Below are 72,089 nucleotides of genomic sequence, written 5' to 3'. Positions count from 1 at the left end.
CTCTTTCATGCCTTTGTACTATGTCTGAAATGTTGTCAATCCCAATATTTGCTTATTGAACTCATCCATCCTCTAAAGCCCAACTCAATGGCTTCCTCCATGTAAAGATCCCTGGTCCCCTGCTGGTAACTCCCTTGCAGGATTTTCCATAGTATTTTTGCAGGAGGGTGGCCAGAGGAGCTCTCTGATCAAATTTATGAGCTTTCAAGATGTTGAACCTTTTTTTAGTATTTTTTTATTGCAGATTACCTATGGAAGTTATGGGTATACTCTTCAGCATCTCTTGGAAAATGGGTCTCATTGATGGGGACTACCTTCAAGACAAATTTGTATCACATTTTTTGGAATATAGTCTCTTACAGAAGTTGGCCTATAAAAGGTAGTAGTTACAGAAAATTCTACCCTTTTCCCTTTTCTACTTTTATTCTGGAGGATATATGTATATAATAATGGTGACCTTGGAGCAGAAGTGCATAGCAGAGACAGACATGCCACTTCCCATGCGTCTTTTTATACAATAAGCATGAGTGACCCTAGATACAACAATTATTGAAGTCTTGGGGAGAGAGAGAACTTTTACATGATATAGACTGCAGGGCAGGGTTACATGGGCCCAGGAAGTTTGCTTTTAACTGCTCTGCTACAGGAGTGAGAGAGATGCATGGAAAAGCATATTGTACAGATGGAGAAGAATGGTGTTGAGCAAGGCTGGGCTCCACCCGGGCAGCTAGTATCTTCATCCACAAAGGTCAGGGTGGCAATTATGAGAATGGGATGCAAGTCTGATGTTTAATGGACTTTTTTCTTGGTTAGAATCCAGGTAACCAGGTCTGTGCATTCTTCTATTTTCCATTTTTCTTTCCCTTTCTCTTTTTTGTTCACACGGAGCTGAGACTTAAGCCCAAAGTTCTTTGTCTCTTTTCAAGCCATTCCTTACTTTTCTAATATCATCTTAAATCTGATTTTCTCTACATAAAAGATGAGGGATCTTAATTGTTCTGCATATATGTTTTTAATTGCATTTAGAGAGTGCAAATAGGCAAACATTTAGCTGTTGAACTATACAGAATTTAATTGCCTGCAGATTGCTATTTTAATGACAGAGGCCACTTGGGGACTTTAAAAAGCTGTTCTAATTTTATTAATGACCAGCAATAAGAATCTGTATTTTTTAAAGCTTTCCAAATTAGCAGAGGAAAGAATCTCTGAGGATCCAGCCATTGCCTCTGGATATAATCAAGTTGTTGTTTGAAATGTGCTTGTCTGAGACTTATCTCCAGAGGGGGAAGGGAGGAGGGGCTATGCCTAGAAAGAAGACCTTATCCAAAGCCAAGTACCTGGGCAGAGATAGCCATAGTCTGGGAGGATTTGAATCTTCCAGATCTCAGGAAGGGATGAAGGTACTCCTCAGCCAGCTGTCCTACACAGAGATCCCTGCAGGCTCCATATAGACAAGGGGGAACACATATGATTTTTAGTCCTGTAGGTCCCAGATATCTGATTCTGGTTTTTGGAAATAGAAAATAGTCCAAGAGTAACCAGCCTTGTTTGCAGCTGGAGCCTAGAGTTGACCTTGTTTTTTCTTAGAGGTAGATGAGGAAAAGTGGAGAGTTAATGTGCTTTCACAAGGAACCAACTTGTGGTAGAGAAATTCTTGTGCTTCCAGGCATATATACAAGTTATTTGCAGGGCAGGGTAAAAGGCAGATTCAGATTGGTACATTCTCTCTGGCTGCACTAGATGGATTCACCAGTCACCTGTGATTGCTAGTGATATACCTCCTTTTGCCCTAACTCTTCTTTGGGGAAATAGCATGGGAGAGGTGGGATCAAACCTGACAAGCCTATATCAATATATTATAGTCAACTGTGTTTTTTCATATTTCCAACTGGACTGTAAGCATGATGAAGGTATTGACTATTACTAATGCAAGGAGTGTAGGGATTTTGGGATTTTGTTCTGGTGAGGCAATTGGGGTTAAGTGACTTGCCCAAAGTCACACAGCTAGGAAATAATATGTGTCTGAGGCTGGATTTGAACTCAGGTCCTCCTGACTCTAGGGACAGTGCTCTATCCACTGTGCCACCTAGCTGCCCCAGGATTTTGGTTTCTGAAGGGAAATAGATTAAAGGCTGTTAGTTTCACTAGTTGCCCCTAACCATTTTTGGTCTTGTTCCTGAGTTAACTGCACTGCAAATTAGGGATGAAAAAGTCTCCACATCCCAGCTCTACCCAGCACCTTTCTAATTTTGTTATGTAGATTCCCTGGGATATATCGAAGGGAATCAAGGGTATAATAAGGGACAAAAGAAATTTTAAAGCATAGCTCAAGTGAGTTTAAACTGAGAGGCCATTATTACCATCAGAGAGAGGAATTCAAAAGACAGACCTAAAATGCCTAAAGGATTCTCAAGCTAGCTGGAGTGTGAGTCACAAACACACAGACCAAAAACAAACAAATAAAAAACCCTAAAGACAGCTGTGGGACTGTAGTCTAAAGAGCTAGGAGATGCCCACTTCTGCCTGGAGGAAAGCACCTGGAAGTTGAAGACCAGTAGGTGAGCATTGGAGAACACCAAAAACTGGGCGCATCCACAACACAGTTGAAGACCAGCAGATGGCATCAGAGAGCAGCAGCAACCGCCACCACAGTGCTGTTTATAGACTCCACAAAGAACTGCCCCATCTCTAGAGATGTGCTTCTCTGGCTGTGCTGGTTCCCTGGCCTTTCAGTGCCCGTGTCTATCCATACGTGTTCCCTGGGTCACATAGGCTCTTGATGTGCATGTTTTTATTCTGGAAGATACATTTATATAATAATGGTGACCTTGGAGCAGAAGAGTATAGCAGAGACAGACATGCCACTTCCTATGTATCATTTTATACAATAAGGACGAGTGACCCCAGATACACTAATTACTGAAATCTTGGGGAAGAGGAAGAACTTTCACATGTTGTAGACAGCAGGACAAAATTATGTCGGCCCAGGAAGTTTGTTTTTAACTAGTTTGCTACAGGAGTGAGAGAGATACAGGGAAAAGCATATTGTAGAGATGGAGAAGAATGGTGTTGAGCAAGGCCGGGCTCCACCAGGGTCAGGGCAATGGATTTGTGTGTTACCTGGTCGTATGTGTTCCTTGTGGGTGTTCTCTGGTCTTTTCCCACCAGGATCCTACTCTTCTCCCCACCCCCAGACTAGGCCCAGCTACAGGACTTCAAGAGCAGGAAGGGGACCATTTGGGACATGAGGGGATAGGGGACCTGGAGCAGAGACATGGAAGAGGAAGAGAAGGAGGAGAAGGAGAAAGAAGAGAGGAGAGGGAGATGGGGAGGAAGAAGAGAAGTGAGGAGGAAGAAGGACCTAGTACTTCAGAGGCTAGGAGAGAGGTGTCAAACGCACAGTGACTCACAATGTTCCTGAATTTAGGCCAAACAAGATTAAAACGTAATTTGGAAATATTTAACAAAATAAATAAAAATACAATGAAACATATTAACATGTGGTTTTCTAAGTCAATATTCGGCCCACAAGGGTCTTTATGTATGGTTTAGTGGCACCTGCTTTAATTTGAGTTTGATACCAGTGGGCTAGGAGACCATGTCCCTATATCTGATCTCTCAGATTAGACCCCTGATTCAAGGCAAGATGGGACTGAGACCAAGGACCCCAAAAGAAGGGGCAGTCTTTGATGTTATGGGAAGAAATAGGGATAATCAACGAAAATCAAGTCAGTCCACTGACTTCCAGCCTCTCCTTCCTTATTCCCCTATAAATCACGTAACCCCATCCTGGGGACAATTTTGAGGATTTCCAGGGGAAGTACTGGTTGCCATGGGTGGGAACCCAGGGGCTTGGCAGAGCACACATGTGGTAAGTGTCAGGAAAGTGGAGGCCCTGAGCAGATCTGCCCATGTCTGAAACACCAACCCTTTTATCTTCCTTCAAGTAGTCCTACCTTATCTGATGGCTCTTCCTGTCTCTTCGACCTTCAGGCTTGTGTGCAACAAACTGATTTACTTCTGAATAACCTCCTGGGGCTGAAGATCCTGAAAAGGTCAATGTCTAGGGAACAAGCAGCTTTTTGTTTGGTGCCTCTACTTTTCCCTACATTTACTGGTCTCTGAGAATACATGGGCCCTGCTCAGTCCCTCCATTCTTGGCTGACCACCTGACTGTGAGAACCCATCCTTCTGCTGAAAACCCCAAAAAGCTAGGGTGAGAATTACAAGAAGTTGCACTTTCTTTCACTGGCTTCTCACCTCCACTGGGCTAGACCTTGTTTTCTGAGGGGACAAGAAAGAACAAGTCATGGCCTCTGAGACTCTCTTTTCCAGACAAAAAGAACAGAAGATGGGTTTTAGCAAAAAAAAAGGGGGGGGGGCTACTGGTTGACTTCTTTCTGGGAGAGTTGGAGGTGGTTTTCTGCTTAGCAGCAGAGCGTTTATGAGATAACCTCCATCCCTCTAGAAATGAAGGGTTTTTAAATTTTTTCTTCTTTTTTTGCTAGGCAATCGGGATTAAGTGACTTGTCCAGGGTCATGCAGCTAGTAAGTGTCATGTGTCTGAGACAGGATTAGAACCCAGGTCCTCCTGACTCCAAGATCAGAGCTCCGTCCACTGCGCCACCTAGCTGCCCCATGAAGGGTTTTTTAGGAAGACAAAAATCTCAAAGAAACTACCAAGACATCTTGGTTATTACCTATCCTACAAATAAGGACTTGGCTTTAGAGTCAGGGGACCTGAATTTGAACTCCAGTTCTGTGACTTACTGAATATACATGGGGAGACTTCAACAGACAATTTGAAACACAGAACAGGAGATTTGGGGGTGAGGATTGAAGTCATTAAAGGGCTCTTAGTGCGCCTTAATTGAGACATGGGATAAAAATCATGAGTTTGTTGGCTGAAGCCCAACTATGGGAACTCGGGTTCAAACCCTGGCTATACTGCTCAATGGGGTCATTTTGGATGTCACGTGCTCCCTGGCCATCAGCTTTCCTCTTTGAAGGTGCTGGGCAAGCTAATCTCTAAGATCTTTTCTAGGTCTAAATTCTATGATCTAATGAGGTGTTTCCTCCAGAAAGGAGAAGAATTTGAATGAGTCAATGTAGCTTCAACCATATTACTATCGGACAGCGAGTGGTCACTGCAACAGCTGTGTGCGCCTCCATCCAGGAGGTGAATCCAGAGGTCCTGGACCTCTCAAACTCCTTTACCTTGAATTGATAGGTTACCAAGTCTGTGGAAATGGGTCTTTCCTCCTCCCACCCTCTCTCTAGCACCGTAGTGAGTGTATGTGATGAAACACAAGACTTCTTGTCTCTGTTACTTTTTGAACTTAAACTCAGAAAGACCTGAATTCTCTTCTAGCCTCAGATGCTTTAGCTGTGTGTCCCTGGGCAGGTCACCTAACCACTTTGTGCTTCAGTTTCCTCACCTGTAAAAAGGAGGTAATAATTCTCATTTATTATGAGAGGCACCTACCTCATAGGATTGTTGTGAGGATTGAATGAGGTAACACATGTAAAACACTTCATATACCTTAAAACTCTTTGTAAATACTATTATTATTATTAATTATTATTACTTCTCCTCTGCCACTTATGCAAGGCTGTCATGTTACCATATGTGCTAAGGCTTTAGGAATATAGCCTTCCTATCTATTCCTCCTCCCGCTTCTCAGCAGTAAGGTATCATATACAGCACAATCAATCAATCAATCAACATTTAATAAGTGCCAGACATTATGCGAAGTACTGGAGATATAAAAAGAGGCAAAAGAGAGTCCCTGCCCTCAAGAAGCTTAAATCACTCCTTGGATGATTGTCTTGTGGGGGAAAAACAGGGCATCATTCTCCAGATGTGAGGTGTGATTAGATTATATGACACATTCAAATCAGCAATTGCAGGTACATAGCATAGTTACTAAGGTCAGGTTTCTCCAGTTCAAGAGATAAGTAATATTTAGAGATTGATGGATTTTGAATTCTTCTTTCCAGTTACCCCCTCCTTCTCTCTCCTTCCCCCTACCCCGGGACTGACTGTTCTTGGGGCAGAGGTTGGAACCTAGGTGACCAAAGGGATACATGTGCATTCAGTAGAAATAAGATTAGGAAGAGGGAGGAGGTAGAAGGAATATAATAAATTCAATTTTGGATATGTGGCATTTGAGCTTGGGAAGTTTGAAGTCCAATATTAGACATGAAATGGGCACAATGAAGCATGCCACAACATACAATGTGATTAGAGCAAGAGAGAGATGCAGACAAAGGGGGTTGGGGAAATTGGAGGAAGGTTCTCCAGTTTCCTGCTGTGACTCAGCCTGAGTGAATCCCTAGGTCTTGTTTTTCCTAAATCTCCAAGATCCAGGTGCATTTTCCCCTCTTTAACTTCTATCTTCTTCTAACTTTTCCCTTGGTGACATCTGCTCCCACTCACCCATCTCTCCTTCCTTCCCACTCTGCACACCCTACTTTTAGGTCATGGGCTGATTGGCTGGGTGATTTTAGCATAAGTTGTCTACTCCACAGACATCAAACATGAGACTTGGCCAGTGACACTCCAGAGTGTAGCTGAACTAGATTAAAATGCCACTGGAAAGTATTTAACAAAAGAAATAAAAACACAAAAGAACACAGATAATGTTAATCTGTGGTTTTATAAGTACATATGAGGCTTCCAAGGAGCCTTAGCTAATGCCTCAGACTAGTGACCCCTGTTTCTATTTGAATTTGACACCATTGATTTATATCCTTCTTTTCCCTTTCTCCTTTACTATTTAACTCTAGTCAATAAACTCTGGGTAGAAACTACATGGGAGCCAAAAAATATTTATTTCATGCCTACTTTGTGCTCTACACTATAAAAGACTCTGAGAATACAATGATTTTTTTTTTTTACGAGAAGGTTCCTACTCTTTAAGAGCTTACAGTCAATTAATTGGGCTTGGACATATATACAAATAAATGCAATAGAAGTAAAACTGTGATAGTGATGGGGTATGGGCCCAAGCCTAGATCTCAGCACCTTGCCCCAAAGGGAATCTGGCTCGACAGGCCCCAGCTCCTCATCTCCCTTTGAAAGCCTTAGTCCTACCTTTTGATCTTATTCAGATGCACTTTCGCCCCTTGCCCTAAAAAGAATCTGGCTCCCATTTGTCTACAGGCCCCAGAAAACCATTAAACTTTAGGTTCCTTATCTCCCTTTGAAAGCCCTAGCCCCACCTTCTGATCCTTTCAAACTTCTACCTTCCAGTTCCCTTCATTATCTATTCCCATTGTCTATTCAATCCCTCAGACCTTCCAATGGGAATTCTCATCTAGACCCTTTTCCCAGCCCCTCTCCCCTCCTCTGGCCACCCAAAGTTACTTTAGTGTATATAAGATCCACCCTGGCCCCCATTCAAACACTGAGACTCTCTCATGCCCGCTTGTCCTTATGGGTGTTACTAATGTTCAGATTCCTTAAGAGTCTGGCCTACATGATTTATCTCTAAGAAACTTTTTCTCTGGCTGAAAGAAGATTTGAGTTGAATTCATTCAGGCAGGGCTTGTGTCGCGATCTTGAGTTTCCAGCACCCCGGACCTCTAGACCTCATCAATAGGGGCCAAGGAAAGAGCCAGCCAGACAGCGTGTTCTGGGAAAATGTAAAAAGGATTCTAGCTGGGGTGGGGTGGAGTAGGGAGCAGGATCAGGGAAAGCTTTGTAAAGGAGGAGGTGCCTGAGCTAGGCCTTGAAGGAAACAAAGGTACTCTGTTGTCAGGAGGGAGGGCTCTTCAAACCTTGGGGATGGTCTGTGTGAAGGCAGAGGCAGGAGATGGTAGGACTAGAGCAGGAAACTGAGGTTCCCAGCTTGCCTGAAACACAGAATGCATAAAGGAAAATGAGTGGGGAACAAGGAAGCAAAGTTGGAGCTACATTATAAAAGACTTTAAATTCCAGGCTAAGAAATTTATATTTTCTCCTATAAGCAATTGGGAGCCATTGAAGATTATTTTAGCATGGGAATGGCATGGTTTAGACACAGCAGGATGGATTACTGTCACTGCCCATAGCAGGTTCCAGTAACAGTGTCTGAAGACATTGCATTACTGATGACTGAGCAGCAGGAAAGAAAGCAGGTGAGCTCCTACAGCTCTTCCACACAGATCTTAAAAATGCGCTAGATTGAATCCTGATGGGGAAATCCATAAAAAAAAAGTCATAGTGAATCTTTTGTCTAGCCCAGGTCAGCATAGTGAGACAGACAAAGAGGTCTACTGACAGAGGGAAGTGGGGGTTGAGGCAGGACGTGCACTGTGCGCAGAACACTGAAGCATCCAGAGAGGTGATGCACCTGGGCAAGAGAAGGTCCCAGACCCATACCAGGGCACCCCTTGACCTATACTGAAGCACTGTAACAGGGACAAGTGTGAACTGGCAGCTTTGTCTCCCACTACTCAGTTCTGGGTCACAGAAAAGGGACACTGATTTCCACCAATGAGGAGAGAGTCCCAAATCAATGGGCTTTGGGGCTCAGGTTATATATACATAAAAGTAGATTTAAAATATGGACTAGAAGTGATAGAAAAATGATTTGAGGAAGGAGGAGGCACTAGGAGCCACGGAGAACAGGAGAGCCCCTGTGTAGTAGATGGCTTTTAAACTACACTCAGATGTGCTTGCCCTGATGCCCAGACTTCAAGGTCTGCTTCCTATCTCCTATCTCCCTCTCATTCTTTTTCCCCACACCCAGAATCTGGAAGCCCAGTGTATTGTTCAACTTAGATCTAGACACCCAGGCCAGAATTCTGTGGAGGCCAGGGTAAAAGAACTCATTTCAAATCTTATATTTTCTTGCAGGAAGCTGAGACTGGGAGATGCTCCAGGTGCTGCAGCCTGTGGTGAGTAAAATGCAAACTGAGGTACATTTTCTGAGCAAAATCAGTCACCCTGAACTACACAGTGCCTGGGATTGGACCAGCAGGACCAGTGAAATGTTTCAAGGGCTCTAGAGGCAGGAAATTTACAATTTCAAAGAAGACACCTATCCTCAAATAAAGGCAGCAGACCTAGTTACCAGCAACATGGACTATTCTATCAGCATCAACCACCCAGAGGACACAGGCACCTATTACTGTGTGAAGTTTAGAAAGAAGAATCCTGACACAGAATTTAAATCTGGTGAGGACACCATGTTGTCTGTCAGGAGCAAGTGCAGAGCCCTGGGACCCCTGTCCATGTCCTGTCCTGAGAGGAAACCTAGGCCCACTCTCTTGAAGAACAAAAGTTTTACTGGCAAAAACAAAATGAACGTCCCATTGAAATTAAACAACTTGCATATGTAGTGGGAACATTTGGGCTATCAGCATGACTTCACCCAGTGGTATTCAGCAGCTTGTGAGTAAAATGGAGAAGGCAAATGGTAGTGATGGAGGGTTCAGATTTGGCAAAGAGTGAATGGCAGTAGAATAAGGATTCAAGAGATTATAAAGTCAAGATTGTAAAGAGAAGAAAATGGTGCTTGAGCATGGGTGAGGGACTGGCACAACAAGGTGGCACGGGGAATAGCAGATTGGAGTGAGAACAAAAAGCAGATTTAAGAGAAGACAGAAAGGCAGATGGTTATGGTCAGGGAAGAGAAAAATCAGGGTTCAAAATCATGACAGTGGCATGATTATGGTGTAATTTGTAGTATGACCCTGTAGGTGACTAAGTACAGTAAATCTGTTAGGTCACGGATATTTCAGAAATTGGTGAACTGGGACGCTATGATTTATGAGGGGATACTATGTATATGGATGTTCCTGATGACAAATTCAAGCATAAGGATGGAGAGAAAGACTTCAAGCCAGATGCGGAACTTCAGAAAGGAGGGAGAATAACTTAGAGGTCAGTATGCCACAGCAACAAGGATGGGAACCTGGGATATAGACTCTTGAATTGGACCTAAAGGGAAGAAAGTTGACAAGTGACAGTGACAGAGAGAATATCCAGAAGTGGCAGTGAAGAACAAGGAGTATGCCAACATTTCCTGGCTGACTGTGCCAAGTGGTATGAAAGAATCAGTTCCCAGCATTGGAGAGGGTGGCTAGGGATACCATGTTTTTTGGAAATAGGCAGATTTCCATGTATTCAAGTGGATATAGCATATAAAAAGAAGAAATACAGGCTGAATAAAAGGTTTGTTAGTAGCCTAATGCATAGAGTGCTGTACTTGGAGTTTGGAAAAGTTGGGTTCTAATCATGCCTCTGATATGTACTGGCTGTGTGATTCTGGCCAAATCACTTAACACCTCCAAGTTCCAGTTTCCTCATCTGTAAAATAAGGGGGTTAAATTTGCCCCCAATGTCTCTTCTAGCTTTAAGTCTGTGATCTAATGGGATTTCAAGGGGATTCAGTGGAAAGGGAGGGCAGAGGAGGAAAGTGACTAAATAATGGAGAATTAGAAGGCACTGGACATGGTATTATCAAGAAGTGAGCAACATCATAAAAACAGAATTCACTCTACCTTAATAGGGAGAACATTATTGTTTACTAACTTGAAAATCATTTCTGAATCATCAGTTTGTGTGCAGTAAGATCAACCAGTTGGCTTATGGACCAGAATTTACACTAATTTAAAAGAAAGGATAGAGATGAGGAAAAAAACATTGTGGGCAATTATAGTAGCTCCAAACTGACCTATTCAAACCAGTTATTGACTCTGAAAATGGGAATTCAGGTATAGACATTGAATATATCATCTTTTCTCTTGAAAGTTTAAATACATAAAGCAGTATTCACAATGCAGAAGCCAAAAGAACCCAGAAACTATGTCAGCTAGCAAATACTTGATTTCCTTGCCAAGTAGAAACTTGTGGTAGCCAAGGGTTTCAAAAGATTATGAAGGAAGATGGTAGAAGATTAAGAAAATGTTTGCTTCATAAAACAGTGAAAAACAGTAGAAAAGAAAATAAGCCTGCAGAAAGGTTGGCATTTGACTGAGTCAGGTCATTTCCAAAGCATTTAGAGATCAAAATGGCAAAAAGACAATGAATAGACTCAAAGTGGAGCAGATTTTCCATAAGAGCAGCGGTTCTTAAACTTCTGTGTGTCATGGAACGTTTTGGAAGTCCTGTGAAGCCTATGGGACCTCTCCTCAGAAAAACATTTTTAAATAATTGAAGGAAATGCTTAAACTTCAGTTAGTTAGTGAAAATGCAGATATAATTTTTTCCCATCCAAGTTCATGGATCTCCCAGAATCTATTCATGGTTCCTTTGGAGATCTATGGACCCTAGGGTAAGAACCAGTTGTTCCAGAGACTTCTCATCATTGTTGACAGTACCGTAGAAATGCCACATTTACCCTCTTAAAACCTCAGTCAACCTAATGTGCTTTATTAGAAAATTAAAATGTCATGTAAGTGTCAACTTAAAGACTTGATGCCAGGAAGAGGAACTGGACCAAATCAAATTCGACACATAGAGAAAATCCATGCCAGAGGCATCACAATTTTGGATATGCTCTGGAATTATTTTTTTTAACATATCTTAGAAATATTTTATTTCTGAAACAGAGATGTAAAATATTATCAAAGCTTCCCAAGGGATTTCTCTAATTCTTGTCAACCCATTTCTTGTCCATGGTGCATATGTGACCTCAGTCGTCTTCCTAATTGATCAGACCATATCACTACCATGTGCATAAATCTTTTTTTAAAATTAATTTATATAGTTTTAGTTTTCAACATTAACTTCTATAAGATTTCCAGCTCTAAATTTTCTCTTCCTCCCTTCCCTTTCCCCTCCCCAAGACGGCATGCAATCTGATATAGGCTATACATGTACAATCATATTAAACATATTTCTTCATTAGTCATGTTGAATTAGAACCAAAGGGAAAAATCATGGGAAAGAAGAAACATAAAAAAGAGACAGAGGGAGAAAATAGTATGCTTCAATCTGCAGTCAGACTCCATAGTTCTTTCTCTAGATGTGGATAGCATTTTCCATCATGAGTTTTTTTGGAATTGTCCTAGATCCTTGCATTGCTGAGAAAAACTAAGTCTATCAAAATTGGTCATTGCCATGTGCATAAATTTTTGTGGCCCCCTATTACCTATATAAGTCCAAATTAACTTAGAATTTAAGCCCTTCACAATCAAATTCCAATCCTTTTTTTCCATGTAATTCTCTCTCATTTACTCTGTGCTTAGGCCAAAACAACCTATCCCACATCCCCAGTCTTACTTGTACCAACCTTTGCTCAAACTCCGTACTTCTAATTGAATGCTCTCCCTCTGCCCTAATCTTTATTTGCTGACAACATATCTACCCTTCAAAGAGCAGCTCAAATATCACATGAAAATCATATTATTTCATCATTGGAAAAGACCTCAGGGGTTGGAGGAGGGGCAGGTGTGCCTTTTAATCCAAACCTTGACCAAGAAAGAATCTTGTCTTCACAATATACTTGACAGAAAATTTGCAATAATGGGCAGCCCTCTAGCTCCTTCAAAGAGCCCATGCTGCCTATGCATCACTTTAATTGTTAAGAAGTTTTTCCAGACAATTGGCCTAAATCTACCCTTTTGTGGTTTTTACACATTACCCAGATTTCTGCCTTCAGAGACCCATCAGTACAACGCTAACCTCTGTTGCACTTCATTACCAATAGGAAACCTCAGATCCTCTCAAATTGAAGTCATCCCTCTCATCTCAAACTTTTTTGTTCTTTTCTTAAGGACCTTTGGCAAACTCTGATCACTGGGGAGCTTTTCCTTACACTGAGCTCAAACTTGCCTCTCTGAAGCTCACCTCCATTGATCTGAGTTCTGCCTTCTGGGGCCAAGCAGACTTTGTCCAACCCCTCTTCCATAGAACAGCACCTCAATGACTTGAAGACTGATATTCTGTTTCATCGCACCTCCAAACCCCATCACCAACTTTTCTCTTCTCCAGACTAAACATTTCTAGCTCCTTGACATGTTGTAGAGACCCCTCACCCTTTTCGGGATGCTGTCCAATTTATCAGTGTCTTTCCTAAAATGGAGCACCCAGAATGAGTGGTAAAACAAGATATGGTATGATCAGATTGGAATACAGGAGAACTAGCACCTCCTGGTTCTGGGTTCAACCCAGTCTTCTAGTCTATGGATATTTTGTAGGTCCTGAATGTCATCCTCTCAGCTGGCCCTCCCAGCTTTATGTCAGTGACTGAGTAGATAAACTTGTCGTGTATATAGCCATTGATTAAAAATATTGGACTGCACCAGAGATAGCAACTTGCCTACAGTCACACAGATAGGGTCACATCAGGACTTAAATTAAGGTCCTCTGACTCCTAGACTTCCTAAAGTAACCTGTGGAAATCAGTATCCCAGGCCACAGGGTCTGTTCCACTCAAGATCTTTCCTGTTCAATGGGAAACAAAATAAGTGGAAGACTAGAAGAGAGAGCTGAAAATCTGTCAACAAGACGTAGACCCAGTTTTCTTCTCCTTTTCTCTCATGACATCGAAACTGGAGTGTCACTTCCTCTAAAACTTCCTTCCTATTATTTCTACTTCAGAATCCAATTCCCTCTATCTTTGGAAAAACATCCAAAATAGTAGTTCCCTTTGTGGTTTACTTTGCCTTGTGAGGGAAGAAATTCTCTTTAGAACAAGCCAAGTACATATTAACTGTGTTATTTTTGGCAGAGAGAGCTCCATCAAATTTCCAGATGATTGCAGCCTTCCATTACTATGGCTAGATCTTCCCTACAACCCAGGATCATGATCCATATCCAGATCCACTCATCCATTTCCTCTGTCCATTTGATCTATAGCACACTCTGATGATGTTATTTCTGTTTCTACCTCTATTGACTTTTCAACTAATCTCCTCAACAAAATTTCTTCTTGTTTTTCTATTTCCTTCCATATTTTCTTAATATGTCCACAGTCTGGAACTCCAAACCCTAAATTTAGATGGACTGAATTTAACTTTCTAGGATTATCCCAAAATCATTCTCTCTGGTTTATATATCTATCCAGAATTTCCCCCCAGAACCTAAGAGTTTGGCTCATTTTACTACCATCCAGTCTTCCTTTGGGACTATCAGAATATGGACTGTTTCTAGGTCTCTACATGTAGATTAAAAAACCCCCTCAGTTTTCATAAAGCACTCATCTAACACTGTGTATATGGGATTCAAGACAGCCTTAATTTAATCCTACAGGGGAAAAATGCAAACAACCTAAAAGACTCACAATATCCCATTAATTATTTAAACAATCTCTCTTTTCTCTCTAGTGTGCCCCATTTCCCTTCCAGACAACTAGTCAATCCTCCAGACTCATCATCCCTACTTGTGATTTGGATTCCTTCATTAGGGGAAAGCATTTGGGTTAGATTGGAAGTCAGCTCCTCTCTGAGGACTGAACAGTACGAATAACTCCATGTAGTAGAGGATCACATGTGCTACCTTCTTTCCCAGGAAATCAGTACTGTCCAAATCCCCTACCCTTCCTAGGAGGCTGAGTCCAATATAGAAGTAGCACTCCCCCAAACATCCCTTCCCTTTTTCTTGGAGGCTTGGTTTGGAGCCCTCCCACTCTACCACTGTACCTGAGTTGTGGACACTCTCAGACTTCTAGTTTCCTTCTTTGTGGCCACATCCAGGCCTGAGACATTCCACTACTAACTCTTCATGGCAAGGTCTAGAAATTCAGGATGCAGGAACTCTTGTCTCTCCACCATTGTCCCCAGCTTCTGTCATCCCTTGGATCAAACTCTGCCACTGCTAATCCACATCTCTACCATCTCTAGGGCTGTAGGTGGCCTCTGTAGGGGTGGCAGCTAAGTGGCACCATGGATAGAGTGCTGAACAGGGACTCAGGAAGAATTCAATTCAAATGTTATGTCAGATACTTAATAGCTGTTGTCACTTAACCTCTGCTGCCTCAGTTTCCTCATCTGTAAAAGGTGGGTAATAATAGCAGCCACCTTCCAGGGTGGTCATGAGGGTAAAACAAGATACTATTTGTAAAGTACTTTGCAGACTTTAAAGCAATATATAATGGTTAGCTATCCTCATGGTGACAATATGGTTCCTGATGGACTGGGTAGAGGGACAGGATTTATATATCAGGTGCCAAAATCTGTTCTCAGCTCTCTGGTCTCTGGTTCCTGCTCTCCCTATAGTTCTCTGACCTGCTTCCAGGTCACTACACTCACTTTTCTAGGCCCTAGTTCAAAGGGCAGAGTTCACTTCTTACATTAGATTGACCTAAATATAATCAAATCATATCAAGACTCAATTAATAGAAATGTTAGTACATATAAATGAGACATAAAATCCTAAAGAAAGACTTCATTTTGGACTTTGCTAAATCACAAAGGTTTATTTTTGGGTGTATCATCTACTAAATAATATTCCTAACCCTTTTTATCTCTTCTGTTTCTTGTCAATTAATAAATTATCAAGTATTTATTAAGCTCCTACTATATTCTATCTAGTCAGTTGTAGGGACTAGGGATACAAAGACAGAAAAATGAAATCATCTCTGATTTTAAAAGTCAATTTTTATTAAGATGTGCCATTTCAGAGCCATAGTCTAGCTGTGGTCCCATACCATCATTTCTGATATGTTTCGGATTAAATTTTCCTCTTTCTATTAAAATCTCTATTTTTCTTGATATTTACTAACACTTTGTTCATTTATTGTAGACATTAGAGGCCCTGAGTTTTATTACTGCCTCCTATCTTGGAATAGGGAGGAGTTTCTGAGTCAACAAAAAGGAATAAAGAAAGAAAAGACAGAATCTCTGGTCTACAGGGACCTTTGCCTCTTACTGTCTGTGTGGTTTTCCATTGTGCAAAGGCCCAGTCTGGAAACACCATAGTTTTCAAATTCATCATAAATGGAATTATCTCTAGAGATCTTAGTATCTCTTGGATTAAACACAGCGATCAGATTCTTGACAACTTGACATGATCTATATGAAAGAGGACAGTGATTCCTACCATGTGAACTGTCACAAATAAACAATCAGAATAAATGGAGTTACATGATGCATTTGGGCCATGTCTTGGGCTGTATTAATAATAGAGCATAGTATCCAAAACAAGAAAGGAAGTATTTTTAGGGTCTTCTGCCCTAGTCAGACAATTGATGGATTTCAACCCTATGCAACAAACTTTATTTTAAAATTTAATTTCTTTTCAATTTTCCTGCCTCTCCTCAAACCCTAATTAGGAAGGGAGAAGGAAGAAAATCTTTATAACAAATAGGCAAAGCCAAACAAAACAAATTCCCATATTGCTATTGTTCAAATATTATATGAGTTTGTGTGTGTGTATAAGTTCTTAAAACTTTCAAAGTTTTTGTTCTTATAATGTTGTTTCTGTATAGATTGTTCTTCTGATTCTTCTAATTTTATTACATTTCAGTCCATAGGAGCCTTCCCAGGTTTCTCTAAAGCCATTCCTTTCAGTATTTCTTACAGCACAAATTACTCCATTACATTCATTACCATCATTTGCTCAGCCCTCTCCTCCTTGATGAGAACCTTCTTAGTTTCCTGTTCTTTGCTTCCACAAAAAAAAAAACTTATTGTAAATGTTTTTGCATATATGGGTTCTTTTCCTTTTTCTTTGATCCCTTTGGGAGTAAATACCTAGTGGTAGTATGACTGTGTCAGAAGATACACCCAGCTAATAACTTTGGGGGTTGGTTCCATGTTGCTTTCCAGGATGACTATAGTCATAATTCACAGCTCCACCAAGGTTCCAGGCACTTCCAAGAATGACACTGACAAGCTGGGGTCTAGCTTCAATGGTAGGAGAATGAGCTGGATTTGGATAAGGATAAGGTGAATGCTGGAGTCCTTGCCATGTAAATGGCAATTGAAGAACTTGGTTATCTTAAGAAGGTTAAGAGCAGATGTAGAAGGACAAATGAGAGCTGCCTTCAAACATTTGAAGGGTGATCATGGGGAAGATGGATTAAACATGCATAGTTTGGCCTCCAAAGGCAGAATTATTTGCTCCTTTACCTTCTTTCTTCTTTATTGTCTCCTCTGACTCCCTCAGTTCAACACTGATCTGACTTATAGTCAGAAATCCATTTTAATTTTTACTTCTCATCTATCATACCCACTATGAGCTATCCCCTCATCCTGGCTAAACAAACATTTAAAAGAATTGAGTGAAGTTGTGATAATAAATCTGCTTTCAACCATCCCTTCCCCTTATGGTTTTCAAATTTACTAAAATCTCAAGAGCTTCAGAAGGGACTGAAAAGGCTGGTGACATTTGTTCCACTTTCTACCAACTCATGGCCTGATCTTCCTTTGGTGGTTCCTTTAAATAAGCATATCTCTTTTAATCTAGATAAAGATGTACAAAATGTAAATGAAGTTTATGGTATTTATGGATTGTTACTCTCTGACACAGAAACCTCCAAAAACACAACCCCAGAAATTTATGCAACAAAGGCATTGCCAAAAGATGAATTCTGGGAGAGCATCTATTTGAGATTCTCATTTCTTTAGAAGCATTGTGAAGGTGAAGAGCCTGCAAGTTCAAGGCTACAAATACACTTTCTACTTAAGTTCTATTTTTAAAACTGTTTTTTTCCTGACAGTGGGGGGGTTATCAGCATGATCTAGGTTGAAGTAATCAGAGGGGATTAAAAAAGTAGGTTATGACTTACTAAATGGTAGATGATAATGACAGTTCCCCTTTTAAAGCATGTAGCTATAATAATAGCTAACATTTATAGTTATGTATAATTATGCTTATAATATTATAGTTATATAGTATAGTGCTTATGATGTGCCAGGAACTGTGCTAAGTACTTTTTTAAAAAATATATCTTATTTTTAATTTATGGAATAAAACAAACATGTCCATAACACAGTATAACAAAAAAGATGATTTCACACAAAACTACAGGTTTATTACATACAACTTTATATTCCTTTTAAATACATAATAAAATTATCATGCAAATTTCTTTTTGTCTTCCCTCCCCTGCCCTGGAGATGGCTGCCATTATACACAAATAGGTGTATGTATGTATATATGTATGTATGTATGTATGTATATACATATATGTATATATACACACACACACATATGTATAATTATCCTATAGCTCCTTCTATTTAACAGTTCTTTCTCTAGATGCAGAAAGCATCTTTGTTCATATATCCTTTATTTTTAATTTGTGTATTTGTAATAGTCAAAGTGATATAGTCACTCAAAGTCATTCTTAAAATAATGTTCGTTACTGTACACAATATTCTCTTGGTTTTGCTCACTTCTCTCTTTGCTATTTTTTGAAAGTATTTCCATGCCTTTCCAAGATCATTGAGTTCATCATTTCTTATAACACAGTAGTATTCTATCACAATCTTACACCATATATTGTTCAGCCATTCCCAAATTGATGAGGATCCCTGCAATTTCCAGTTCTTTGCCACCCCAAAGAAAGTTGCTATAAACATCCAATTCACATTCAAAGTTATAATTACTATTTGTGAGTTTCTCTCCATTTTATTTTTACTCATTATTTTCTTTCTCAGCATCTCTTTTTACCTGACCCTTGTTACCTTATCTTCTCCCCCCACCTCCCGTTCCCCATCCCACCCACCCCCTCAAGAGACCCTTGACCCTTTCCTCCTACCCTCACAATCCAAATTCACACATATCCTCCTAAAGTCCCTTCTCCACCCTGTCCCTCAGTTTCCTTACCTCTCTACATATTCAGAAAGCTTCTACACCATTCTGAGTATACTCGTTGTTTTCTTTTCATGAGAGTAAGGTTCCAAAATTGCACAAGCATATAAGCAGTTTGACCTTAATGAGTGCCTTATTTATTAGTATTTGGTGTTTTCCTTATATTTCTTCTGGATATTTCATATCAAATTATCCATTGTGTTCTGGTCTTTTTGTTACAAATACCTGAAATTCTTTCAGTTTGTCAATTTTTTTTCATTCAGGATTATATTCAACTTTGCTGGGTAAGTTATTCTTGGATACAACCTCGGCTCTTTCGCTCTTCAAAATTTAATGTTCCAATACCTATCATCTCATAGATAGAAGTTGCTAGTCTTGTGAAATCCTGACTGTATCTCCTCAGTATTTAAATTGATTTTTTTTCTTGCTTGCAATATTTTCTCCTTAACCTGAGAGTTTTGAAACTTGGCTATGACATTCCTGTAAGTTTTCCTCCTGGGATTTTTTCAGGTGGTAAATGGTAGACTTTTTCTATTTCTACATTACTTTCTTGCTTTAGAACTTCAAGGCAATTTTCCTTAATAATTTCTAAAATTATTAGAATTGTATCAATTCTTTTTTTATCATAATTTTCAGGTGGTTCAACAATTCTTAAATTATCTATCCTCGATCTGCTCTCCAAATTAGTTGTTTTTCTAATAAGATTGTTTCAGATTCTCTTCTATTTTTTCTAGTTTTATTATTGCTTGGTGTCTTATGACATCATTTGATTCCTTTTGCCCAATTCTGGTTTTCAGGGAGTTATTTTCTTCCTTAATATTTTGTATCTCTTTTTCCAATTGGTTAAATTTCTTCTCATAATTTTCTTGGATCACTTTTATTTTTTTCTATAATTTTTCTTGATCTCTCTTATTTGATTTTTTAATTCCTTTTTAAGTTCTTCAAAGAACTCTTTTTGGGTTTGTGACCATGTGATGTTACTCCATGGGGTAAGTCCCCTGTTAATAGCTGGATGCTTTATTCCAGGCTGGTAGGGGAGGGAGAGGACCCCAACATTCTCCATCAACTGGAGCCTCATAAATAGGTTGGCAAAGACATGGATAGTTTGTCACCAGTCACTTCAAGAAATGATTTTTCTAAAAAAAATGAGAAAATCTTTTGTATTAAATGCCTTGTGTTAGAAAAATATCAGTTGGTCACGGGTAGACCAAGCTAATATAATGAAAATGACAATTCTACCTAAATTAATTTACTTATTCAGCACCATACCAATCAAACTATCAAAAATTATTTTATAGAGTTAGGAAAAAACAATAACAAAATTCATCTGGAAGAACAAAAAGCCCAGAATGTCAAAGGAACTAATGAAAAGAAATGTAATGGAAGGTGATCTAGCTGTACCAGATCTTAAATTGTATTATAAAGCAGCAATCATCAAAACTACTTGGTATGGCTAAGAAATAGTGGTGGATCAGTGGAATAGGTTAGGTATGTAAGACACAACAGTCAATGACTATACTAATCTACTATTTGATAAATCCAAAGACTCCAGCTTCTGGGATAAGAAATCACTATTTAACAAAAACTTTTGGGAAAACTGGAAAAATGTATGGTAGAGATTGGGCATAGACCAACATCTTATGCCCTATAGCAAGATAAAGTCAAAATGGGTACACAATTTAGATGTAAAGACTGATACTATAAGTAAAGTAGAAGAGTAAGGAATAGTTTACCTTTCAGATCTATGGAGAAGGGAAGAATTTGTGACCAAACAAGAGATAGAGAACATTATGAGATGCAAAATGGATAATTTTGGTTACATTAAATTGGAAAGTTTTTGCACAAAGCCATTGAATCCAAGATTAGGAGGGAAGCAGAAAACTGGGAAAGAATTTTTACAACCAATGTCTCTGATAAAGGCCTCATTTCTAAATATATAGAGAGAACTGAGTCAAATATATAAGAATACAAGTCATTCCCCAATTGATAAATGGTCAAAGGATATGAACAGGCAGTTTTCAGAGGAAGAAACTAAATCTATCTATAGTTATATGAAAAAATGTTCTAAATCACTATTAACTAGAGAAATGCAAATCAAAATGACTCTGAGGTACCACAGTCACCCTGAACTGCACAATACTTGGGGTTCTACCAGTAAGACCAGTGAAATGGCTCAAGGGGAAAGGGTCCCAGAGACAAGAAATTTACCATTTCCAAGGAGGCACCTTCCACCGCATAAAGAAAGCAGCCTAACCCAGCAGCAACACAGACTTCTCCATCAGCATCAGTCACATCACTCAATTGGACAGTGGTACTTATTACTGCATGAAGTTCAAAAAGGGTACACCTAACATAGAGTATAAATCTGGCATAAATCATGATGTCTGTGATGAGTAAGTACAGAGTCCTGGGACAACTGTCCATGTTCTGCTAGCAATCAAAGGCCTAGGAATCTAGCAATAGAAGTCTCTCTTTTTCAAATTGTATTTTTTGAGGTTGGGGAAATAAAGTAGTAGAACAAGGGAAGTTCCAGCTTCAGGACAAGGTACCCCAAAACTATGAAGGTATGAAATATCCAGGCCTGGGTCTTAGACCTCCTTGACTATAGACCAGTTTGTATGGTCCTGGACCCTCTTAGATCTATCCAGAAGACCTTAACCTTTTCCCCTCAAGGTTTTCACCTCTCACTCTTCTTAACTTTCACTAGTCACTAATCCCTATCCAAAGGCACAGGCCTCCTGGTGTGGGGTAGAATGATGTCTTCTACCCCATAACACTTTTGGTGCTTTGGGAGGAATTCCTCCTCCAAACTCAAGCCATTATGGTCAGAGAATCAGAGTTCGATGGCACAGGAATGGTTGGTTTCAGGGTCTAAAGTATGACCACACATATGGGAGACTGGCTAGAAAAAAATGAGGGAAAAAAGGAAAGAAAAGAATTATTAGGTCATGGAAGTTTTGAATGAAGATGAATTGATAGGGATATGATGCTTGAGGGGATATTAACATGTACATTGAAGTCCCCAAGAATGAAGGCATGGGAGGGCTGGAGAGAACGGTTGTGAACCAGGTTCTGAACTCTTTCAGAAAGGAGGGAGAAATACTTAGGGGTCAGTAGATCATATGAACAGTGTTGTGGACAGTGTGATATGGACACTTGCCTTGAATCTTCAAAAGAAGAAAGGTTGCTGAGCCATGATGACAGAGAATAGAGGAAATGAGTGAGGAACAAGAAGTATGCCAACTCCTCCTGGCTCCGTGTGTCAGAGAATGTGAAAGAAAGAGGACAAAGTATTATGGAGGTTGTCTAGGGCTCTGATCTTTTCTGGAAAGTCAGATTTTCATATGTTCTAGATGATGTAAAACATGAAAAAAAAGGCCACAGTAAAGGAAGGTTTGCTAATGATTGAGTGGTGGTGATGGAGCAGGGTGCAAGAGGGGACAGTGGGAACAGAGGGCAGAGAAGAAAAAGTTAAAGCTAGCAGAGCACTCAAAGGCCTTTCATCTTCCTAATAATGATTGACAGCAGTGCCTTTTAGGCATCTCAGACTGGATTCCAGTAGACATCTTAAACTCACTCTGTCCAAAACAGAACTGATTATCTTCCCTTTAAACCTTTCCCCTCCTACCTTTCCTAATTTGTATAGGGCAATACTATCCTCCCATTCTCTCAGGCTCACAACCTAGGAGTCATTCTACACTCTGCACTGTCTCTCACCTCGCATATCTGAGTTGTTGCCCAAGTCGATCAATTCAGCCCTTGCAACATTTCCCAAATATACTCCCTTCTCTCCTCTGACACTGCCACCATCCTAGTGCAGGTCCTCATCACCTCACACCTGGATTACTGCACTAGCAGCTGCTGGGCCTGACTGCCTGAAGTCTCTCCCCACTCCAAACCATTCTCCTTTCAGCCACAAGAGTGATTTTCCCAAAACTCAGGCCTAATCATGTCACCTCACCCCCTTCCTAACTCCTTCAACAAACTCCAGGAGCTATGTATTCATGCCAGGAGCAAATAAAAAAAGCTGTTTTTGGCATTCAAAATGTTCATCACCAAGTTCCCTCCTACCTATCCAGTCTTCTTACACCTTATTCTCCTACATGTACTCTTCTATCTGGGGCACAGGCCTCAAAGATGTTCCACAAAAAAAAAGACTCTCCAGATTTTAGTCACTGGAATTTTCTTTGGCTATTTCCCATGCCTGAATGCTCTCTCTGTCCACTCCAACAAATGACCTCCCTGGCTGCCTTTATGTCCCCAATAGGATCCCACATTCTGGAGGAAGCCTTCTCTAACTCCTCTTAATTCTAGTGCTTTCCCTCTTTTAATTATTTACTATTTGTCCTCTGTCTAGCTTGGTCTGTGTCTTTTTGTTTGCATGTTGTCTCCTCCATTAGATCACAATATCTTTGAGGGTAGGGACTGTCTTTTATATCCCCCGCCTGGCATATAGTATGTGATTAGCAAATGTTTGTTGAATTGAATGTAGTTTAAAGGTTTGTGAAGCACTTTGCAGACATCATCTCAATTGATCCTCAAAATAATGCTGTGAGGTAGGTATTATCACCCCCAATTTACAGACCAGGAAGCTGAGGCCAAGAGAGATTAGAAGATTTGTCCCAAGGCTAAATCAACAAGTTTAAGGTTTTTGTTTGGTTTGTTTCACTTTTTTTTTGAAACTGTACCTCCCTATCTCATGCTGGAAGTTCAGTGGCCACTCATGGGCCAGATGTCAAATGATCAACATGGAAGCTAAGACTTGCTCTTTTTTTCCAAGCTGGCCCATGCTGACTACCATGGTGGCCTCCTCTGTTGCTAAGGGCTCACCAAATTTGTGTCAGACTAAGTGTGGACAGCTGATCGGCATTGCCCTACTGTAGTTCAAACCCCCTGTACCCAAGGGATCCACCAGCCTCAGCTACCCCCCAGTAGCAGGGATTATAGACAGGTGCCACTACGCCTGTCAGTTAGTAAGCATTTATTTAGCATTTAATGTACTCTAGGAACAGGAGTAAGCACTGAGGATACACATACAAGCAAAAGAAAGGCAAGCCCTGTCCTCAAGAAGCTTACATGGCAAATGGGAAAATCAACACAGAAAAAAAACTGAAAAGTACGTGTCAGGGAAGGTACCCACACTGGTGTCAAAGTTCAAAAAATCAGAATCAGAACTGAGAGAGGAATGAAGGATGGTTGGCCTGAGTCCTCTCTCAGAAGGGAAGCTCTAGGACAAATGTAATTCTGCTGCATTGACTCCTTGAGACAATGTCCCATTGGAAAATGCTGCAGGCACTCTTTCCCTGAGGTTTCCAGACTGGACTTTTCTGCTCCTTCTCCTTCTGGGGATCTCATGGGACTACACAGCCCTTAGAATCACAGCATATCACAGGTAAATAGAATACAGATTATATATATTAGAATATATATTCTATATTCTATATTCATATATATAGAATATATATTAGAATATGTCTAGAAAATATATATTAGAATACAGATTATAGCCTATTTGAACAGACAGAACTCTTGGCACATGCACAGAGTGTTAGAACTGGAAGGGACCTCAGAGATCATCTACTCCAATTGTTGTGGATTTTTTTATGAAGGAGGAAACTGAGGCCCGAGCCTGGAAAATGGCTTGCCCAACGGTTCATAGCTAGTGAGTGGCATAGCTAGGCAGATTCTTCTGGTTTCTTGAACATAGGTCTAGACTTCAATTTCTCCTACCCTCTTGATGAAAGATAAAGGGGCTAGATAAACAGGGAAGAATCCAGGCAGTAGGATAAGCTGTGGTACTTCTTGGCCTTCTTGCTACCACATCTGTAAGACATTCACACATTGCATGAGACTGCAGTCACTTCTTCCAACATAAAATCAAAGCTACCAAGCCACTTCAGCTCATTGTCCTCCTCTTATCAGTAAGGGAGCTCAATCTAGCACTCACAATTTCAGATTTTTCCTTCTGTCTTCTCTTTGTCGTGAGCAGAACTTGAACCCAGGACTTCTTGACAGAGGCCAATTCTCTATCTACTACATCATACACTTTATAAAGCTCCCTTATTTCTCCACTGCCAAATCCTACAAGTGTTGTCAATACCCTCTAAATGTGTTCTTATGTGTAAAAGTTCTGATCACCCCAATCTACTCGGAGATAAGGATCATGGACACCATAGTCAAAAATCTTTAGTTTACAGAGGAGGAAATTGAGACACAGAGAGAGAATGTGATTTGTCTAAAGTTACACAGCAAATCTGAGGGGCAGAGCCAAAACTAGAGGTCAGCTAAGTCCTTAATGATTAGATTACTTGACTTGAAGTCAAGAAGTCTTGAGTTTAAATCTTGCCTCAGACAAGTCACTTAACCTCTCAGCCTCAGAATGCTTTATCTGAAAAATGAGGATAATAATAGCACCTACTTCAAAGGTTTCTTGTAGGGATCAATGAGATTATATATCTATATCTACCTATCTATCTATCTATCTATCTATATATATATATATATAAAGCAGTTTGAAAACCTTAAAGTATTACATGAAGGCTATTGCTATTATTATATTATTATTCTTACTATGAGTATTATTATTACTCAGATGTCTAGCCTGGGACTTTTTTCATTGCACATTTAGCCTCCTTCTTAGTTTTGTCAGACATCCCTTTAGGATCTAAAGGATGAGAACTCAAAAAAACTCAGAGTCCCACAATACTGAAGAATCTTAGTGGATATCTAGTATAGACCTGGCTCAAAATCTATTCTATCCTGTCTTCCAGTACAAGAGGCCACCCAACTTTTCCCTGACCACTCCAACTGAAGGAGAACCTCAGGAGCTTGTCCTTTCCACCTTGGACAGCTCTACTCTTTGGGAAGCTTTTTCTGACACTAAGCTCAAACCTGCCTCTACAATTACTACTAGCTCTGTCCTTGGGGGGAAGTAGACTAAGTTTAAACCCCTCTTCCCCAGATAGTTCTTCAAATATGGGAAGATAGATATTCTGCTCCATCCCATCCAAAACCCAGCCCCAAGTCTTCTCTTCTCTAGACTAATTATTCCTAGCTCCTTGTCATGTTTTGCAGACCTCCCAGCTTTGTGGTCACTGTCCCTTGAATGCTGTCTAGTTTATCAATGCCTTTCCTATCATGTGGCACCAAAAACTGAATGTAATAAACTAGATGTGGTATGGCCAATGCAGAAAAATATAGAACCACCACCTCCTGGTTCTAGATTGGATGCATCCTTCTTTCTTGTAGACATCTTTGTGGGTCCTGATGGTCATGTGCTGAATTTACTGTCCCTCCCTGCTTTGTGTCAGTGCCTGAGCTTATGAGCCTGTCACCTAAAACATTTACTGATTAAAATGCTAGACAGTTCTAGACTCAATAGCTTGTCCAGGGTCTCACAGATAGAGTCACATTAGAATTTAAATTAAGGTCCTCTGTCAATCAATCAATGAATATTCATTAAGTGCCAGCTATGTGCCAGGTATAGCATTAACGTTAGGGATACCAAAAAAACACTAAAAAACAATTCTTGCCTTCAAGGAAAATGAATGCTGAACAGAGGATTTTATATTTGATTCTGGAGGTGATAGGAAGCCATTAAAGTCCATTGAGGAGGGCAATGATGTAGTCAGACCTACCTTTTAGGAAAATCACTTTGGTTGTTGAACGAACAATGGTGGAGGGGAGAGAGCCTCAGTTCTTCATCTATAAAATGAGCTGGAGAAGGAAATGGCTAACTACTCCAGTATCTTTCCCAAGAAAAGCCCTAATGGAGTCACAGAGTGAGACATGACTGAAACGACTATACAACAAAAACATACTATAAGAAGAGTGTGATAGAGACAAAGAAGAGATTCAGATAGAACTCTAAGGAAATGTTATGAGAATCACTTTTAGATAGGGAGAGGGGAAGGGGCAGTGTTCAGCAATATTTCATAGGGAAAGCACCCCCTGAATTTAACCTTAAAAGAAGAGAAGCATTTCAAAAGTCAGAGATGAGGAGGCAGAAGTGACATGTGCATGTGTGCAGAGGCAAGAGATGCTAGGATGAGTTTATGAACCAGAGAATGTCTTGTTTTTTCTGGGGTATTGAATGCACAAAGGAGCAGTGTGATATAATGTAGGAAGAATAGACTGGAGCCAGATTGCTGATGCCTTTAAACATCAAGTTAAGGAGTAAGTGTTTTCTCCCTAGGTGATAGGGAGCCTCTGCATGATTTTTAAAATCGAGTGATGGAATCTGATTGCATAAAAACTAGATGATTATTACCATTCACAGCAAGACCTCAAACAATGAGTCCGAAGGAAGTTAAACTGATATCCCTCCCACTTCCTATTTCTCAGCCAAGAAGAGGAACTCTTTAACCCCAGCTGTTTACCCAATGAGCAGAGGCGGATGTGTTTGACTCCAACTTTTCCCTGCAGGAGAGCCACTGTCCATTCTATGAATCCAAGCCAACAAAGAGTCACACACAGAGAGAAAGCACCAAAGACCTATTGAAATGTCCAGCCTCTTCTACCTACTTGGTTTCCCTGTGCCTTCTCTGCTGCTGATTCTGCTCCTTGGCTTCTCTGGTGAGTGGGGAACCTCAGAGAAGAAGAGGGAAAAATCCAGAGGTTCATGATACATCTGGACAGATCATTATGGCCTGGCAGAGAGGTTTTCTGGGACTGGTGTCACACCAAGGGCCTGCAGGGATAGTCAAGTGCTGAAAAGGACAAGAAGAGATGTGTTCACATAGTTGACATATAGCTCTTCTTTCTCTAGAATGTTACTCTCACACAATGGTTTCCTGTCAGGATTACAGTGAGATAGAAAGCCCAAGCAGTATTGTCTCCAGTTCTCAGATGGGAAAAATGAGATTCAGAAAAGTTGTGTTTATGGTTACATCGATGAGAAGTGACATAGCTGTCATTCGAACCTCAGTCTTCTTGACCCAAGTCTAGTGGTCATTCTGATGGGATGAGATTCTCCCATTGTTAGTCCTTCTGGAACTTTCCATAGGTTGGAAATCTTGAATGTTCTGTGTCAATAGAGGTGTAGGGAGGAAATGTGGTACAGTGACAAGAGCTAAGGACTGAGTGTCAGAAGGCCTGGAATTTAGCTCTGTCTCTGCCACTAACTGATGTGTTTGTTTGGGTGAATAACTGAACCTCTCTGCACCTAAAATGAGAGCTTAGCATTAGATAATAATAATATAGAACCAGTATTTAACATGTCTAAAGGGTTTTATAATTTTTAATGTTTTGACACAAAATAATTGTATAATATTACAAATGTTATCATTTCCATTTAACCAGTGAGGAAATGAAGACCCAGAGATGTTAAAGGATTTGTCTAAAGTTATATAACTCTGAAGTGGTACAACTGGAACTTGAATCTGCATCCTATGACTTGATCTTTGCAATTCATTTATCTGAGTATTTCTTAACTATTTATTATATGTAAAATTCTGGCCTAGGTGCCAGGGATGCAAAGATGTAAAACAACGTGGTCCCTCTGTGCTAGAAAGTTAACAGTATGTTGGGGGAGGAATATGACGCAGAAATAAAATAACATAACAAAAAGTAGAATGTGACTGGGGCAGAAGACATCCAGGTCAAGTGCTCCAGGGATATAAAAGGAAAGAGTTCCAATTACGAATCTTGCCTCAGGCTGAATGACTATCCCTGAGTCCCAGGCACCCGTCTCCAGGCACCCGTCTCCCCTCTCTCTTGTAACTTCTAGTTTTTTATAACTTCTCATCCACTAGTTTCTGCCATTCTCTTTCACACACCATTTTCTTTCCTCTGTTTCCGTGAATTCTGGATTCCCTGCTTCTTGGCAGGGTCCTAGTAACCATAGTCTCAAAGCTCTCTGTCTTTCTTTCTCTTTTGCCTGTCATCTCTTTACCATGTGACTCCAGATAATCAGCCCTAGGTAGAGACTGCCATGAAGTGTTCAATTTAAATCATCTCAATGAACATGGTAGATCCCAACTACAGTGGATGGCATGCAGAAACTGGGGACAGGAAGATGTGAGTTAAAAGCCTGCCTTAGTCAATTACTGTCTGTATGTTTCTGGACAAGTGACTTAATCTCTATGTGTCTCAGTTTCTACATCTGCAAAAAATAGCACCTATTCCGCATGGTTGCTGCGAAGATCAAATGAGTTGAGTTATTGAAAGTGTTTTGTAAATCTTAAATTGATATGTAAAGGCTGGTTATTATTACTGTTGTGGTTGTTATTATTACATTGAAGCACTATGTTCAAACCTGGGCTTTAAAAGATGACAAATGATACAGCCCTTACTTTCAAGAAGCTTATATTATACTAGAAAGGAAAGGTCACCTACCTACATGTGTATAATAAGGGTATACTGTGATAGAATAAGCTCCTTGAGAGATGGAGACTATTACAATTTTATCTTTCTATCCCCAGCACATTTGATGCTCAAGAAAGGCTAGAAGAAGGATGGAAGGAAGGAAGGAAGGAAGGAAGGAAGGAAGGAAGGAAGGAAGGAAGGAAGGAAGGAAGGAAGGGAGGAAGGAAGGAAGGAAAAGAGGGAGGGAGGAAGGAAGGAAGAGAGGAAGGGAGGGAGGGAGGAAGGAAGGAAGGAGGGAAGGAAGGAGGAAAAGAGAGATTCAAACAAAGAGGTCTAAGAAAATCCAAAGAGGGAGAGATCATTTTCAGGTGAAGGATTTGGGAAGAGTTCATGAACGATGTAGTAACTGAGTAAAAGCATGCAGAAAGAGAAAAACTTTAGCAGGTTGAGAAAAAGAAGAAAAACATTTCAGGCATTGGGATAGTCTGTGATGAAAGATGCATGGAACAAAGGATAGCAGAAAAAGATCAGAAAATAGCCAGTATGTAGAAGGCACAAAGTTAAATAATGTGAACTCAGGGTGGAATAATTGGAAACAGACTGTGGAGGGCTTCAAGTGGTAGATGGGGGATAGGGTGAAGAGGGTCTATTTTATGCTTGAGGAAACAGGGAGTCACATAAGAGATTCAATCAGAGGAATGTCTCAAACTAACCACAGTTGTTTCATGACCCACATCATACCTCTGCTAACTTAATATTTAACAGTAACTATCTGTATGACGTTGGGTAAGTTATGGCATTTCTCTAGGCCTCAGTTTCTTCATGTGTAATGGAGACGGAAAGGATTGGACTAAACGATCGCTAAATTTCCTTACAGCTTAAAATTCTATGATAGCAAAGACAGAAAACAAGTGTACATTGGGTGTTCATCACTGTGCTCACTCCCATTCACTTAGATCATCTCTCACCTCCCTGAAAGAGGCAGCTCATGACTCAGTGGGTAGAGCACTGGGCCTGGAGTCAGGAAGACCTAAATTCAAATCCAGCCTCAGATACTGCCTACCTGTGTGACATTAGGCAAATCACTTAAGCTCTGATTGCCTGACAAAATGGATCCACTGAAGAAAGAAATGGCAAAACATTCCAGGATTTTTGCCATTAAAACCCCAAATGGAGTCACAAAGGGTGAGACACGACAGAAACAAATGAACAACAGCAAAGCCTCCCTGACTCTCCTCTTGGGCATTTGCAGGTAGCTAACCTGGTACTCCTGTGATCAGGCTGGCATGGTGTGGAGTGGACCCCAGAGTCCCCTGTAATATCTGGATGGATCATCTCAGGCTGGTGGGGGAGGGAGGGAGCCCTCCAACATTATCCAACCCCAACAAAACTGGAACCTTGTTGTGAGCACATTGGCAGAGATAAGGATAGTTTATGTTACCTGTCACCCAAAGGGATGATTTTTCTAAAAAGATGAGAAAATCTTTTGTCATAAATGCTTTGTGAGTTGTACAGAGGTGTACTGATCTTCTCTTCCAATATGATACAAATAATCAGAGACCTCGAAGAGTAGAACAAAATTGTGTGAAGCAGCTTGAAGTATATATCATCTGGGGCACTTTGTCTGCTCCTGGAATAGTGCGCTAATTAAGGAAGCTATCAGTCAGCCTACCAAAGATGAGTTTCCATTTGAATACTTTTATTCAATCATGAGAAGCAATTATTTTATTTATTTATTTATTTATTTATTTGGTGAGGCAGTTGGAATAAAGTGACTCACCCAGAGTCACATAGCTAGGAAGTATTATGTGTCTGAAGCCCGATTTGAACTCAGGTCCTCCTGACTCCAAGGCTGGTGTTCTATCCACTGTGCTACCTAGCTGCCCCTGAGAAGGAATTATTTTAACTATCTGGGCAGTAGTTCCTAGAATATTAAAAAGAAAAGAAAAATAGGAGTGACATCGCTGGTTTCTATCTGAAATAAGAGGAATTTTCAAATAATGATAAAAACAGCAACAAGAATAATTAGAACTGCCAATTTTCATAGCACTTCAAAAGCTACATGGATTTTTTCATTTGATCCTCACATCAAAAGTTTGTGGTACTTACTTGAAGACTCATTAACCTCATTTTCCTGAGGAGGAAGGAGAGCAAGGGACTTCCAGGTGTTACACCATGATTATCACAGACTGGATTTGAAGCCAGGTCTTACTTGATCTAAGTCCAGTGTTTGCTGGTCAAAGAAGAGCATCAAACCATAAGCCTTTATTATGTGCTGACTGTGTACCTCACAGACAAAGGAAAAACAAGAGCCCTTACCCTCGAGGTGCTCCCACTGAAATAGAGGGAAACAACAGAGACACATGAAGACAATAAAAACATGACTAAAGTAAATACAAAGCCTTTGCTATTAACATAAAGTGAGATGGGTGTTGAAGGAGGGAAGACAAGAGGCCCCACATGGGAGTTGGTGCTTAACCTGAGCTCTAAGGTCTTTGCCCAACATCATCTCTGGCTCCAGAATTACAGGTCTTCTCCATGACTCCCTCTCAGTTCTCCCCAGACCCAGAATCTGGATGCTTCACAAATGACCCAAACTAGACACAGACACCCAGGCCAAAATCCTGGGAGACTCAGGGCAGGAAAATGATGTTAAAACCTATATTTTCTTGTAGGAGCCCGAGGCCAGGAGGAGTTCCTGGTTCTGCAGCCTAAGGATCCTGTGTCTGTGGCAGAGGGAGAGATGGTCACTCTGAACTGCACAGTACCTGGGATACTACCAGCAGGACCAGTCAAATGGTTCAAAGGGAAAGAGCCTCAGAGACAGGAAATTTATAATTTCAAAGGAGGCACCTACCCCAGGATAACTAAAGCAGCCTCATCTAGCAGCACCACAGACTTCTCCATCTCCATCAGCAACATCACTCCAGAGGACAGTGGCACCTATTACTGTGTGAAGTTCAAAAAGGGGAATCCTGACACAGAGGTTAAATCTGGTGGGGGCACCATGTTGTCTGTGATGGGTAAGTACAGAGCCCTGGGACTCCTGTCCTTGTTCTGCTAGGAATCCCAGGCCCAGGACTCTGTCCAGCGTGGCCTCTCTTTTGTTGAGTCTTTCTTGAGGTTGAGGAAGGAAATTAGTAGGACAAGGGAGGTTGCAGCTTCAGAACAAGGTACCCCAAACCTAGGAAGGTATGAAATATCCTGGCTTGGGCCTTAGGCCTCCATGACAATAGACCAGGTTCCAAGGTACTGGCCTTTCTTTGATCCATCCAAGAGACCTTAGCCTTTTCTCCCCAAGGTTTTCACCTTTCACTCTTCTTAACTTTCATTGGTCACTAAGCCCCATTCCAAGGCACTGGTCTCCTGGTGTTGGGGAGAATGATGGCCATAATACTTTGCTGCTTTGGTAATCCCTTCTCTAAACTCAGGCCATTATGATCAGAGAACCAGAGTTTGAAATCTTGGTGGTGGCACAATTATGGGAAGTTTTGGGGTCTTAAGAATGACCATCCATGTAGCAGTCTGGGTAGAAAAAATGAGGAAAGAAAGAAAAAGAAAGGAAATATAGGTCATGGAAATTTTGAATGTTGATGAACTGAGAGGTGATGGTATTAGAGGAGACATTAACATGTACATTAAAGTTCCCAGATATGAAGGCAGGGGTGGGTTGGAGAGAATGGTTGTGACCCAGGTGCTAAACTCTTTCAGAAATGAAGAACGATTTAAAGGTCAGTAGATCACATGAACAGGGGTATGGACAGTGTGATATGGCCAATTGGCTTGAACCTCCAAAGAAGAAAGGTTTCTGAGCCATGGTGACAGAGAATAGATCTGAAAGACAGTGAGAAACAAGTAGTATGCCAACTCCTCTTGGCTCTGTGTGTCAGGAAACATGAAAGAAAGAGGACCGTGTATTCTGGAGGATGTTCAAGGCTGTGGTCACTTCTGGAAAGTCAGGCTTTCATGTGTGCTAAATGATGTAAAACATGAAAAAGAGAAGGCCAGGGTAAAGGAAGGTTTGCTAATGATTGAGTGGTGGTGATGGAGCAGGGTACAAGAGGGGACAGAGAGAACAGAGGGCCGCGGAGGAAAGGTAAAAGCCAGCTGAGCCTTTCATCTTCCTAATAATGATCAACAGCAGTACCTTTCAGGCATCTCAGATTGGATTCCAGTAGACATCTTAAACTCACTCTGTCCAAAACAGAACTGATTATCTTCCCCTTAAACTTTTTCCCTCCTACCTTTCCTGTTATTTTAGAGGAGAGCACCATCCTCTCGTTCTCTCAGGCTCACAACCTAGGAATCATCCTGGACTCTGCACTCTCTCTGAACCCCTCATATCCAAGTTGTTGCCTAGATCCGTCACTTCAGCCTTTGCAACAACTCTCAAATATACTCCCTTCTCTCCTTTGACACTGTCACCACCATGGTATTATCCTCTACAGTAACTGGGAGATGGCTTTGGAAGAAAATAATGAGTTCGGTGTTGGACATGTTGAGTAAAATATGTGTACTGGACATCCAATTCAAGATGTCTGAAAGGCAGTAGATGTGAGATTGGAGATTAGAAGAGAGGTTGGGGCAAGAGAGGTAGATTTGAGTAACATTGGCAGAGAAATCATAATTAAACCCATCGATGCTGATGAGATCATAAAATGAAGTAATATAGAGGGAAAGAGAAGAGGGTCTAGGACAGAACTCCACGGAACACCTACAGTTAGAAAGAGTGATCCGGAGGAGGATCTAGCAAATGAGATAGAGAAGGTGTGGTCAGAGAGGTAGGAGGAAAACCAAGAGAGAGTGCCATCAAGACAACCTAGAGAGAAGAGAGCTTCAAGGACAAGAGAGTGACCCTGGCTGGAACAAGTATTTCAAAGTCTCTGCTTCCTTAAAAAGAAAAAATTAATTCAGTGGAATTATGATAAGGAAACTGCTTCCAACAGCCCCCCATAATGCTCCTCAGATTTATTAAAGTCATAAGAGCTTCAGAAGAGACCAAAAAGGCTGGTGGCATTTGTCCCACTTTACACCATCAATGACTAGTCTCCCTCTGGTTTCTCTATTGGTTCTTTTAAATGTGCGTGCTGCTTTCTTCTGTTTTTTTTAGATAGAGAAGTACAAAATGTAAATGAAATTTATGTAATTTCTGGATTTTTCTCTCTCTCCCAGAAGCCTCCAAAACACAGTCCCAGAATTTGAAGTTTAAAAAACAACACCAAATATTGAACTCTGAGATAGTATTTGAGTCTCTCTTTTCTGTAGCTGCTCTCTGAAGCTGGAGAGCCTGGTAGACCAAGACTACAAATACACTTTCTAAAATGGTTTCTATTTTTAAAACCTCTTCCTGACACTGGGAGTATATCAGCATATGCCCAGGTAGGAGAAGTCAGATGGGGTTGAGAAACTGGGCTGTGGCTTGTTCAATGACTGATATGATAATGACATGATAAGGACATGATAAAGACAATTCCAGTTTTCATTCATGTAGTACTTTAAGACTGAAAAAAGTTCTTTCATACCAGTTATTACATTTGATCTAATGACAGAGAATTATTTACCACAAAACTCTGTTTCCAGCAAACCCTTTGCCCCTTTGGTGTCTCGTCTCCATGAGAGAGCAAAGATCAACCAGACAATTAATTTCTCCTGTAACTCAACTGGCTTCTTCCCCAGAGACATCACCCTGAAGTGGTTTAAAAATGAGAATGAGCTCCCTGACATCTGGATTCATGTTTTCCCTGAAGGAGATAATGTTTTCTACAACCTCACCAGCACTGTGCAGTGCTGTCCAGTGATATTCACTCTGAGGTCATCTGTGAAGTTCATCACAGTCATTACATTATTACACATTCCTCTGCCTGGAAAAAGGAGATTGTCAGACATTATCTGAGGTCAGTGAGTCATGGCCAGGGACCATCCCCCAATCGACAATAGTTGCAAGGAGGAGGAAGAGGGGAAGGAGGAAGAGAAGAAGTAACAGGAGGAAGAGGAGGGGGATTAAAGGACTTAGAATTTGATAGGAATTTAGAGATCATTTAGTCCAACTTCCTTGTTTTGTGGCAATTGAAATTACTTTTCCAGGGTTAGGCAGGTAGCAAAGTGCTAGATTTGAAAGAAGATGTGGGTTCAAGTTCTGGATCTGTCACTTACCGAGGGCATATGACCTAGGGTAAGTCATTTCACCTTTCTGAGCTTCATTTCCCCATTTGTCCAACAGGAATAAACTTTATACTAGCTATCTCGCAACACTATAGTGAGGAAGTAATGAAGAACTTTGTGTCAGAAGTAAGCTATGATTATTTCTGGGTCAGGACAAAGAACTCTTAGCCAAAGAGAGGATTCAAGCATTAACAAAGGATTGGAATCAGTGGCTTCCACAGGTGAAAAAGGAAGTTATGGTGTTAACATGAGCATATATATTATGTGAAGGTTAATACTTCACACTTTACAGCAAAAGTAAAGTGACTCCAACTCCTTTGGGCACACGGGATTTTCAATACAAGTGTTTCAAAGAAGGCAATGTATAAGCCTCACGCTCTAGTCTTCTCCCTTTCCTATGCTCAACAAAGGTTACTCTGAAATATTAAATATCTAGTGGAGGACTGGCCAATAAAAGCCTAGTCTTCAAAGCATGCTTGGATTTGCCTTTCCTGGTGAGTTACATAAGAGTATGTACTGATGGTCCCTGCTGACTTCTAATCCAAAATGTGGCACTTATAAAGCCTTTTCTTTTCCATCTTTGAATAAGGTCTGGACTTCTGCAATAAGGAAAAATCTTCTAAGTCTTTCTAGCAGAACTGGAAATACCCAGGACTCATAGGTTGATAAGCATGAAAAGTAGTGATGCACCCATGGATGTGCTGGTAAATGTGTAACTGTTTCTCTCCCACAAGTCACACTTTTAAGTTTAATCTGCATTATCAATATTTTGTCCTTCACTTTCTTAAATTTAGACAATCAACAAAAACATTAAAGCAAGATCTGAGTGATCATTTGACAACCTCTGAGGTGAAAATGCTTACTCTGAACATTTAACAACTGGCTCTCTCAAGGAGGTCTGAGATGTCTCCACAGCCCTGGATCCATCCTTCATGCTGGATCACCCCTTCAGTCCTTGCTCCTTTTACTTCTTTTACTAAATGAGGAAGAACTGTTTTCTGCTGGGTTGGGAAATAGTGCTTGTGCAATCCTGCCTACGTATTCTTGGGGGCTGTGTGAAATATGATACCTGAAAGACTGAACAATGCTCGAATGGGCTCAAGGCATTGGACAACTTTCATCCTCAATGGACTGCACTTCAATTGCTAAGCAAAGATCTAGCAAATGATTACAATGTTTCAATTTGCTCTGTACCTTGGTCCAGGACTAAAAAGACCTAATGAAGCAAGAGCTAACCTCTCTCAAGTACTGTACTCTTTTCTCAAGAGTGTAGCAATTGCTTAGGCAATGATCAACATCAGGCTCCTTCCCTGGAGCAGGGGTTTACCATTCTGGGATGCTAATATTGCTCAGTGCAAAAGAAAAATGACAAAATGACAAAAGATTACAAGAAATCTTTGGTAAAGTACCATATTGTCCTGTTGAAATTCACTAATTTCAAGGTAGAGTCAAGATGACAAAGTAGAGGCAGCACCCCAGCCAAACTCTCACAACAGTGTCCTCCAAACAACTTTAAAATAAGACCCCAAATCAAATCCTGGAGCAGCAGAGCCAACAAAAGTCAGCGTGAGACATTTTTCCAGCCCATCACAACTAAGGAGGTCAGCGGGAGAGGTGTGTGACACTGAGATACGGGCTGGCCCAGAGCACACTCAGAGGCAGCACCAAGGGAGGCCCTTGGAAGTGTGGCAGCAATGGTTTAGGAAACTCTTGGCCCAGAGACAGTATGGAGGCCATACAATCTGTCAGAAAGAAATTACAGGAGATCCTTTGCTAGCGCCAGGTGCAGGACCTGGTACTGTTTAGCACCTCTACTGCTCCATACCCAGTTCTGGGCCATACGTCCAGGTGGAGGGGAGCATTTGTGGTCAGTCACAAGGGAGCTGGAGCTCTGGTTGCAGTCCCAAGGCAGAGAGGAGCACTAGGACTTGCTGCTGCAGAAGAACAGGGGACCTTGTCACTGTTCCAGGGCCAGGAAGAGTGTTGGAACTTGTGGCTGCAGGGGAACAGAGGCTCTTCCTGGGTAAAGACTAGGATACAAATCAGAAGAGCAGTGACCCTATCTTTCCCTGAATCATTCCACCCTGGAAGCTCCAAAAACTTGCAGACCCCCAAAATTCACTCTGATAGCAAAGAAAGAAAAAGCCTGAAGCTTTTGAAATGCTTCCTTACTCCCCAAGTGAGCAGAGCAAAACTTTAACACACAGTTCAAAGTCAAGAAACAGTCTGGAAAAATGTGAAAACAACAGTAAAACAATTTGACCATAAAAAAGCTGCTACAGTGGCAGGGAAGACCAAAACATAAACTCAGAAGACAACAACAGAGACAGAGACAAGATGGCAGAGTAGAGGCAACAGCCAACTCTCCCGATATTCCCCTCCAAACAACTTTAAAATAATACCTCAAATTGAATTCTGGAGATATAAAGCCAACAAAATGTCAGGATAGGCATTTTTCCAGCCTAAGACAACTTATGAGGTCAGCAGGAGAGGTCTGTCCCACTGGGGTGGGCCTTGAAGGTGACTATGACAGTGGAAGCAGCAGCTTCAGGAGCTCTCAGCCCAGAGATAAGGTGGTTGAACAACTGGTGAGAAATAGATAAGAGGGGCTAGTTTTCTGGCACTGAGTACAGCTGGTGCTGATTGGCAACACTACTGCCCACAAGCAGTTCTGGTTACAGCTCCAAGGCAGAGAGAAACACTAGCACTTGCAGCTACAGAGGAGAAGAGAATCTGGTCATAATCCTAGGTCTGAGAGGAATACTAGTGCTTGTGGCCATAGGAGAGCAGGGGACCTGGTCATAATTTCAGGGCTAAGAGGAGCACTAGTGCTTGTGACTATAGAGAAGCAGAGACCCTTCCTGGGGATAGACTAGCACACAGACCAGGAGAACAATGATCACACTTCTCCCCAGGTCTTATACCTTGGGAACACCAAAAATTTGCAGACTCTCAGAATTGACTTTGAAAATGGCAGCATGGAAAAAACCTGAAGCTTGGGACAGTGCCTCCTCATCCCACATGAGCAGAGCCCAACTTAAACATAAAGTTCAAAGGCAAGAAATAGGATAGAAAATGAGCAAACAACAATAAGAAAAGAACTTAACCATAAAAAGTTACTGTGGTAGTAGGGAAGACCAAGACACAAACTCAGAAGAAGACAATAATATGAAAACAGCTAATACCAAAAGCTCAAAGCAGACTGCTAATTGGACCCAAGCCCTAAAAGAATTGCTGGAAGAGTTAAAGAAAGAGATGAGTGGTAGAGGGAAAATTGGGGGAGAAATGAGAGCAATGAAAGAAAATTATGAAAAAAGAATAAATAGCTTCATAAAAGAAGCACAAAAATACTGAAGAAAAGAACATTTTAAAAAACAGAATTGGCCTAATGGTAAACAAGGCACAAAAATTCATCGAAGAAAAGAACTCCTTAAAAAGAAGAACTGGTAAATTGAAAAAGAGGTGCAAAATCTCACTAAAGAAAATAATTCCTGAGGCAACTAGATGGTGCAGTGGATAGAGCTCTGGCCTTGGAGTCAGAAGGACCTGAGTTCAAATATGGTCTCAGACACACAACAGATGACACTTACTAGCTGTGTGACCCTGGGCAAGTCACTTAACCCCAATTGCCTAGTAAAAAGAAAAAAAAAGAAAGAAAATAACTTCTTAAAAATTAGAATCAGCAAGTGGAAACTAATGACTCCTTAAGATATTTAGAAACAATAAAACAAAGTCAAAATAATAAAAAAATTAGAAGAAAATGTGAAATATCTCATTGGAAAATAGATTGAAAAGATCCTGAAAAGAGATCAAGAGATAATTTAAGAATTATTGTCTACCTGAAAGCCTAGGCATATTTCAAGAAATTATCAAGGAAAACTGCCTCAATATCTTAAATCCAGAGGGTAAAATAGAAACTAAAAGAATCCACCATTCACCTCCTGAAAGAGATCCCAAAAGGAAATCTCCCAGGAATACTATGGTCAAACTCCAAATTTCCCAGGTCAAGGAGAAAATATTGCAAGCAATCAGAAAGAAACAATTCAAATACCATGGAGCTACAGTCAAGATCACTCAAGATTTAGCAGCTTCCATGTTAAAAATGTAGAGGGCTTAGAATATGATATTCTGGAAGGCAGAGGAACTAGGAACTAGGAACTAGGATTACAATCAAGAATAACCTATCCAGCAAAACTGAGTATAATCCTTTGGGGGGAAAATGAATATTTAATGAAATAAAGGACTTTCAAGCATTCCTGATGAAAAGACCACAGGTAAATAGAAAATTTAACATTCAAACACAAGACTCCAGAGAAGCATAAAAAGGTAAACATGAAAAAGAAATCATAAGGGACTCACTAAGTCCCCTAACTGTTTACATTCCTATATGGGAAGAAGATACATATAACTCCTAAGACTTTATCATTCAGTAATGGGCAATCAAAGTATCAAACCATCTTGTGACTTTGGACAAAAAATTAGGAGGTGGTGGACAATGCTTGAACCTCATTCTTGTCAGAATTGGTTCAAAGAGGGAAGAATTTCTATACATACTTAATTGGGTAAGCAGGTAGATAGATAGATAGATAGATATAGATATAGATATAGATACCTTACTCAACCAGGAAGTAGGAGGGAAAAGGCATAAGAAAAGACAGGAGTGATAAAAGGAAGAATGGACTAAAGGAGGCAGTGGACAGAAGCAAAACATATTTTTGAGGACAGCAATAAAAAAAGAGAGAGAAGGATAAACAGAAGAAAATAGGGTAAAAGGAAATACAATCAGCAATCATGACTATGAATGTGAATGGGATGAACTCACCCATAAAATTAAAGAGGATAGCAAAGTGGATTAGAAACCAGAATCCAACAATATATTATTTACAATAACACACTTGAAAACAGAATGACACATATCCTCATTGGTCCTCTAGAATTGTGGATGGTCACTGAAGTGTTCAGAGTTCTTAAAAGTTTCAGAATTATTTGTCTTTTTAATGTTGTTATTTTGAAAATGATTCTCCTAGTTCTGCTCCCTTCACTCTGAATCATTCCAAATATATCTTCCCAGGTTTCTCTAAAATCATCCAGCTTCATATACTTACTAGCTTTGTGATCCTGGGCAAGTCACTTAACCTCTGTTTGTCTCAGTTTCCTCATCAACAAAATGAGGATATTAGCACTTAACTCGAAGGGTCGTTGTGAAACATCAAATGAGACAACATTTGTAAAAAGTGTTTAGCATAGTTCCTGGCACTTAAGTGCTATATAAATACTTATTCCTTTCCCTTTTCCCATCCCCTTCATCATTTCTTTTTAAAATATTTTATTTATTTCATTAAATATTCTTAATTATGTGTAAAAAAAAATTTTAACATTCACTTTTTAAAATTTTGATTTCCAAATTCTCTCCCTCCTTATTTTCCCTCTGACACCCCTTGAGAAGGCAAACAATATATCAATTATACATGTGATGTTATGAAAAACATATTTCCATATTATCCATGTTGCAAAAGAAAAAAACACACAAGAAAAAAATAAGAAAAACAAAGAAAGTGAAAAAGTATGTTTCAATCTGTACTCAATTCTCTCTCTGGAGGTGGATAGCATTTTTCATCATAGGTCCTTTGGAATTGCCTTGGATCATTGTCTTGATCAGAGTAGCTAAGTCTTTCACAGTTGGTTATCATTAAAATATTGCCATTACTGTGTACAATATTCTCCTGGTTCTGCTCGCTTTATTTTGCATGAATTCATATAAGTCTTCCCAGGTTTTTCTGAAACCAGCTTCGTCATTTCTTACAGCACAATAATATTCTATCATATACTACAATTTGTTCAGTCTTTCCCAATTGATATATACTCCCTTATTCTCCTGTTCTTTGATACCACAAAAAGAACTGTAATGAATATTTGGGGTCCTTTTCCCTTTTTCTTTGATCTCTCAGGGGTATAGGAAGTATAGAGTAGTGGTATCTATGAGTATAGACAGTTTTTCAAGAAGTTTAGTGAGAGGAGAGACATGAGATCACAGAATTGTGGGCCTAAATCTGGAGGAGGTCTTAGAAGCTTTTTAGTCCACGCCCTTCATTTTATAGATGAGGAAACTGAGGCGAGGAGTGGGGGAGGGTGTTGAGTGACTTGTATAAAGCTATATGAGTAGTAAAAACCCGACAGCAAATTTGAACCCACATCTTCTGACTCCAAAGGTGTGTTCTTTCCACAGGTTTTAGAAGCTCCTTCTTAGTATTGAGGAAACATAAGGATATTTTCCTTCCCCTGACACTCTCAACAAAAAAGTACTTTATATAAGTGAAGTTTATGGCATTGATAGACTCGTATTCTTGCCATTTTCTATTATATTTATAGGTTTGGTTTGTTTGTTTGTTTTTTTGGGGTGGTTTGGAGGCAAACAGGGTTAAGTGACTTGCCCAGGGTCACACAGCTAGTAAATGGCTGAGGCCAGATTTGAACTCAGAGGCGCCTGACTCCGGAGCCGGTGCTCTATTTTACTGTCCCACCTAGATGCCCCATATTTATAGTTTTTAAAAACCTTTTTTTCTGAAAGGGATAGAGTATTAATATGAAGCCAGGTAGCAGTAATTTGAAGAAGCAACTAAGACTGGGCATTGGTAATGATTCTTTTATATTTGCTTGGTATTTTTACTAATTGTTTATTTAGAACTTTTATTTCATTGTGTTTATTAATTGTTTCTATGTCCAGTCAAACCTTCTGTACCTGTGGTGTCTGGCCCCAAGGAGAGAGTAAACAGTGAGCACATGGAGAATTTCATTTGTAACTCGATGGGCTTCTTTCCCAAAACCATCACCTTGAAATGGTTTAAAAATGGGAAGGAGATCTCTGCCCAGTGGACCAAAGTTTTCCCCCAGGACAATAGTGTCTCCTACAACATCACCAGCACTGTGAAGCTGAAACTAGAAGCTAGCGATGTCCACTCCAAAGTTATCTGTGAGGTGAATCACAGCACGTTACAATCTCCTCTTCGAGGGACAAAGAATTTGTCAGACATTATACGAGGTGGGTGAATCCTTGTGCTGGGCACATTCCCTACTTCCTAACCTATGTTCCCTAATTGGTTCTGGGGCATAGGCCTGACCCCCATTAGATCACGAGCTCCTTGAGAGCAGGGACTGTCTTCTGCCTTTCTTTGTATCCCTAGTTCTTAACACTGTGTCTGGTACAGAGCAGGCCTTTAATAAATGCTCTTTGACTCACTGGCTTGACAGAATTACCCAAGAAGGTTGACCTTTGTCTATTAACTACTAAGCCCAAATATAATTTTCTGAGGTTCAGCCCTGGGAACTGGCTTCCCATACAGCCTTAACCCTTACTCACAGCATCCCTGAGCCTGCCTCTTGAGATCATCCTTTAAACAATAGAGATAATGACAGCTCCTAATCCACTGAGAGCTCACAGAGCTTTCCTCTGATTGTGTAAATGCAAGTATATTAACAATCCCTATTTTACACAGGAGGAAACTCAAAGTTTAAACATTGAGATTGACTTCCTGAGGTCACCACCTTGTAAGTTTGGGTGGCAGACCTTGAACCCAGGTCTTCTGATTCCAAAACTAGTAATCCTACCATGATACTCTGAACTTGCTTCCCAATTCAGCAGCTGATACTGGGGTTCTTGGCATCACCGGAGTGAGACATATGTCACCAAGGCTTCTGTCCTGAGAATGCCAGGATGGAGGAGGACAAGGAAGAAAAGAAGTATGGAATAGTGAAGGAGGAGTCAGGAGACTTGGGTCAAGGCTTGCCATTGGCCAACTATTTGATGCTGGGCAAGACATTTAGCCTTTCTGAGACTTTTCACATTATAGGGCATAATAATATTCATCTTACCTATCCCCAAAAGGGGGCAGCTAGGTGGCACAGGGGATGGAGCACTGGCCTTAGATTCAGGAAGACTCATCTTCATGAATTCAAATCTGTCTTTAGATACTTACTTGCTGAGTGACCCTGGGCAACTCACTTAACCCTGTTTACCTCAGTTTACTCACTCATAAAATGAGCTAGAGAAGGAAATGGCAAACCACTCCGGTATCTTTGCCAAGAAAACCCCAAAGTGGGGTCACAGAGAGTCAGACACAACTGAAATGACTGAACAACAACAATCTCCCAAAGTGATGGAGAAAAAGATGATATATAGATAAAGATATACCTGTATATACACACACACACACACATACACATACACACACACACACACATACACACACACACACATATAAAGCTTTAGGAAAATGTGAGCCATTGTTATTGGTAAATTAGAATAATGAAGGAAAACTCATTTATTGTGTGCTTACTATATTCCAATTTCATATGCCCAACTGAGGAGGAAGGGGTGGCCCACATAAAAGCAAAGACAGTGTCTGCCCCCAAAGAGGGTTACATTCCAGTAGGGGAGACAACACTTATAGGGGAGGCATAGCTAGAATGGGAGGGATAGTTGCTTTTCAAACATTAAAGTGAAACCTTAGGGCACCAAGTTCAATTGCTTAAGGTGCCAGCACTGGCTTCCTTCATGCCTGAAATGCTCTCCCTCCTCTGCACTGATTACTGATCTCCTTGGCTTCCTTTAAGTCCCAGCTAAGATCTCACCTCCTACGGGAAGCCTTCCCTGTCAATTCTAGTGCCTACATTGCTAATTATTTCCTATTTATTTTGTATATAGCTTGCTTTCTACATATTTGTTTGCTTGTTGTTGCTTTCATTAGATGGTAAGTTCCTTGAGGGCAAGGACTATTTTTTGCCTCTTTTTGTATCCCCAGCATTTAGCACAGTGCCTGGCACATAGTAGGTAATTAATAAATGTTTATGGATTTATTGATTGAACTGAAAAGAGGAGGGGATTGGGATAGAGGATATGCCTGTTAGTTTGATTGTGGCTGGCAAGGAAATGACTACAGGGTAGGAATTCTAGGCATGGAAGAGTTTCATCTACTTGGCATCATGAGTGGCTGGCATGAATAAGGGGAAACAAGGGAAGGCATTTATAAAGCTCCTACTATGTGCCAAGAACAGTACTAAACATTTTACAAATATTATCTCATTTAATCCTCATAATAAGCCTGTGAGGTAGGTATTGTAATTATTCCTACTTTATAGGTGGAAAAAATAAGACAAAGAGACTTGCCCAAAGTCACACAGTTAGTGAGCACCTGGGGCCAGATTTGAATTCAAGTCATCCCGTCTCCAGTCCTAGTGCTCTTTCTACTACATGTCTCATGCCCACACAAAAGGTTATAGTATTAAGAGAAGATTTGAACCATAAGCCTCAAGGGGTGAGGAAAGGGGTGAGTTTTAGCATTGGCATACGATTGGGCGACCTCAGACTCCATTGGATACACAGGGTTTCCAATGGAAATAAACATATCAATCAAGGCACTGGGTAAGCGGTTATACTCATTATCTTCCTTGCGAAGATTAATATCAAAGATCTTATAGATACAGAGGGTAAACTCTATCTTAACAAAGGTAATTGACCCTAAGATCCCTGTAAGGATCTGCCCAAAGATTGAGACAAAGGAGACAAGGGGTGATAAATGTGGAGAGGGTTCCTACCTTTGCTTGAGTGTTTTCATGTTTCATGTTATGCAGAGGTCCCTTCAAAGGTGAAAAAAAATTGAGTTAGGAAAGCGGCATAAAAATATTTATACCACATGCTGCCCAGAGACATCTGGGTGATGCAGTGGATAATGTGCTAGACTTAAAGTCAGGAGGATTTGAGTGGCTTCAGACACTGCAAGCTGAGTAACCCTGGACAAGTCACTTAACCTCTGCCTCAGTATCCTCCTCTGCAGTTAGGGATAATAATGGTACCTACTTCCCAGGGTTGGTGTGAGAACCAAATGAGATAATATTTGTAATAAGTGATCTGCAAATTTTAAAATAATATATAAATACTAGCTCTTACTGTTGTATGAAGCGTTCAGGTTGCTCTGTGTCCCTAGTTTACACTGATTCCTACCTGCTTTCCCAGGCCATCACCCCTGCTCTGGTCTTGATTTTTCCCTCTCCAAAACACCTTTAGTTAACCTTACACCGTGGTTAACCCTCGAAGCCCCTGACCCACTGTCCTGTCATTGCTCAGCCTTTTCCAAACTCCATCCCTGCATTTTTCGCATCCTCTCTACCTTCTCTACCAGTGCCCCTATCCTACGAGCACCACTGGAAGACGTTACTCAGCTGTGCTGTCCGGGACATTGAGTATTTCCCAGTCTCCACTTGGCACTCTCTACTGCTTACAAATTCTTTTCCTGTTTGTTGATCAGCTCTATTGTATTCCATCTTCTCCTTCAGTCCACCTGTACTATGATATGATCTCCCTGTTCCCATTCAGCAGAAGACCTTATTTCATGCTTCACTGAAAAAAATTTAAGCCATTCCTCATGCCATTTCCATATGTCAGATCACCTTAGCATCACCTCCAGACTCTCCTCTGTACCACTCTGGCAGGACAAGCTGGCTATGCTCCCTGCCCAGCAGCAAACTTCCTTCTTGTGCCTTTGATCCCATCCCCTACTGCCTTCTCAGGAGCTTGTTCCTTTGATCACACTCCCTCTCCCTCCTGAATTTTCAGCTTCTTCTTCCCTGCTGACTCCTTCCCTCCTGTCTTCAAACACGCTCCAATCTCTTCCATTCCAACAAACCAAAAAAACTTCATTTGACCTTACCATCCCCTCAAGCTATCATCCCATATCTCTTCTTCCTTTCATAGTCTCTGTACTCTTTCATAGCCAAACCCAGGGAAAAATATAGTCTCCTTGCTTCCAATTTCTTTCTTACCTCTCACTTCTCTACTTTCAGTAGTATAATTCTAATTATTAGTTTTCCTTAGTCACTTATACCACTCTTCCCCTGTTTCAACCTTACCACCTCTCTAAAACTGCTCTCTCCAGTGATCTCTTTATAGCTAGATCTGATAGACTTCTCTCAGTCCTCAACCTTTTTTTGACCTCTTTGCCGTATTTGAACTATCAACCACACCCTTCTAGATACTCTTCTTCCTGAGTTTTTGTGGCTCTTTTCCTACCTGTCAGACTGAACTTCCTATTCTCCTTTGCAGGTTCATTCATGTCTAGCCATCCACGCATGGATGCACCCTAGCACTATCCTCTTCTATCACTACATTCTCTGTTAGTGTCCTTCTCCACTTGATGAGTATGGGCCCAACCCAAGACCTTTGCCCCTTGCCCCAAAAAGAATTTGGTTCCCATTTGTCTACAGGCCCCAGAAAACCCTTAAACTTTTAGATTCCTTATTGACTCCCCTTATCTCCCTTTGAAAGCCCTAGCCCCACCTTCTGATCCTTTCAAACTTCTTCCTTCCAGTTCCCTTCATTATCTATTCCCATTGTCTATTCAGTCTCTCAGACCTTCCAATCGGAATTCTCACCTAGACCCTTTTCCCAGCTCCTCCCCCCTCCTCTGGCCACCCAAAGTTACTTTAGTGTATATAAGATCCACCCTGGCCCCCATTCAAACACTGAGACTTTCTCATGCCCAAAAGGCTGAGACTTTCTCATGCCCCCTCATCCCCATGGGCGTTACTAATGTTCAGATTCCTTAAGAGTCTAGCCTTTATGATTTATCTCTAATAAACTTTTTCTCTGGCTGGAAGAAGATTTGGGTTGAATTCATTCAGGCAGGGCCCGCATTGTGGTCTTGGGGTTCCAGCACCCCTAAACCTCTAGACCTCATCACATTTCTGTGAATTTAACTATCATCTCTATGTAAACGCTTCAAAAACCTACATGGCCAACCTTCATCTCTCTCTAGTCCTGAATCTCCAGTTGCCTACTTAACATCTCTTCCTTGGTGGCCCACAGGCATCTCAAATTCAACATGTCTAAAACAGAACTCATTACCTTCTTCCTGGTGCTACACCTCCTCCTAAGTTCTCTTTTCCATTCTTCTAAGCACCAGATTAGCAACCTGGGAGTCACCCGTGGCTCTTGCTCTCTCTTGATTACTGTATGCAGGACTATACGTCCTCCATTATGCCAAGGCTTGCCAGTTCCACCTCCAAATCTCTTACCTTCATCCCCTTCTCTTTTCCAGTGCTTAGCACAATGCCTAGCACACAATAGGCACTTAATAAGTGTTTATTGATAGGCTATTCTCTCTACTCATACCATAACTACCATAATCCAACTCATCACCTCTTACCTAGTCTTTGGCAGTAGCCTCCTATAATTGGCTTCCCTCTCTCTACTCTATTCCCTTTTCCAATCTATCCTCCAAAAAGCCATGAAAATGATATTTCTATAGCACAGGTCTAGCCATTTTACTCCCATTGCACAAGAAGCTTCAGAGGCTCCTGATTGCCTTTATGTTGAAATAGAAACTCCTCTAATTAGCATTTTAAGTTCTTCCTAATTGAGTTCCAGCCTAACTTCCCCAGTGGGTTGCATATTAACTTTCCTCTTGCATTTTTTGCTCCAGCCATACCCGGCTATTTGCTGTTTTCCATACATTCCATCTTTAACCTTTGTGCTGCCCTCCATCATTGTATTTATTTTGTAGGTATGCCGTATTTACTTCTCTGTGAATTTGTTGTATTCCCCTTATAGAAGGTAAACTTCTAGAAGGCAAGGGACTGTCTCACTTTTGTATTTATAGCCAAAGCATCTAGTGCAGGGCCTAATATAATAGGTGCTTAATAAAAGCTTGTAGGTTGATTGATTGACTAGAGGAAGGGTGTGGCAAGAGCTAACATCTGTGAGAAACTAGACTCTCATCTCAAGTTACAAATGCCTCTAAGGACTACCTAGTCATACTTGGCCACTTCTCCCAAAGAGCCAAGTTTCTGTAGATAGAAATAGTCGTAGTGATTGATAGCTATTAGTCTAAGTGCTGAGCACCTACTTCCTTATCTAGTTTTCCCATGATTGGTGTCTTCAAGTGTCCCTGGGATTTGCTTGCCCTCAGCTGATGCATACACAAAGCCTTCCCTTCATGAATGTAAAACATAGTGTAACCCCCTAGGTTTAAGAACCATTCAGGTCAGTCTGCAGCCTTGACAGAGAAGACCAACTCCAGGTTGGACCTCACATGTGCTATGGAATATCCTGAAGACAAGAAGAGAGAAGCACAGACTGGTGCATGTACTCCCTGTGCCTTTGGCTTTGATATCACATCATAACTAGATCAGCCTCCTATGAGCATGAGCTGTGTCTGTTTTCCTTAAGTCCTAAACAGCCTGGTATAATCCTAGAGAAGGGGGTTTTTTCCTTCTCTCTTCATCCCTGAAGAAGGAGTTCCCCTTAGCTACAAATTTATATATCCTATGCTGATGTTAGGGAAAGTGGATCACAGGAGCTGGAACAGGAAACTTAGTCTCCCATGTCCCTGAAAATCCAGTCCTTGAATCGCAGTGTAAGAAACATGTTACTATCCATACACTCAATGAAAGCAGCCCAACTGAATAAAGTTTGAGCTTTGGGAAGGAAATGGGCAATTGAGGGAGAGGAATAGACTCCATCCTTAGTGGTTTTCAGTCAATTCAAGTCAACAAACATTTGAAACAAATGATGTGCAGGACACTCTGCTTAGGTGTTAGGAATACAGAAAGAAAAAAACAGTCCTTGCCCTCAAGGAACTTACAATCTAATGCGAAAATCTATTGCCCCTGATGTTAGGGACTCCCCAGTTAGGCCCAAGGACACCTACTATCAGGGTAGAGACCTGGTCCTCATTTGTTCCTGCTCCTGTCCCTGTGGCTCTGTGATGGTCCAAAGGTCTGGAGCCAGACAGGTCCTCACTTGGTTAACCTAAGGGCTTTGCCTTTTCTTCTAGTTCTACCTAAAGTGAATGTTTCTTCTCAACTATTTGCCATGAACTACAACAACATCACCTGTCATATAATGGAATTCTACCCCAAAACTGTGAGTGTCATCTGGCTAGAGAATGGCTTCACGATTGTGATAGGGAAGACATCTAAACCCACAGAGAACAAAGATGGCACCTATAGCCTCAACACCTCATTCCTGGTAAATGTGTGTGGTCAAAAGGAAGGCCAGGAGATCACTTGTCAGGTACTGCATGATTCCCAGCCTCCAATCAGTGCCAGTAAAACATTTATAGCCTCATCTCTTTCTGGGACTATGGATAAAAAAGAATCAGGTGAGTTCATCTTTGCTTTCATAAGGAGACTCTAGCTCCCTGCAGCTCAATTTGGAAAGAATCAGAATAGGTTCAACCCTGTGGGTCCATTTAGACCCAATATGGATAACCTGACCAGGGATGGTGATGAAATTGTTGTTGGTATCATCCCTCACATGGGTACAAGAGTTTTTAACTTACAAAACTCTTTCAAACCCATTGCTTCATGCGGTTCTGCCCTGTGGCAGGGCAGCAGCTAAGAAGTGACTTGCCGAAGGTTACACAGCTAATAAGTAACAGAACCTGGACTAAAATCTGGGTCTTTGATCCCTCATCCAGGGTTCATTCCACTATTGCAAGATATTAGCTAGAGAGTACTGGACCTGTAACTCAAAGGATTGTTATACAGATCAAATAAGATAATACTGTAAAGTATATAGTCCAGTGCCTGGCATATAGTAGGCACTTAAAAATGCCTCTTTCTTCCCTTCCTTTTTGGGGTAGGAAACAGAATTCACTGATGTCATTGTCAAAGGTCCATTATAATGGTCTTTATTGCAGCTTTAATACTTAATTCATTACAGAGAATTGAACTAGCCTGTCACATATTATTGTATGGTAATTCAAAGTAGCTAGGTGGTGCAGTGGATGGAGTGCTGGGTCTGGAGTTATTATAACTTGAGATCAAATCCAGCCTCAGACATATACTAGCTGTGTTACCCCTGGGCAAGTCATTTAACCTTAGTTTACCTCAGTTTTCTCAAATGAAGATAATATTAGCATCTACCTCCCTGGATTTTTGTGAGGATCAAATGAGAATATTCCTAAAGTGTTTAGCACAGTGACTGAGACATGGGCTATATAAATACACTATATAAATGTTAGCTATTATTATGTTATGTCTTTGAAAGGGCGTAACCTTTTAGCCTCATAACAACTCATAAGAGTGTCATCCTCTCTTTGCATAGGTTTTAAGAACCATACTCAAAACGAACACAATTACGAAATACTTTGCACACAAATGAAAGTACCTGAACAATTGAAGAAATATTTTGCTCATGAGTAGGCTGAGCCAATATAATAAAAATGACAACTCTACCTAAATTAATTTACTTATTCAGTGCCATACCAATCAAACAACTAAGGAATTATTTTATAGAGCTAGAAAAAATAATAACAAAATTCATCTGGAAGAACAAAAGGTAAAAAATATCAAGGGAATTAATGAAAAAAAATGGGAAGAAAGGTGACCTAGCTGAACCAGATCTTAAACTGTATTATAAGGCTATAATCCTCAAACAATCTGGTATTGGCTAAGAAATAGGGTGGTTGATCAGTGAAATAGATTAGGTATACAACACACAGAAATAAATGACCATAGTAATCTGCTGTTTGATAAACCCAAAGATCCAAGCTTCTGGGGCAAGAAGTCACCATTAGACAAAAACTACTAGGAAAAAAAAAAACTAGAAAGCAGTCTGGCAAAAATTAACCATAGATGAGTATTCATACCATATACCAAGATGAGGTCAAAATTCGTACGTGATTTAGACATAAAGGATGATATTATAAGCAAACTAGGGGAGCAAGGAAAAAACTACCTGTCAAGTCCAAGGACAAGAGAAGAATTTATGACCAAACAAGAGATAGAAAGGATCATAGTAGGTAAACAGGATAATTTTGGTTATGTAATTTAATGGTTTTTGCACAAACAAAACCAATACAGCCAAAATTAGAAAGAAAGCAGGAAACTGGAACAGTGGGGAATTTCAGCAAATTTCTCTGGTAAAGGGCTCATTTCTCAAATATATAGGGAACTGAGCCCAATTTATAAAAAATACAAGCCATTCCTCACTTGATAAATGGTCAAAATATATAAACAGGCAATTTTCAGAAGAAGTCAAAGCTATCAATAATCACATAAAAAAAACTCCAAGTCATTATTGATTAGAGAAATGCAAATTGAAGCAACTCAGAGGTACCATCTCACACCTATCAGATTGGAAAAAGGGTAAATGTTAGAGGGGATAAATGCTAAGGTCCAGGGGTTGGGCAAATATTACAGGGAATGACTGTCCTCACCCCATTACTTATGTGACCTTACATTATACTATTTCATTAAATTTGATTAATTGTGGCCTCTGCCTAGTAAAAGTAAATATATTAAGGCTCATCAGGTAGCTTGTCATGAGAGGATCTATGTGATCTGGAAGGTGCTCCCAGATGCTACACAGATGAAGAAAGTGAGACCAAGGGAGCATGAGTGAACTTCCCAAAGTAGTCCTGGTAGTTAAGTGACAAAGCTGGGATCTTCTTTTGATCTCTGGATTTGAACAACATTATAAACTGTCACCCTCATCTCTTTCTAAGAACAGGGTATATAAGCCAGTAGGGTCACATAAGTAATGGGATGAGGGTAGTCATTCCCCGTAATATTTGCCCAAGCCCTAGACTTTAGCACTTAGCACAGTGCACGGACCATAGCAAGCACTTAATAAATGTTTATTGATTGATTAATTATTGATAATTGACCTAAGGATAACTCTAGGAGACTAGAAGTCTCCAAGATTAGCTGAGAATCTAGGGACTGGATTAGACACAAGTGGTCTCAAGGTAGGAAAGTAGATAGATTATCTGCCATCAGCTGCTCACATGCCCTCCCCACCACCCACCTCTATATGATTGTTCCTTTTGTCACTTTAACCTTCAGGGCAAGGACTTTCTGGCCAGCTTTTTGTAATCTTCCTTCTGGGACTGAAAGTGCTATTGTTGTTCAGCGTACCCTGGCTCTATGTTCTCAGAAAGCAAAAAAAAAAAGGTAAGATGGGGGTTTTAGCCTGCAATTGATCAACTGGGAACTGAGGGAGGAAGGCCCCATAACTTAGTCACCACCAGTCCAAAGATGCAGCAAACTATGCCTCACCATTGTGGGTCAGGCATTTCAGTCTCAAAACAGTGGCTTGCGGGACCTCATTAAGCCATACAAGGGCTCCTAGATTTCCCAACAGTTTCCTGGGATCCTCACAATGGCTGCTGGCTGTCAACAGAGACATTTTAACGGAAGGATGGGAGATGGAAAGGCCAGATTGGGGCAGAGATGCATAATGGGTGGGGCAGGGGGAGGGGAGGTCAGGGGGAGTTCATGGAGAATCTGTTCTATCTCTGTTCTCTATTTCTTCCTACAGTTTCAGAGGCTGCCCACTCTGTCTCATATTCCTCAGCTCCAGATCCTTAGCTTCAGCCTCCTCCTGCCTTCAATCTGGGTGCTGACCTAGGCTTGGAAACCCAAGAGATAAAGTGTTCTCCACCCCACACCCTCCCCTGAAAAGTATCCTGCAGCTCCCAGGTGTTTCTCCTCTTTGGAAAGGACAGCTGACCCCAAATTCTCCTCTAGGAGCCTCTGATCCAAGAGCTGTGCCTGAAGAAGAATGTGGCAGGCATCATTCTGGGCTTGGCCTCCCAGCATGGATCCACACTCCAGGGCAGAAGGGAAGGGACCACTAAGCCCTGATTTCTGAAGCTTTCACTACGTTTCCCATCAGCAAAAAAGAGAACTATCCAATTGCAGAACCCACACAACCATTTTTCATAGATATCTATGGGTTTCTCAGAATGGCCAACGCTCCTCATCTTTCAGTATTATGTCAGTTTTATTTCCCAATATGATCTCTCTCCTCCCACCCACCCAGATATCCATCCTTTACAACAAAGAAGAAAAAAGAGGGGGAAAACCTAGTTCAGCAGAGCTAGCCAATGCATAAACCAAAGCTGACAGTATTTGTAGCACTCCATACCTACAGTGCCCCCACCTCTGCAAAGAATGGAGGGAGGTACTTTCTCATATCATTTCTTCAAGGTCAAGTTTGAGCATCGAAATTACACAGCATTCACTTTCGATCTGCTGTTATTGTTCTCTCCATTTATAGTGGTGCAGTCATTATGTATATAGGATTAATTCTGTAAGCCTTTCCATGCTTCTCTGTATAGTTCACATCCTTTGCTTTCCACATTGCAGAAATATCATTACATTTATGTACAACAACTTATTTGGACATTATTTCATTTTCAGTTCTTCACTTCTATAAAAAATGCTTTTAATAAATATTTTGGTCTTGACTCCCTTGGAATATATGCCTAGCAGTGGGATTTCTGATTCAAAGAGTGTGTACATTTTAGTCACTTTCTTAAGATAATTCCAAATTGTTTTCCAGAATGGTTGGCCCAATATGAAGCTCCACCAACAATGTATGCCCTCTCCAATCAATTATTGTTATCTTTTGTCATCTTTGCCAATTTGGTGAGCGTGAATGGAAACTTCACATTTGTTTTAATTTTAATTTCTTTTGTTATTAGTGATTTGGAGCAATTTTTCCTATGTTTGTTAATATTTTAAAATATTTGTTGTTTGTAGTTCTTTTAATAATTATTCATATTCTTTAGCCACTTTTCTATTGGAGAATGGCACACACACACATACATATGTGTGTGTGTTAATTCTCTGTGTCAAGTTTTTATCTTTCATATCTGCCATTAAACATTTCTCCGACCCAAAGAACTATGGAAGCCGAATTGTTATTTTTTTTTCTCTTCTGTTGAGTTTTGTTTCCTCTTTCTGATGGTTCCTCCTATTGGTTTTAATTTCTACTTACAACATCACTAATGTGAAAATATGTTCAATATGAATGTAAATGTATAGCCTATATCAGATTGTGTGCCATCTTGGGGAGGGTGGTGGGGAGGAAGGGGGAGAAAAATTTTAAATCAAAAGCATATGGAAGTGATTATTGATAAATCAAAATAAATTAATAAAAATAAACAAATAAATAAATAAATAAAAAGAAAGTTGGAGTGAGGGGGATGAGGAGAAAATTTGGAACTCAAAATCTTGTGGAAGTGAATGTTGAAAACAAAAAATTAATTAATTAATTAATTAAAGATAAAAAAACATTTCTCTGGTCTATGGGTTTTTTTTATTTAAAATATTTAAGTGAATATTATTTGTTTCATATTGTGTACATATGTTATGTTTTGTGACACAAACATTTATTTATTTTCACCTTTGCAAGTACATCTATCTTGACGCTAATAATTATTTTGTTAAAATGAAAAAAAAATTCATCTTTCCCCAAAAATTTCATTTTCTTCCTTTTTTCATTTTCTTCCATTTAAAGTTTTTTTATTATGCTTTCTTATCATACAACTGGAATGCACCATGGCATATGGCATATATTATACCTTATCCCCACTCTAAATCTTTCTAAAGCTTCCCATGTGCCTTCTAGAATGTCAGCTCTGTAATTAAGATAGCTCAATTAGAAGTTCCACCAATAATGTATAAATGTGTCTTTCTTTTCAAAACACCCTCCAACAATTATCATTCCCATCTTCTGCCATCTTGGTAATTTATGAATTGGAAAATCACTGTCTCTCTCTCCACATTGGCTGTTACAACCCTTTCCATTTCTCCTGAAACACTGCACCCCATCCCCTTACCTCTCAGCTCAAGGTGTAAGCATATAGTACAGCAAACAAACTGAGGACATTAGCCTAAACCTCCCACCTCTGCCTTCTTCCTCACCACATATCACTCATTTTCCTTGACTGTCTTCTCCATTCCAGTTGTGGATAAATAGGAGGTTCTTTTCTTTACCAAGGTCAACCCCCTTTATATTCATCCTTGATCCCATAACCTTTCATCTTCTCCTGCAGATTGTTCCTCACTATCGACTCCCTCCTCCTCCTCCTCTCTCTCTCTCTCTGTCTCTCTCTGTCTCTCTCTCTGTCTCTCTCTGAAGTCCCACACCACCAACGATCTTTTGGACACCACAAACTAGATATCTCTCATAGGAATCTCAAACTCATCATGTCCAAAGCAGAATTCACTATCTTTCCCCTAAAGCTCCACTCTCTGTTTGGCATTGAGAGTTCTTTATAAACTGGCCTTTTCATACCTTTCCAGTCTTTTTACACTTTACTTCCCTTTACACTCTCTAAAATCCATTTACATTGGCATACTTGCTGTTCCCCACATGACACCCTATTTTCTATCTCCATGCCTTTGCACTAGCTGTCCCCCATGCCTCAAATCCTCCCCCTTGTCACCTCTGGCTGTTGGTGTTCCTAGCTTCTACCAAGATTTTAATTGTTGTTGTTCAGTCTTTTCTGTCATGTCCAGCTCTTTGTGACCCCATCTGGGGTTTTCTTAGCAAAGATACTGGAGTGGTTTACATTTAGATTGCAAAATTTTCTACCATGGTAGTCCCTAACACTAGACACTTCCCAAAAACAAGTCAGTAACAGGGAAGTCAGAGCAGAACTGAGTAGGCAATGGAGAACGGGCTCACTGGGCACAGCCCCCTCTATCTGTCCTAGTCAGTCTGTCCCTGTGGGCAATACCCTGATACTGCCCAAAAGGGATGGAGCAGATATAATCTTTCGTTGCGTTAGGACATGAGTCGGGGCTTGTTCATAAAGGATTAGACTCTGACCATGACAATGTCTGCGATTGCGAAAGAAGAAATGAATATGTTCGGGGGTTTTTGTGGTTGTTTAGGTTTAGGGGTTATCTTTAACCATAGCTTGGGAAATGGTACAGTAGTGGTCTTCAGATTCACCATGTCTTTAGGGTCCACCTCAGGTCCAAAAAAGAGTTTTGGGTTTGAGGGGAGAGGTAACAGACCTTCAATTTTCATGTTTTCAGGGCCCAGGAGATCCACTCTAACTACTGCTCAAGAGGACCCTGCCCAGAGCTTTTGGCACCATGTCCTCACCCCTTCCCACTGTGCACATCTTCTCATGGGGTCCCCAGGCTTGGGTCCAAGGTCCCCACATGGGATTTTGGAGAGGTCTTGTGAGGCTCCCAAGGCACCATCATCCTTCCAGTCATTCAGGTTTGTGACTTCCGTATCTTTACTGACTCTTCCCTCTCTCACTCTCACCCATATCCAGCCAGCTGTCAACTCTAACTCTGCTGGTGGGAGATGAGCAGGAGGGACTTTTTTCACTCACCACGCCACATCACTAGCTCAAGCCTTCCTCACCTTCTACTTGACCTTTCTGCTACTGCTACTTTCCCTCCCTTCTCCAATCTACATACCACACAAACTACAATGCCCACATTCCCACAGAAAAAAAAATACCACATAGCTTTTGTGTGATAGTCTGGCCAGCACAGAGCCTAACTGTCCCTATTTCTAACTTAACATACTCATTTTCTTAGCAGAATTTCTATTCTTGGTCAACTGTGAGTTATTCTACATTAGTGAGAGGCTTTTCTACAATAACAGTAGTGGTAGTTGCGGTAACTTTTCACATTTCTTTTGTACTTTAAGTGTTACAAAGTACTTTTCCCCACACCAACCTAGGAGGGAGGTAATGTAAGTCTGACCTCCATTTGCCACATAATCATCAGGTGCCATTGTTAGCCACTCATTGGGATGTTCCATCATCCCCCTGGTAGTCTGTGCATGACTCATCTGCCTCATTCTCTATGTTCTCAGAAAACCAACAATCTTCTATCTGACAGCTCTGCCTCTCTCCATGGGGTGGAGTTGACTTTTGCCTATAGAATGAATGAATTTTTAGACATCCCAAATTTTAAAATCTCTGAACCCTCTATCCATTGATTCCAAAATTCTGACTACTTTCTTGAACAAGCAGTATTTCTGTGAATATTAGTCATTGTGATATTGACATAGTAGAACTAAACTGACTTTCTATAGAAATAAGACAAATATTCAAGGATACTCCATCAAGCATTTATTCTTAGCATAAAATCCATAAGCACTAGTACATAATAACTAGCATGTAGTACATGATAAAGTAATAAAATATTTGCCAAGTGGCTATAAGTCCACTATTCTCTTAGACCCTGGAATTCCTCCCAGATGTAGGCTTAATCTGGACACAGGGGTTCTAGGAAATGTACAGCTTGAAATTGTTTAGTTCCCTATGGCTGTGCCCACTTCAGGCAAGCAAAAGAGTATAAACATTTTGGTTTCCTGAGGATGTTCAACTTATACTTCCAGTAGGAGTGATTATCAGAAATAAAGGTAGAAACTCCGAAGGAATCAGCACCCAGGAACTCAGAGCACTGGAGATGGATGTACTCAGGATCTTGGCTCAGTTCAGAGCATGCAACCTGACCCTTGATGCATTTTCAATAGCATTAACTGCCAACCTCTTCTGGGTACAACTAGCCTATCCTAAAGCAGGGTGAATTGACTGAGTGTTTGGCTCTAGCAAGGAGAAGGTTGTCAGTTCCATTGCCAAACAGTCCAAGTATCTCCTCAGAAATCCAATCTCATTTATCCTATCCTATGCTTACTGAACATAGAGGACCCAGAGGGGCTGAACAGAAATAGAACCTTTATCTCCAGGAATAAAGTCCCCAGAGGGACCAAGCCACCCATAGTAGGCAAGAGAGGCAGAAAGAACCATCAGACAAAGTGGCTGCAGATGGACGACGGTAAAAGGATTGATCTATACGGAATGCATAGATGTCCTTGAAACTTCCACTTTCCTCATATTCCCTAGTTGTATCCAGCCCAGGATATATTCCCAGCATCTCTGCTACTTGTGGGAACCACTCTTCTTTGGGTACTCAGCTCTGCTGACCTAGACTTTGTTCTTTAAAGGGAACAAAATCAATCCACAAATATTTGTCAGCTATTTACTATGTGCCAGACACTGTGTCAAGCACTAAGGATATAAAAAAGGGAAAAAATAAACATTAAAATGCCCCTGCCCTCAAGAAGCTTATGTATTAATGGAGAAGAAAATACACAAATATATAAGTACAGAGAAAACAGAGAGAGGAAAAGGAAGGTAACCTTGAGGATTGGGAAAGGCCTCCCATAGAAGGTGGCATTTGAGCTGAATCTTGAAGAACACAAAGGGGTGGAAGTGAGGAGAGAGAACCTTCCAAGCATGGGGGACAACCAGCACAAAGGCAAAGAGACCAGAGATGGTGTGCAAGGAGCATCAAGTTTCTTCCCAAAGAAAATAGAGAAACATTAAATTCATTGAATGGGAGAAAGTGTATGTGACATGGGCAGATCGGTGTTTTGGAAGAATTAGTTTGGTAGCTGTGTGGAGGACAGATCAGAGTGAAGAGAGGTTTAGGTCAAAGCAGCCAATCAGAAGGCTAGTACAGTAATTATCTCTCACCTAGAGATAATGAGGGCCTACACCAGATGGTAACTATGTGAACATAGAGGAGGAGACATATCTGTGAGATGTTTCAAAAGTAGAAATAAGATTTGTCAACTTGCTGCTGCTTGTGGGCTAAGAGTAAGGAGAAGAATTTAAGATGAGGTTTTGAAGCCACATGATTGAAAGAAGGGTGTTGACGTCAACAGTAATAGGGAAGTTCAAAGAGGGAAGACTTTGAAAGGATGTCAACAAGTCAAGTCAACAAGTATTAATTAATTTTTTTATTATTATTATTTACTATGAACTAGGCACATGTTGTTTGAGATGCCTATGGGGCATCCAGTTTCATTGCCCAATAGGCAGCTGGAAATAGAGGACTGAAGCTCAGAAGAGAGAGGAGGGCTAGATATATAGATATTAGAATCAACTGCATGGAAATGGTCAAATACAGTCTCAGACACTTCCTAGCTGCATGACACTAGACAAGTTGGTTGACTTCCATCTACCTTAGTTCCTCATCTGTAAAATGGTGATAATAATAGCACTTACCTCCCAGGGTTGCTGTGAGAATCAAATGAGATAATATTTGAAAAGCACTTAGCTAGGTGGCCCAGTGAATAGAGTGTCAGGCTTGAAGTCAAGAAGACTCATCTTCCTGAATTCAAATCCAGCCTCAAACACTTACTAGATGGGTGACCCTGGGCAAGTCACTTAACCCTATTTGCCTGTTTTCTCATCTGTAAAATGAGCTGGAGAAGGAAATGGCAAACCACTCCAGTATCTCTGCTGAGAAAACCCCAAATGGAGTCATGAACAATCAACCACGACCAAAATGACTGAACTATAACACATGCCTGGCACATGATAGGTCCTTAATAAATGCTTGTCTATCCTTTACTTCTACCCCAAGGGAGCTGATGCCATCCCCAAGTGAGGTCATCGGATAATAGTGCTGGATAGATAGTGCTGCAGAGAGAGTGCTGGAAGGAACTTAGAGATCATCAAGTCTAGCCATCTGGTTTTACAGGTGAGAAAATGAAGCCCAGAAGATAGAAAAAAGACTTGCTCAGGTCACACAGCTAGAGAGTATTGAAAGAGAAGCAAAGAGGACCCAGGAACAAGAGAGGATGAACATAACTGCTGGGTGTCTTCTCTGTCAGGGAACCAGAGCACATGGTGGGGCATAGCTAGCAGAGGGAAGGGCTACAGCCTGGGAGGGGCTATCCCTCTCTGGGATAATTGGAGGGATGTCCCACTCAGAGGAGGGGACTGGGTGGGATGACCTGTCTACCCTTAGCAGTTGACAACTTTTCATTGAGATCAGATCTCAAAGAAATTGATGGGAAGACACACCTCTGGTTAAGTCTCACCTTATACAGGATGCCTTGGGGAAAGAGAATTGTTCTTGGAGTTAGAAGAGAAGAGTTTAAATAGGATCTCTGTGACTATATGGCCCAGGTCATCTCATTTCCCTTCTCTGATCCTCAATTTCCACAGCCATACAATAATAAATAAAATCACTAGGATATCTATAGCTCTTTAAGATTTACAAAGTGCTTTACAAATATCATCTCATTTAATCCTCACAACTCTGTGAGGTAGATGCTATTATTAGCCCTGTTTTACAGCTAAGGAAATTGAGGTTAAGTGGCCTGCCATTCAGTTAAGTGTCTGAGGGGAGACTGAAACTTAGGTCTTCCTGATTCCCAAGTCCAATGCTCTAACTACCATGCCTATCAGTCAGTCAATGAGCATTTATTAAGCACTTACTATGTGCCAAACACTCTGCTAAGTATCGAGGATATAAAGAAAGGCAAAAGACAGACACTGCCCTCCAAGAGTTGACTAATCTAATGGGAGAGACAACAGGCAAATAAATACATACAAATAAGCTATACGCAGGATAAACAGGAAATGATTGATAGAGGCACTAGAATTAAGAGGGATCAGGAAAGACTTCCTGTAGAAACTAGGACTTGAAGTGGAAAGTGGAAAAGGAGGCAGAGATATAGGGAAGGAGGGAGAGAGAGAGAGAGAGAGAGAGAGAGAGAGAGAGAGAGAGAGAGAGAGAGAGAGAGTGTGTGTGTTCTAGGGGTGGAAGATGAATGGCTGGTGGCAGCCAGTGAAGATGCACCAGGTAGGGAGATGGATCATCATACTTCTGGATTTAGAGTATTTGGAAACAGTTGCCCTAGACCAGGGGTGGGCAACCTTCGGCCTTGAAGCCACATGTGGACTTCCAGGTCCTCGGGTGCGGCCTTTTGACTGAGTCCACATTTTACACAACAAATCCTCTTATTAAGGGGATTTGTTGTGTGAAGTTTGGCTTCAGTCAGAGGGCCGCACCTGAGGACCTAGAGGGTCACTCATGGCCTTGAGGCCGCAGGCTCTCCACCTCTGCCCCAAAGGAAACTAAAACAAAATGAAGAGATGCTACTTTTTGATTTCCTTAAAAGGTTGTTTTTTCTGCTAGTACCTATGATTGTTTGCTTGGCTGTGTTTCCTGCCTGCCTCCTAGTGGTGTCAGAAAATACTGCAGGGGACGGGTGAAAGCCACTCTTTTTTGGATTTATTTTTCCCCTTAGTTACATGTAAAAACAATTTTTAACATTCGTTTTTAAAACTTTGAGCTCCAAATTCTCTCCCTTCCTCCCTCCCCACCCACACCTCCTATTGAGAAGGCAAGCAATTTGATATAGGTTATACATGTGTAGTCATGCAAAACATATCCATAATAGTCATGTTGTAAAAGGAAACATAGACCAAAAAAAAAAAAAACAACTCAAGGAAAATAAAGAAAGTTTAAAAAGTATGCCACAATATATATATTCAGACACCATCAGTTCTTCCTTTGGGATGAATAGCATTTTTCATGATAAGTCCTTCAGAGTTGTCTTGGATCGTTGTATTGCTGAGAATAGCTAAGTCATTCACAGCTGATCATCTTACAATATTGCTGTTACTTTGTACACAGTATATTTCACTTTGCATCAGTCCATGCAAGTCTTTCCAGGTTTTTCTGAGAGTATCTTGCTCATCATTTCTGATAGTATAGTAGTATTCCATCATAATCACATACCACAACTTGTTCAGCCATTCCCTAATTGATAGGCACCCCCTCAATTTCTAGTTCTTTGCCCCCTAAAAAAGGTGCTATAAATATTTTTGTACATGTAAGTCCTTTTTCTTTTCCTTTTTGTTTTTTTTTTTAATTTTATTTAGGACATACACCTAGTAATGGTATTGCTAGGTCAATAGGTATGCATGGTTTTATAGCCCTTTGGGCATATTTCCAAATTGTGCTACAGAATGGTTGAATCAGTTCACAACTCCACCAACAATGTATTAATGTCTCATTTTTCCCACATCCCCTCCAACATTTGTCATTTAATACCTTTTCTGTCCTATTAGCCAATCTAATAGGTATGAGATAGTAAAAATCCACCCTTCTATGGTACCAAACCACTATACTGGGCTTCCTAAGCCTGAAGACATACTGATGTTATTAGATGAATTAGATATTAGAGAAAATAACATCAATAACATCCCCAGAGAGTGAACCCAGTCTTGTTGCCAAGAAGGAGAGAAACCCAACTTGACATTTGGAAAACATAAAGATTATAGTATTAATTAAGCTTTACCTGAGAGTAGGGGCCTCCTCTGCAGTGGTAACTAAAACTTGCTCTGAGGACTGTGTTCTGTGAACATTCTCACTTGTCCAGGGGACCTAACCCCAATTATTTCAGAATTAGTTCACTGTGAGCATTTCTCCCACAGCTCCTGTTCTTAGACTCCCAGAGTTTCTTCAAGAGCTTCCATAACCTGGGTTTCCTGCCATGACTCAGACTGCATGGAGGCTGGGCTCTCAGTCTTTAATCCTGACTCGGCCTTTACTTGTGGTCATTTCATCCTGATTGGGCTCTCCAGGAATCCAACATAGGGCTTCTTCTGAGGTGCTATAAGCCTGACAATGAATCTCTACCATGTGGGCCAAATTTATCATCTGGGCTTACATATGGGTAAGCCCACAGCTGGATAAATGCCTCTGTGAGAAGCTCCACCCATCCCCAGAAGGATCAAGTATGTCATTAGATCTCACCAGCCAGCCTCCTTCAGCGGGATACCACCCATCCACCATTCTCCTCTTTAGCTTCTTGTTTGGAGAGGAAAGAGATGTTGAACTTGGCATCAAAAGACTGGGTTTCAGGACTGACTCTGATACGTATTAACTCTGTGGCTTTGAGGAAACTATTTTCTCTCTGAGAATTTGTTTCTTTGTCTGCAAAATGAAAGGGTTGGCCTAAGGTTCTTTCAATTTCAGGCATTCTGTATTTCAGGAGCAGGAAGGAATGTTTTATATAGTCCATCCCCTCTCCAGACAACCTGTCCCTTCGCCTGGCTTCCCCTCCCCAATCCTGACCCTGCATCAGAGCTCAATCTCAGGAACTGGGAGTAGAGTCTTTCAAGAACAGCCTAGGTGGCACAATAGATAGAGCACTGGCCCTGGATTCAGGAGGACTTGAGTTCAAATCTGCCCTCAGACATATAACACTTACTAGCTGTGTGATCCTGGGCAAGTCACTTAACTCCATTGCCAAAAAAAAAAAAAAAAGTTCCTGTCCCAGCCTTAGTGTTGGAGATGGCTCTGGATGTCACCAAGGTGGGGCCCAGGCTTTGGAAGCTACAGAGGAGCTAAGAACCGAGAGTCCTGATGTGTCACATATGGCCTCACATGGATAAAGTGAGGGCCCCACAATCTCTAATCAATTTGTGCTCTCTTCTTCAATTCTTGAATTCTTCTTCCTTCAACCTACCAACTTATCAGTTGGTTCTTCGGTCCATTGAGCCGGTAGGTCCATGGACATGTAGGCATCTATATAATGTTCCTATTCTTTATGACTATCCCCCAAGAAAGGAAGATATGGTATAAGATCAGACTTTCAACCATCTATATCCACAGGAAAGGGACGTAGTAATAAGTGACTGTTTTTCTGCCCCCTTTACAACAGAATCAGGCTGGGAGCATGGGAGGGGAATCTCAGGAACTCTGTCACAATTATACAGAAATTTTGGGCCTAGACCTCCTGAATGACCAGTAGGAGTGTGGGGCCAGAAAGGAGCACTCACATTTCCCAGTCTCCAAAGAGCACAGGCTCTGATATGCTTTTGAATTCCCAGGAGACTCCTGCAATCTTCTAAGAGAGAGGTATCTTTCACTGAAAGGAGCAAATAGGATGGACATACAGGCAATGATGGGAGCAGAAGAATGCTTTTAACAGTGCTGATATGACCACCTTGATTTCCCTATTAGCTATACGAGAGAAAGCATGACTCATCTCATGTCCTGTAGCTCTCTGACCTCTTCCTACCAGGGTGTCCCAGGGTTGATAGAGCTACTGGTGACTAACTGTATGAGGAAGAGAAGTTAATCATAGGGTCAAAATAAGCCCAGAATCCCAGAATTCTAGAATGGTAAGGCATAAAGGGACCTTAAAACACATGCAACAGCAATGGTCACTTACTACTGAAGACCTGTGCATCTCATGACTGACAGTATCAAAAGCCTTGGTCAAATCGATGAACATTGTGTAGAGACCTCTGTTCTGCTCCTGGCACTTCTCCTGTAGTTGTCAGGCAGCAAACACCATATCTACCATTCCTTGGCTCTTTCTGAAGCCGCATTGACTCTCAGGGAGATGACCATCTTCCAGATGAAAGATCAGCCCAGAGAAGTTCAGTATTATATATCAATTTCATGACAATAGGCTTGCCTGGGTTCTGGATAATAGATGATGCTCTTGTACTTTACCAGTCACCAACAGAGTGAAACAAGGCTGTGTGCTTGCTCCCAAGCTTTTTTTTTTTTAGCACATTGTTAGTTATGTTGTCCAACGCTTTCAATGAGGATGAACATGGCATCAAGGTCAGCTACCACACTAATGGTAAATTATTTAATTTGAAAAGGCTACAAGCCAAGACTAAAGTGGAGGGAGGATTGGTGCATGATTTTTTGCTCACAGATGATTGTGTACTCAGTGCAGTCTCTGAAGCTGAGATGCAACAAAGTATGGATCAATTCTTTGCTGCTTGTGCTAATTTTGGCTCAAAAATTAACACTAAGAAAACACAGGTGTTCTACTAGCCAGTACCACACCATCCAATATGGAATCATCACTTACAGCAAATGGAAAAGTTTTGAATACTGTGGACAAGTTCACTTAGCTTGGCAGTATACTTTCTAGGGATGCACACATTGATAATGATGTTGATGTATGCATTACCAGAGCTAGCTCAGTGTTTGGGAAGCCCTGAAGGAAAGTGTAGGAGAGAAGAGGTATTAGGCTGCCTACCAAATTGAAGGTCTACAGAGCCATTGTGCTGACCTCATTGTTGTATGCCTGTGAAACCTGGACCAGGGCCATGCCAGGAAACTGAATCACTTCCATTTGAATTGTCTTAAAAATATTCTGAAGATCACCTGGTAGGATAAAGTACCAGACACTAATGCCCTCTCTCAAATTAAAGTGCCAAGCCTTCAAACTCTGCTGCAGAGAGCACAACTCTGATAGGCTGGCCATGCTGTTCAAATGCCAAATGTATGCTTGTCTAAAATACTATTTTACAGAGAGCTCACAGAAGGCAAGTGCTCACATGGTGGTCAAAAGAAGCGATAGAAAGACACTATCAGGGGGCAGCTAGGTGACGCAGTAGATAGAGCACCAGCCCTGGATTCAGGAGGACCTGGGTTCAAATCTGGCCTCAGACACATAACACTTACTAGCTGTGTGACCCTGGGCAAGTCACTTAACCCTATTGCTTAGCCCCCCCCCACCCCCAAAAAAACAAAACAAAACAAAACAAAAACAAAAAACAAAACAAAGACTCTCGAAGTCTCGCTTAAGAATTTTGGGATTGATTGCGTGACATGGAAGACACTGGCAAGGGACCACCCAGCATGGTGTGACTTCATCAAAGAAGGTGCTATGAACAAAGCAGAATTGAAGTAACTCAAAAGAAACATGAGATGAGCAAATTTAGAGAATCCACCCCAAATGTTCACATAAACTATTTGTGCCCAATCTATGGTAGAGCATCCCAAGCTTATATTGATCTGATCAGCAGCAGTCAGACACACTATAACTTGGCTCTAGCTTAGTGATGTTATTTTGGTCCTCTTCAGGATGAAGGACAAGCAACCAACCAATTGCAATAGCCCAGATGGAGCTGTCCTAGGTAGGAAACATGGCTTGTCCACTAAGGGTTCTGGTTAGAAATTATTTGATTAAGCAGATGTACAAGTGAGCACAGTTTCCCTGACTCTTTCACTAAGACTCCTTGGTGAGCACCCGATGAAAGCAGCCTCCCTGGAGGTTCTACCAGATCTGAGAAGCCCAAGCTCAATAGGTAGGGCCTGAAGGGCTCACACTCATGTTATAGGGCAATCCATAAGAGGTGGGGGTGGGGAGAGTTAACCTAAGTTTCCTCTGGATCTGTATGTTAGTGTCCTGGCCTACAGGCAGGGCCTGAAAAAAACAATATTGTTTGAGTAGAGAAAAGAGGATGGATCAATCACAAATATGTATTACGTGTCTACTATGTGCCAGACACTATGCTAAGTGCTGGATACAAGAAGTAGAACTGACCCAACATGGCAACTCATTAAATATGGGAATAAGGGAAAGAAAAGAGTGGAAGATGATTTCTAGTTTGGAACCCGGGTGACGGAAGGATCCTCAACATGAATAGAAAGGTTAAGAAGAGAAGTAGGTATAAGGGGAAGATAATGAGTTCAAATTTGGACACATGCAATTTGAGGTTGAGCAGGATAAAAATTAGTATGAAATATGAAATGAATACAATCAAGACACACGAGATGGTGCAATTAGGGCGAAGGATAAATGCAGACCAAGAACTCTGGAAGAATTAGAGGAAGGCTCTCCAATTCCTGTCCTGGCTCAGGCTGAATGAATCTCTGACCCTTTGTCTTCATAAGCCTCTGAGATTCAGGTCTCCAATATCATTTTTGTTAACTTCTATGAACCTCAAAAGAGGTCACACTTTCCTTCGGAGCCTTCCAAACACTGAGCTAGCTCTGGCAATGTGCATATCAACCTCATTATCAATGTGTACATCCCTAGAAAGTATACTGCCAAGGTAGGTGAACTTATCCACAGCGTTCAAAACTTGGATGCAACTGAAATAATTGAACAAAACCAAAATATTCTTCTGACTTTTCACATGGTAATTCTTATGCTCCCTTCTCTCACCCACCAATCTCTCCTTCCTTCCCCTCATACTCTTAGGTCACAGACTTTTCAATTGGGTGATCCCAGCCTAAAACCTAAGCCATTTATATCCTTCCTTCCTCATCACTCATCATTGACTCTTTACTTCTTAATTCTAGTCAATGAACTATTGTTAAGAGACGACATGGAAATTTTCAATTCAATTCCACATATATTTATTCAAGGCCTACTTTGTGCATGGCATTGTAACAGACCTTGAGGATACAAAGGATTTTGGTGGCTGTTTTTATTTTTAATGAGACAGTTCTAGCCATCGAGTTGCTTACAGTCTTCTAATTGGGCTTGGACATATACACAAATAAATACAATATAAGGAAGATTGTTATAGGGAAGGAGAAGAGAACCAGACAGAATACTCTAGGAAAAGGTGAGGAGGATCATTTTTAGTTGGGGTAGAGGATAGGGAGCAAGATCAGGGAAGGCTTTGTAAAGGAGGGTCCCTAAAGGGAGTTGGGCCTTGAAGAAAACAGAGAGTTTCAACAGGCAGTAGTCAGGAGAGAGAGCGTTTCAGACCTGAGGGATGGTATATGTGAAGGCAGAGACAGGAGGTGGCAGGACAAGATCAGGAAATAGGGAAAAGCCCAGCTTGACTGGAGCAAAGAGTGCACAAAGGGAAATAAGAAATGGGGAATAAGGGAGCAAAGGTCAACTAAAGTCATACTACGAAGGACTTCAAATTCCAGCCTAAGGAGTTTTTATTTTCTCCTATAGGCAAAAGGGAGCCATTGAAGGTTATTTTTAGCTTAGGAGTGACATGGGTTATGCAGAGTAGAAAGATGTGCTCACCAACCTCAACAGGTTCCAGGATCACAGTGACTAAGAAGACAGTACATCACCTTAGACTAAGGTTAAACTGAGATTTCACTCAGTTCCTCTTTTTGAGCAAATAACAAAGATATGTCAGTCTCAGACTCCTTCTCTTGTCCCAAAGAGATATACCAGTGGCTCCTTCTGTAAAAAGCTTCTTTCTATGGACAGACAGACAGGCAGAGAGACAGAAAGTACCAAGCATTTATCATCAGGCCTAGTCCTATCTACCTGTCTGGCTCCACTCTGCTCTCTTTGCTATTATCTCTGCTCCTTGGCTTTTCTGCTAAGCAGAGGATCTCAGGGGTAGAACAAGGTCTTCCAGGCCCACTCAAACCCTAGGTCGGAGGGAGCTGAGATGCTGCAGACCAGACTCCAGAGACTCCAGGCTGGACAGACCAGCCTATGCTTACAGGTGGGTTCCCATCCCTTCAGACCAGCTCTAAGAAAGGACTAAAAACTATTTGTTCATATAACTCACATGTGGCTCAATGATTTTTAGCTCTCTAGAGTTTATAGATCTCTTTACTTCCAGTACCCCAGTGAAGTAGACAAGGTAAGCATTAAACCCCCATTTTTCAGGTAGGGAAAGTGATTCCCAAAGAAATTCTATTTCTAATCACACAAATGGTAATCTGTGATGAAGAATACAAGCTGTCTTGACCCCAAGTCCAATGGGCTTTCTGTTAGGACATGAAGCCCCATTTTCTGTGCTTTAGAAACTTTCTATAGGTACAGTGCTATCCTCTGAGCAGTCTGTGTCAGCATAGGTACAGGGAAGTAGCGTGGAATAGTGGAAAGAGCCCTGGACCGAGAGTCAAGAACCCAGGACTTTGTCTGAGTCCTGTCACTAACTCAGTGTCTTACCCTGGGTGAATCATTTAAACCCCGCCCCCAGGTATCAGTGTTCTCATCTGCAAAACAACACTAGATTATAATAATAAAATAACAACAATCACATATTTTAAAATTGTTTTGCTCTTTACAACGTTGTTCACTTGTACCTAACTCTTTGTGACCCCGCTAGGGGTTTTCTTGGCAGAGATATTGAAGTGGTTTGCCATTTCCTTCTCCAGCTCATTTTACAGATGAAGAACTGAGGCAAAGCAAACAGAGTGAAGTGAGTTGCCCAGGGTAACCCAGCTAGTAAGTGAGGCTGAATTTGAACTCTTGAAGAGAAGTTTTTCTGACTCCAGGCCTGGTGCTCTATCCACTGTGCCACCAAGCTGCTCCTCCTTTACAATGTGATTCCACACATAAAATCCACATGAAACAGATAAGGTGTTTCTTATCACCCCATTTTACTAGAGAAAAAAATGAGACAGAGCAGTTAGGCAAATTTCCTGAGGACCTATTCAATACTATGGGGCAAAGCTGGTCTTGAGCCCAGTTCTTTTGGTTACAATGATCTTCAAGTTCCTTGCAAACTCAATTGAATAAATAATTATTTAAGTGCCTATCATGTGTAAGGCCCCATGCTAGCTTACCAGCAAGGCACAGACAAAAAATAACACAGTCACTACTCTGTTAGAAGAGAGATTTTTAACTTTTTGGTCATTCTGGACCCTTTTGGCAATCTGGTAAAGCCTATGCCCCTTTCTCACAATAATGATTTTAAATTCATAAAATAAAATGCTTAGGACTGCAAAACAACCCAACTATATTGAAAAACGGCTATGAAAATATTAGAAAAAAAGTTCAGAAGCCCTCCTCTAAGAGCTAACAATATGCTTGGGATGATGTGGCATACACACAGCTTAATGAGATACAAGACAGATATTGCAGTGGATAAAGTACTAGGTCTGAAGTCAAGAAGATCTGAATTAAAATCTGGCCTCAGATTCTTGCTAGCCATGTAACCTTGGGCAAGTCATTTAACCTCTGTTTCCTTATTTATAAAACAGGGATAATAATAGCACATACCTCCTAAAGTTGTTGTGAGAATCAAATGAAATAACCCTTGTAACGAGCTTAGTACAGTGCCTGGCACATAGTAGGATTTTTTGTTGTTTTTTTTCAGTCTTTTCAATCATGTCCAACTCTTTGTGACCCCATTTGGGGTTTTCTTAGCAAAGATACTAAAGCAGTTTTTCATTTCCTTGTCCAACTCATTTTACAGATGAGGAAACTGAGGCAAACAGGGTTAAGTGACCTGCCCAGGGTCACACAACTAGGGTCAGAGACCAGATTTGAACTCATAAAAATGAGTCTTCCTGATTCCAAGACCTATGTTCTATCCACTGCACCAAATAGTTACCCCATAGTAGATGTTATATAAACTCTATGATGATGACAAAGATGACGATGATGATGATGATGATGGCAACAATGATGATGATGTGATTGGGTCAAAGAAGATCCAGACCAAGTGCTCCAGGAACCCAGGAGGAAGACTTTCCAGTTCCAAACCTTGACTTAGCCTGAATGGGCCTCGAGACCCCCATATTCCCAAGTCCCTGAGCCCCAGGTCCCCTATCTTGAGCTTTAGGTGACTTTTAAGTCTTCCTTCCTCTCTCTGGTAATGCCTAGCTTCTCCTAACTTCTCATGCTCATTAAGAGGATGGACTCTCATTTCTCTTTGTCTTTCCAACATCCACCATGGTGCTTAGCAAAAAGTAGATGTTTAATAAATGCTTATTGATAGAAAGAATGAATGATTGAATGAAATAATGGGGCAAAACAAAAATTCAGAAATTTGAAGGAGAAATCACTTTCAGCTAGAGGATTTGGGAAGAATTTATGTAGTAGATGGTAGCCAAGTTCAGCCTATAGGTGGGAGGGAGCTGGAATGCTGTAGGCTAGCCTCTACGTAGCAGATGGAGGAGAAGGAAGGAAGAGAAAGATTTCAAAAGGTAAAGAAAAGGAGGAAGTGCATTTCAAACATGAAGGACAACCTGTGCAGATGCATGGAAGTAGAATATGGTAGAATAAAATCAGGGAACATCTAATAATGCAGAGAACATAAATGGAATAATGTAAAATAAGACTGACAAAACAGAGTTGGAAGCAGATTGTGAAGAGCTTTGACAGTTCAGTTCAGGGGAGCAGATGAGATGGAGATGGGGCATCATTGAATCTAGAAGCAACAGAGAAACATGTGAGTTTTCAACAAGGCAGTGACACAGTATTATCAATAATTCACACCATACCTCTATTCATTAGTATCTATTTCTCACCATCTGTGTGACCTTGGGTAATTATTTCATCTCTCTGGGCTCTGGCTTCCTCATCTATAAAAGGAGATTTGGACGAGATGACCTCCAAGGTCCAACTCAAAATCCTATGATAAATCAAGACACTAACAGGGTGTACACTAGGTGCCCATCAGCATGTTCACACCCTTCTACTCAGTTCCTCCTTCAATCTCCTTCACTGTGCCCTTGGACATGTGCAGCTAGTCCATCTGGTCTCACCTGTGAACAGGCTGGGCTGGTGTGGAATTGATTCCAGGATTCCTTGGTAAATTTAGTTGGACCACCCTGGGCTAGTGGAGGAGTGGCAAGCCCAAAGTATTTGCCATCCCCAGGAGAAACAGAGTCTTATGGAGAACGAGTTGGCAGAGACTTGGACAGGTTAGCCAGTTACACCAGTTGACCAAGAAGATGATTTTCTAAAATGGTGAGAATAGCTTTTTGTGATGATACCTTGTGGGCTGTGAATGATCTATCAGAAAAAGAAATCAAAATCACAAGGGAACAAATAGAATGAGGTACATACTTTTCCCATTAGCTTACCTGCTACCAGAACTGTAACAAAGATGTTTCCAGTGAGACTAGAGAAGATGAGCTTGCTTTGGAATACTTTTATCCAATTACAAAAAGCAGTCATTTTATTCACCTGTGCAATAGTCCAAAGAATATCAAATGTAAAAGAATAGTAGTAGGACAACGATTTGTCCCTGTTCTGTTGCTATCTGAATTCCATCAAAAAGGTGAGAAAAACTTTCAGATAATAACCACAATAATAACTGAACACATACAGCATCTTAAGGTTTTCAAATTGCTTTACATACATTATTTCCCAGAATCCTGATAACTATAAAGTAGATCCTATCAACCTAACACCATAAGGTAGATTCTTGAAGTATTATCTACAATTTAAAGATGAGGAAAGCCAGGTTCGAAGAGGTTAAATTGAAAGAGTTATACAGCAATTTATTAGAGACAGAATCTGAACCCAGGCTTCACCTGACTTTGAGTCCAGTGGTCTTTCCCTAAAGAAATCCATCCTTCAATCCACAAGTCTCTATTGTAGACATGCTTTGGTCTGAGCAGACAAGAGCAAAGCGAAGGCTCTGCCCCAAGGAGACTATAGTCTATTAGAGGAAACAACATGTTCATATAAAAATAAATACAAAAATGTACAAAGTAAATAGAATGGTGTCAGGGACAGGAAGGGAAGGGTGGTGCTAGCAGACAGAGGGACAGGAAAGGCCTCATGTGGTGGTGTTTAAGCTAGACTTGAATGTGTCTGCCCAGTGTTATCACTGATTTCAGAATTACAAGTCTTCTCCCTCCCTCCTCCCTCTCAGGC

General features: G+C 40.9%; 1 protein-coding gene across 2 annotated transcripts; it reads left to right on the top strand.

The window, feature by feature from the left end:
• The first annotated feature begins 27,069 nt into the window (after positions 1-27,069).
• LOC114047099 (signal-regulatory protein beta-1-like) lies at positions 27,070-53,666 on the top strand. 2 transcript variants are annotated; one of them, XM_027867828.1, is made up of 6 exons: positions 27,070-27,265; positions 31,672-32,019; positions 41,883-42,197; positions 48,985-49,311; positions 52,001-52,105; positions 52,474-53,666. In XM_027867828.1, the coding sequence occupies exons 1-6, from the start codon at positions 27,193-27,195 to the stop codon at positions 52,563-52,565; spliced, it is 1,260 nt and encodes a 419-aa protein (XP_027723629.1). In that variant the 5' UTR covers positions 27,070-27,192; the 3' UTR covers positions 52,566-53,666. The 2 variants fall into 2 exon arrangements, with proteins under 2 accessions (XP_027723629.1, XP_027723630.1); XM_027867829.1 differs by having other exon boundaries at positions 52,001-52,108; positions 52,476-53,666.
• The last annotated feature ends 18,423 nt before the right edge of the window (positions 53,667-72,089 follow it).

Source organism: Vombatus ursinus, unplaced genomic scaffold (genome assembly GCF_900497805.2).
Source record: "Vombatus ursinus unplaced genomic scaffold, bare-nosed wombat genome assembly UNPS02014786.1, whole genome shotgun sequence".
NCBI classification, from domain to species: Eukaryota; Metazoa; Chordata; class Mammalia; order Diprotodontia; family Vombatidae; genus Vombatus; species Vombatus ursinus.
The sequence above is the reverse complement of the archived record's forward strand: the minus strand, read 5'-3'. Positions and strand labels throughout refer to the sequence as shown.

Coding starts and splice junctions, on each gene's coding strand:
- LOC114047099 (XM_027867828.1), top strand. CDS start 27,193: ATGTCCAGCCTCTTCTACCTACTTGGTTTCCCTGTGCCTTCTCTGCTG. Junction 32,020..41,882: donor CACCATGTTGTCTGTGATGG/GTAAGTACAGAG, acceptor TTCTATGTCCAG/TCAAACCTTCTGTACCTGTG. Junction 49,312..52,000: donor TATGGATAAAAAAGAATCAG/GTGAGTTCATCT, acceptor TTTAACCTTCAG/GGCAAGGACTTTCTGGCCAG.